The sequence below is a fragment of the Myxine glutinosa genome, chromosome 6, assembly GCF_964187855.1.
Source record: "Myxine glutinosa chromosome 6, kmMyxGlut1.1, whole genome shotgun sequence".
NCBI lineage: Eukaryota > Metazoa > Chordata > Myxini > Myxiniformes > Myxinidae > Myxine > Myxine glutinosa.
In genome coordinates this window covers 80,491,258-80,563,346 of record NC_136266.1, presented here as the reverse complement: position 1 = coordinate 80,563,346, position 72,089 = coordinate 80,491,258, and the positions used below count along the sequence as shown (strand labels likewise).

Sequence of the window (72,089 nt, the reverse complement as noted above, 5' to 3'; positions counted from 1 at the left end):
TTCGGTGCGTACATGAGACAAGTGAAGTTCTCCAATTTATCCATCAGTTCCTCACTGACGTCCCAGTCCTCTCCCAGCTGTGTACATGCATCCTGCACATCTTTGTTGGTTCTGATGAGTTTTAGTGCAGTCAGTTTTCCTCGTCCAGCGAACGTGCTGACTGTGTCGCATCCGGTATAGGCATGCATTCCAATTAGGGCCTGACATACATTTGTGCCGACTGACTTTCCTATTTTCCCTATGTCTAGGATTTTAGCCCTTGCTTTGGTGCCACATTTCTGAAACAACTTGGCATGAATCTTGGTATGAAATGCCAAGCCAATGACAAGTACGTCGGTGTCATCTGAGCTAATAAGCACAGACTGGTATCCATGTGCGGCAGCATGGGCAGCATGAAAGAACAGACGACCATCTGCTTCCTCGTGTGTGCTTTCCAGGGCCACTACTTCTTGGCTAGCATCAGATGTGATCTGATAACACTTGTCATCGCATGTTACAAAGAGAACCTTTCCCTGTAGGCGTCTGATGTACTCTGGTTTCTGCCACTCTTCGACCAGGAACATGATAAGACTTGACTTGTTCCCAACATAGCTGAGAAACTTGCGCCATTGCCTTACAATTTGAGATGCCGTGATGTTTTTCAGCTCAAGTCCAAGTTCTTCCCCCCTGGTTAACCGTTCGCTGTTTTTGATGGAAGTCTCCTTGTAGGTGTCAAAGACGACATCGATCCTCTGGCTACTGCATCCATCCTTCAGGGCCATGGATAGGACAATCATGGCCACTTCGGCAAATGTAGTTTGATCACCTGCCACCTTCTGTATAAGGAGCATCCCGTCAATAATTGTTGCCGAATTGTCGGGTATCCTTTCAGCCGGGGTCACAGTCCTTTGCAAGGCCGTGGCTAGGGCAGCTTTGTTGGTTTTCCGTAGAAGGCCTTCGGGTGTCGCCAGGGCCCATGGCAAGGGACCTAGAGGATGAGATAGCACCTCTGCCATGTGAAGATCTCGGCCCTGTGCCATCACGATAATTCTACCAAATAGAGCTCTGTCTGCTTGAAGAATTACTGCCCTGCCATTGCTTCTGCATTCCTTCTTCTTAGTGAGGTTGCTGAAAGTCTTCAGCTTGTTCAGTTGCAAAGGGTCGTGGAATTTCTTGATTGGTGGGTTGCTCTCAAGTCGCTCAATCTTGAAGTTTGTGTAGCACTTGTGTCCGACTTCCCATGCTTTCTCCAGATCCTTGGCAATATTTGGAGGGGCTGCGCGTGCGGTGGAAATACTGATGAGAGAGCTGGCCATAGTGAATGGGTTCACCCAACTCTGGATCAGAGTTATCAGTGATGATACAGCGTCCTCATCTTTCTTGATCCGTGTTTGCTGCAGATCCGCGTGTTGTACGTGTGTGTTGCTCACATTCACCATTTCCCTCATCTGGCGGAGAAACGCACTCCTGTGTTCGGATGTGACATAGTAGCGCTTCACTGCTCCAGATTTCAAGTTGAACCTGGTAGTGCCACCTGGTGTCTGTGTGTCTTTGTTGACAGTGACCTCCGTAGTTTGGTCAACTGGAATGCGTCCAAACGGATTGCTTTTTGACATTTGAACTGAGAAGTACCCATCCGAGAACGCTTGGAAGATGCCAGGGTGCTGCGTTGGAAGGTTTGTCATTTGTGCGTAGTATGCTGATAAATACCGTGCATAGTTGATTTTGTCGTATGCGAAGCACCAAGGAATCATGGCTTGGATAGCAGATAGATGTAATGGCCAATTACCTTCTCGGGAAGCGCGCAGTAGAGCAAGCAAGACCGTTTCAACGATATCCACGTACGACATCCAGAATGACGACAATTCACCATTATCATGACGAAGGTGATGCAGGAATTGCTTCCAAACAGCCTGAATTTCTTCACACGATTGATCTTCCAATAGGTTGTTCCACTGGCTCTCATCTTGTCCCAATTCAGCAACTTCTGCTAACAACGTAGTGACCGTCTGTGTTGCCTCTGGTCGCATCTTTTCCAACCAAGGGAGAAATTCAATCCACGCAAGCCTCATGAATGCTTCGTAGATGCTCTTATGTACACGGACTGCTCGGTTGTACATCTTCCCCTCCATAACCCGATTGAGTGAGCCTTCTGCGACGATTCCTGTTTCGATGCAAAAGTCTCTAAGACCAGCATCTTGGAAACGAGCACCAAGAATCGACATCACATTGCAGATTGTGTGGAACGTGCCGAGGCGAAGTACGATGTTAGCATATGTGTCTGTGTGTTTCCAGACGATCTCGGCAGCCTTAGCATACAGGGCCTGATCCATGACGACGACGATGTCCTGCAAGTGTAGGATCTGTCGGACGCTTTCAGACTGCTTCAAGATTTCTGCGACTGTGGACATCTCTGTAGCTGGTGCATTTATTGTAGGCATATATCTAACAATATCCTGAGAGACGCTGATAGATGCCCTGACGGTGATGTTGAATCCTGTCCAACTTGGTGTTTTTTGTGTTACTGGGTCCACCTGACGGGCAATGACCCAAAGAAGATTCTTGATTTGAGCAACTTCCATAGCCATCTTGTTTTCCGCTGCAGCTGTTGATAATGTTTGTAGTGGATGAGGCCCAACACGTTCACCTGCAATGTAGACAGGCAGTGTTTCTTCTGTTATGCAGACTGTTCTTTGCTTGAGCTTCTCGATCTTCGGAAGTGGCTCCTTTGGAAGGTGTGGTCCATACATTTTGGCCTGCACTGCAATGCCATTGACTCGATGTGTTGTTCCTTTCCCGGTCAGCGTCTCTTCCAGTCTATCAATGTTATCCCATGCCAAGTTTGTGAATACATACGGCTGGATGCTGCTTGGTAGGACTGTTTGCTCATTTAAGTTTGCTGCAAGTTTTTGAAGACATAGTGCAGTGTCATTTTCCTCCAGTTGAGTGTAGGATATTGCATGTCCAAGATGGTTCAATGTGCGAATTAGTTCTACGTTCCCTGTGAGAGTCTTAACTGCATATGGGAGCAACATGTGTTTCGGAGGCTTTTGTTGTCCACAGCTCACTGCATAGATAATGTCCTGGCTGAAAGATTGCATCAGCATGATGACCCTGTTTGATGGAAGCTCGTTTTCCGGATCTCCAGTCAAAAGGCCAAGCATAAAGCGCTGGAGATAGACGGGAATGACGAAAGAGTCATTGTCGACGTCGGCTGGATGATAGGGCCATGGAGTTGGTTTGTTATCCTTCCTTATCATCGATCTGATGTGTGTCGATGTCTGATCAATGACTTTGGACATGTTTGATGATTTCCCTTTCCAAATGCTCAGTTGTTGTTTAAGTTGTAGCGGCTACCGCTGGGTTTTCACAATCGCCTTGCACCTATCAAGGACGCGGAGCGATCACCATGCCGGGCTCGTCCAGGACGCCCGGGCAGGCTCACCCTCAATTTGCCAGGCCGCAGCCAGGACGCTGGGCCACGCCCCCTCTCGCCTTTCCTGGGCAAACGCTCCGGGATAATATGTATATATATTGCTGCCCGATAAATGGGCTTTTCAGAGTGCCTGAGTGTTTGGTTTGATTAAAGCAACTCGGATGAATTCCAGCTTTTTGTCGCGTCCATTCTTCCGATCGACGTGGGAGCCCCAGCTCCTTCAAAGTGTTTGTATTTCTTTGACAGCATCTTGTAGTGTTACATTATCAGGTACGACAATCAGTTTTCCACTGTTGTCTTGAAAGATGTGAACGCTATTTCCAAGATCAGTTTCCAGTTTCCGTGCGAGGTTTTTTCTTGTCGCAGTTCTTATCCCATGCAACCCTCTTGATGTCATTATCGATTGTAGGTGCTCTACCAGCGTTGTCATCTATCTATAATTCCAGTAATCTCTGTACGTTTGTACGTTTGTACGTCTGTACGTCTGTACGTTTGTCTGTGACCGCTGTTTCTCGACAACTACCGGTCCGATATACTTGAAACTTGCCAGGTATATTGCTGGGGACCCGAGGATGTGCCTTTTCAAGGTTTGAAATTAATCGGACAAGTACTTACCGAGCTATGGCGATTTAGCCGTTCGCCGTTCGCTTTGCCGTTGCGAATGGACCAAACCATTCATGTAAATAGAGGGGGGGGGGGGGGGTTCTGTGGTCGTTCGCTTTGGCTTTGCGAATGGACCAAACCATTCATGTAAATAGAGGGGGGGGGGTTCTGTGGTCGTTCGCTTTGGCTTTGCGAATGGACCAAACCATTCATGTAAATAGAGGGGGGGGGGGTTCTGTGGTCGTTGCGAATGGACCAAACCATTCACATCGAATCATCGAATCACATCGAATGGACCAAACCGTTCGCTTTGGACCAAACCATTGCATGTAAATAGAGGGGGGGGTTCTGTGGTCGTTGCGAATGGACCAAACCATTCATGTAAATAGAGGGGGGGATATAATTTTAGATATAGATATAGTACGGGCATGCCCTAGTCTATCTATAATTCCAGTAATCTCTGTCTGTCTGTACGTTTGTCTGTGACCGCTGTTTCTCGACAACCACGGGTCCGATATACTTTTAACTTGCCAGGTATATTGCTGGGGACCCGAGGATGTGCCTTTTCAAGGTTTCATATTAATCGGACAATTACTTACCGAGCTATGTCCAAAAAACGATTCAACCAATCAGAGAGCAGCGAACGATCGCGTGTGCCGAACGTGGCGGACACACTCTGCCTCGGATGGCACATTTGAGAGCGTATTCATTTATTTCATGTTTGCAAACTATGTTGGCGTTAAACTATGTTTTACAACTAATAAAAACGAATTTGCGATTCATTCGCTTTCCTGCGCGTTTGTGCACGCGATGGCGATTTCTTTACCAAACTCCGGAAGCCGTTCGCTTTGGACCAAACCATTGCATGTAAATAGAGGGGGGGGATTGTCACCGTACTCGCAAGCCGTTCGCTTTGGACCAAACCATTTCATGTAAATAGAGGGGGGGGGGATATAATTTTAGATATATATATAGTACGGGCATGCCCTAGTCTATCTATAATTCCAGTAATCTCTGTACGTTTGTACGTTTGTCTGTGACCGCTGTTTCTCGACAACCACGGGTCCGATATACTTGAAACTTGCCAGGTATATTGCTGGGGACCCGAGGATGTGCCTTTTCAAGGTTTCATATTAATCGGACAATTACTTACCGAGCTATGTCCAAAAAACGATTCAACCAATCAGAGAGCAGCGAGCTATCGCGTGTGCCGAACGTGGCGGACACACTCTGCCTCGGATGGCACATTTGAGAGCGTATTCATTTATTTCACGTTTGCAAACTATGTTGGCGCTATGTTGGCGTTAAACTATGTTTTAAAACTAATAAAAACCCCGGGGGGATTGTCACTGTACTCGCAAGCCGTTCGCCGTTCGCTTTGGCGTTGCGAATGGACCAAAACATTTAATGCACCAAACCATTTCATGTAAAGCGTTCGCCGTTCGCTTTGGCGTTGCGAATGGACCAAAACATTTCATGAACCAAACCATTTCATGTAAATAGAGGGGGGGATATAATTTTAGATATAGATATAGTACGGGCATGCCCTAGTCCTAACAATTTCCTTATTCGGGATTATATGGTTCCGGATGTATACTAGCAACTCATTGTATGCTTCTTCTTCAGTGTAGTCAGATTCGTTTGTGGCGGCCGTGTTTCTGTCATGTGCATCTTTAGTGCTTGGTCTCGTGTAACTTCTGTAGCAAGAGAAATGGTATCGTGCTTCAGCTGCCACAATGTCTCTACTTGTGGCAGCCATGATTTTCGTGTCACATTTACGCACGGCGCTGTTTCGCAGTGTTTCATCTGCTCTCAGATCAACAGCCTTGCTCAACTTTTCACGGGGTGACGTTCCCTTGCACCACTTGGTCTTTCCACAGAATATACAATCCGGTTCATAGATGCGTGATTTCGAAGATGCCCTTCTGGCTTGTCTCTTGCTCGCTGAACATGTTGCAGCAGCGTCGTCGGTTAAATTGGATTCAGCTTTTCGTTTCAGTGCTTCCAAATCTCGCTTCATGGTGAACACGCTCCTGCACTGCCTGTGGGAGAATACTCGGGGAATCTCCTTCTCTGGCAGCGACTGAGCAAGGTCGAGAATGGGTGCATGGTTCCGTATTTTGGCCGCATCCAGAAATGTAGTCCACGAATCGAATGTTTGAGGGCTTATGAGCGGATTTTCTGGTTTGACATCTAACGATAGCTTTATGAATGATACAAACGTCCTTGGGAACTTTCTGAGTGATCGCAATCTCCATTGCAAGTATTTGTTCAATTGTCTATCTGCGGTACACTCTGTTTCACCACCACCAATATCACCACCACCGTCTCACCTGGAAAGACACATAATATCGAATGAGACCACCACCACCACCACTACTACAAATTAGCATCAGTTGCTATAGTTGCTTAAAAATGTATTCTGCACCAACAAATCTACAAAGAGAAATACATTAGATGTCGTGCACCGCTGTCATGGTTGCAAATCACCTAAAATATAATGAAAATATTGACATTGATGACAACATTCGTATTAGCATGTCTACACATATTGCATTGAATTTCATAGCACATCATGATCATATGTGTGAGGATATTGACTCTAATTATACTGTATGTGTGTCTCAAATCGAAACATACCTTTTACATACCTTTTGATTTTTGCCTATTTTTGTTCCTAAAATTGGGGATTTTGTGATGAAGTTTTGAGAGTTGGTGGAAATAATTATGTTTTAATAATCATTATAAAGAGGTTACTATAGATCACACAGGCACTTTCTATACATCATTTGAAAGGTAATTCAATAACCTTTTACCTGATATACCACACTAGCTGATATATACACGTGATATTATTTAAGAGCCAAAAAACTAACCCCACCCCCTAAATCTTAAGCGGGAAAAATGACCCGAAAAGCGATAAATGGGTGATCTGACAAATGTGATGATAACACAGATACGGCTAAGAGTTTCACACTGCTATCACATTTTTTTCAGCACTAGGGACCTTGGCCTTGCCAAAAATAACTGTTAGCCATCCTCCCTCTGATTGAGCATGGTCGACACCTCGGCTCATAGCCTATTGGCATTTAATATGGAATCTTTTTTTTTTCTTGACTTGGGTTTACTTTCTTAACTCAGTATATCAATCTGGTGAGTTTCTTTTACACTTTGGTGATTTATTTGTTAAAAGAACCATGTCACTGATTGTCTGTCGCAGCAAGAAGTCAACAACAGGATTATATCACAGGTGGCGTGGCAAAATGTACGGACAGGTGCATTTGATGATTGGCTTCACAGTCGGGTATACAAGGGTTGTTGCGTTCTGTATTAGTGGAAATCAACTGCTGCACATCTCCAAAAGTTATTGCCGCTTCCTCTGGAGATGGTCCGTCAACTCAACAATGCCGTTTGTTATGGAGTGGTGGCTTTACGAAATTACGGCATGAAACAGCGTGCTATTGCTCGGCAGTATGGCTTCACTCAAGGTCAGGTGTCAAAGATCCTGAAACGAAATGCTCAGAGGGGTGTCCCTACTCCAATACCGAGGCCAGGACGTCCCCGCAGAACCACAAGGAGGGATGATCGCCAGCTGCACCGGTTAGTCGGCAATGGCCGTACCAAGTCAGCTAATTGGCTTAGGGCTGAGTGGCAGCAACTGACAAATGTACCTGTATCCAGAAGGCTAGTCAACCAACGACTGGTTCAAGCAGGCTATCGTGCCAGGCATCCCCTGAGAAAGCCATGCCTGACCAGACAACACCGCCAGCGCCAATTGCAGTGGGCCAGAGTGCACCGTCAATGGCAGCCAGGACACTGGAATGACGTGATCTTCAATGACGAGTCTAGATTTCTGGTCTATCGTCAAGATGGCCGCGTCCGAGTGCACAGACAAGTGCATGAAGCCTACAACAAAGATTGTATAGTGCCAAGAGTCCAAGCTGGAGGTGGTGGGGTGACCGTTTGGGCTGCTTTTCATGCAGGGGGCAAAACTGACATGGTTGTTCTGAATGGAAACCTGAACCAGTTCAAGTACAGGGCCATTCTGGAAGAAACATTGCTTCCATTTGCTCGTGCAGCCTTTCGAGGAAACTTTGTCTTCCAAGATGACAATGCACGGCCTCATCGTGCTCGCATGATCCAACACTTTCTTGCTGACTATGGTGTAGAGCATATGGAGTGGCCTGCCATTTCCCCGGATATGAATCCGAAAGAGAACTTGTGGGCAGAATTAACGCGTCAAATCGACCACTTGGACCAGCAGCCGACTTCTGTGTGTGAATTGCAGCAGGCTATTGTCACTGCATGGCAAGCGATTCCTGTCCAAACCTTGGCAAATCTCGTGAACAGCATGCCTCAACGTGTACGTGCTCTCCTGAATGCTCGTGGGGGTTACACGAAGTACTGAACTGTAATTTTACTGTCCGTAATCCCAGTCGTAATTTAACTTTTGTTTTTGTTAAAAAAAAATTGGGCTAATGTGCAAAATAAAGAGATACTTCTGGAAAACGTACAGAAGTCTAACACAGTACTGTCCATGAATTGAGTTCGATATCAGTTTCTATCACTTTCAAGGATCAATTTATTTGTTTCGAAATGTCAAATGTGGTTTTTGTTTCTTTTAAAGGTCACATTAACAAAATCTAGAATAATTTCAACATAATTCCAAAGAACTTTTGGTTCTAAGACATCTTGAATAGTAATTTCACCCCCACAAAAAAAAAATTCCATATTAAATGCCAAGTCTGTATGTGGGCTGCATGGCAGTATACAGACTTGTATACAGACTTGGCATTTAATATGGAATTTTTTTTTTTTCTTGACTTGGGTTTACTTTCTGAACTCAGTATATCAATCTGGTGAGTTCCTTTTACCCTTCGGTGATGTCTCTGTTGAAAGAACCATGTCACTGATTGTCTGTCGCAGCAAGAAGTCAACAACAGGATTATATCACAGGTGGCGTGGCAAAATGTACGGACAGGTGCATTTGAAGATTGGCTTCACAGTCGGGCACACAAGGGTTGTTGCGTTCTCTATTGGTGGCAAACAACTGCTGCACATCTCCAAAAGTTATTGCCGCTTCCTCTGGAGATGGTCCGTCAACTCGACAATGCTATTTGTCATGGAGTGGTGGCTTTACGAAATTACGGCATGAAACAGCGTGCTATTGCTCGGCAGTATGGCATAACTCAAGGTCAGGTGTCAAAGATCCTGAAACGAAATGCTCAGAGGAGTGTCCCTACTCCAATACCGAGGCCAGGACGTCCCCGCAGAACTAAAAGGAGGGATGATCGCCAGCTGCACCGGTTAGTCCGCAATGGCCGTACCAAGTCAGATAATCGGCTTCGGGCTGAGTGGCAGCAACTGACAAATGTGCCTGTATCCAGAAGGCGAGTCAACCAACGACTGGTTCAAGCAGGCTATCGTGCCAGGCGTCCCCTGACAAAGCCACGCCTGACCAAACAACACTGCCAGCGCCGATTGCAGTGGGCCAGAGGGCACCGTCAATGGCAGCCAGGACACTGGAATCACGTGATCTTCAGTGACGAGTCTAGATTTCTGGTCTATCGTCAAGATGGCCACGTCCGAGTGTGCAGACAAGTGCATGAAGCCTACAACGAAGATTGTATAGTGCCAAGAGTCCAAGCTGGAGGTGGTGGGTTGACCGTTTGGGCTGCTTTTCATGCAGGGGGCAAAACTGACCTGGTTGTTCTGAATGGAAACCTGAACCAGTTCAAGTACAGGGCCATTCTGGAAGAAACATTGCTTCCATTTGCTCGTGCAGCCTTTCGAGGAAACTTTGTCTTCCAAGATGACAATGCACGGCCTCATCGTGCTCGCATGATCCAACACTTTCTTGCTGACCGTGGTGTGGAGCATATGGAGTGGCCTGCCATGTCCCCGGGTATGAATCCGATAGAGAACCTGTGGGCAGAATTAATGCGTCAAATCGACCACTTGGACCAGCAGCCGACCTCTGTGCGTGAATTGCAGCAGGCTATTGTCACTGCATGGCAAGCGATTCCTGTCCAACCTTGGCAAATCTCGTGAACAGCATGCCTCAACGTGTACGTGCTCTCCTGAATGCTCGTGGGGGTTACATGAAGTACTGAACTGTAATTTTACTGTCCGTAATCCCAGTCGTAATTTAACTTTTGTTTTTGTTAAAAAAAATTTGGCTAATGTGCAAAATAAAGAAATACTTCTGGAAAACGCACAGAAGTTTAACACAGTATTGTCCGTGAATTGAGTTCGATATCAGTTTACATCACTTTCAAGGATCAATTTATTTGTTTCGAAATGTCAATTGTGGTTTTTGTTTCTTTTAAAGTTCACATTAACAAAATCTAGAATAATTTCAACATAAATCCAATGAATTTTGGGTCTAAGACATCTTGAAAAGTAAGTTCACCCCCACAATAAAAATATTCCATATTAAATGCCAAGTCTGTATATATATGTATATATATATATATATATATATATATATATATATTTATTTATAAAAAGGAATCTAATTCCTGCGATGGGCTAAGTGTGAAAGAATTCTGACTCAATGTGGGGCTCGAACCACGAGCCTTCGTTGATAACGCGTCAACAGCCCACTGCGCCCCTGAACCAGCCGCAATCTCCTCCGAACTTTTCCACACTTAACACTGCAAGCTTTATCATGGATGATGTCTAACGTGCCTGCTAGACAGACCCCAAATGTAATCGTAAGTATATGCATGCGTGTGTATGTGTGAATAAGTAGAAATGCATTGAAGATTAATTCATCTACAATAGGTGGCTCCTGCGATACAACATATATATGTATTGTATATATTGCCAAACAAACACACCGCAAAACTAACACATCCGCCAAACTAACACATGCGCCAAACTAACACATCCGCCAAACAAACACATCCGCCAAACAAACACATCCGCCAAACAAACACATCCGCCAAACAAACACATCCGCCAAACAAACACATCCGCCAAACAAACACATCCGCCAAACAAACACATCCGCCAAACAAACACATCCGCCAAACAAACACATCCGCCAAACAAACACATCCGCCAAACAAACACATGCGCCAAACAAACACATGCGCCAAACAAACACATCCGCCAAACTGACACATCCGCCAAACTAACACATCCACCAAATTAACACGTGCCAAATTCTCACATCCGCCAAACAAACATATGCGCTAAACAAACACATCCGCCAAACAAACACATGCGCAAAACAAACACATCCGCCAAACTAACACATCCGCCAAACTAACACATCCGCCAAACAAACCCATCCGCCAAACAAACACATGCGCCTAACAAACACATGCGCCAAACAAACACATCCGCCAAACTGACACATCCGCCAAACTAACACATCTGCCAAATTAACACGTGCCAAACTGACACATCCGCCAAACAAACATATGCGCGAAACAAACACATCCTCCAAACTAACACATCCGCCAAACAAACACACCCGCCAAACAAACACATCCGCCAAACAAACTCAGGCATCAAACTAACACAACCGCCAATCTAACACATCTGCCAAACTAACAAATCCACCAAACAAACACATCCGCCAAACAAACACTTGCGCCAAACTAACACATCTGCCAAACTAACACATCAGCCAAATAAACACATCTGCCAAACAAACACATGCACCAAACTCACACATCCACCAAACAAACACATCCGCCAAACAAACACATCCGACAAACTAACACATCCGCCAAACTAACACATCCGCCAAACAAACACATCCGCCAAGCAAACACTTGCGCCAAACTAAAACATTTGCGAAACAAACACATGCGCCAAACAAACACATCGGCCAAACAAACACATCCGCCAAATAAACACATCCGCGAAACGCACACATCCGCGAAACGAACACATCCGCCAAACTAACACATCCGCCAAACTAACACATCCGCCAAACAAACACATGCGCCAAACAAACACATGCGCCAAACAAACACATCTGCCAAACTAACACATCCGCCAAAGAAACACATCCGCCAAACTAACACATCCACCAAACAAACACATGCGCCAAACTCACACATCCGCCAAACTTACACATCGGCCAAACAAACACATCCGCCAAATGAACACATCCGCGAAACGAACACATCCGCGAAACGAACACATCCGCCAAACTAACACATCCGCCAAACTAACACATCCGCCAAACAAACACATGCGCCAAACAAACACATGCGCCAAACAAACACATCCGCCAAAGAAACACATGCGCCAAACAAACACATCCGCCAAACAAACACATCCGCCAAACAAAGACATGCGCCAAACAAACACATCCGCAAAACAAACACATCCGCCAAACTAACACATCCGCCAAACTAACACATCCGCCAAACAAACACATGCGCAAAACTAACACATCTGCCAAACTAACACATCGGGCAAACAAACACAACTGCCAAACAAATACATGCACCAAACTCACACATCTGCCAAACAAACACATCCGCCAAACAAACACATCCGCCAAACAAACACATCCGACAAAAAAAACACATCCGCCAAACAAACACATGCGCCAAACTCACACATCCGCCAAACTTACACATCCGTCAAGCAAACACATGCGCCAAACTAACACATCCGCCAAACAAACACATCCGCCAAAGAAACACATGCGCCAAACAAACACATCCACCAAACAAACACACCCGCCAAACAAAGACATGCGCAAAACAAACACATCCGCAAAACAAACACATCCGCCAAACTAACACATCCGCCAAACTAACACATCCGCCAAACAAACGCATCCGACAAGCAAACACATGCGCCAAACTAAAACATCTGCGAAACAAACACATGCGCCAGCAAACACATCTGCCAAACAAACACATCCGAAAAAAAACAAACATATCCGCGAAACTAACACATCCGCCAAACTAACACATCCGCCAAACTAACACATCCGCCAAACAAACACATGCGCCAAACAAACACATCCGCCAAACTAACACATCCGCCAAACAAACACATCCGCCAAACTCACACATCCGCCAAACAAACCCATGCGCCAAACTCACACATCCGCCAAACTTACACATCCTCCAAACAAACACATGCGCCAAACTAACACACCACCAAACAAACACATCCGCCAAAGAAACACATGCTCCAAACAAACACATCCACCAAACAAACACATCCGCCAAACAAAGATGCCAAACTAACACATCCGCCAAACAAACACATCCGCCAAGCAAACACATGCGCCAAACTAACACATCCGCCAAACAAACACATCCACCAAACTCACACATCCGCCCAACAAACACATCCACCAAACTCACACATCCGCCAAACAAACACATCCGCCAAACTAACACATCCGCCAAACAAACACATCGCCAAACAAACACATCCGCCAAACTAACACATGCGCCAAACTAAGACATCCGCCAAACTAACACATCCGCCAAACAAACACATCCGCCAAACAAGCACATCTGCCAAACAAACACATCCACCAAACTAACACATATACCAAACTAACACAACCGCCAAACTAACGCATCCGCCAAACTAACACATCCGCCAAACAAACACATCCGCCAAACTCACACATCCGCCAAGCTAACACATCCGCCAAACTTACACATCCGTCAAACAAACACATGCGCCAAACTAACACATCCGCCAAACAAACACATCCGCCAGAGCAACACATGCGCCAAACAAACACATCCGCAAAACAAACACATCCGCCAAACTAACACATCCGACAAACTAACACATCCGCCAAACAAACACATCCGCCAAGCAAACACATGCGCCAAACAAACACATGCGCCAAACAAACACATCCGGAAAAAAAAAACATATCCGCGAAACTAACACATCCGCCAAACTAACACATCCGCCAAACTAACACATCCGCCAAACAAACACATGCGCCAAACAAACACATCCACCAAACTAACACATCCGCCAAACAAGCACATCCGCCAAACGCACACATCCGCCAAACAAACACATGCGCCAAACTCACACATCCGCCAAACTTACACATCCGCCAAACAAACACATGTGCCAAACTAACACAGCCGCCAAACAAACACATCCGCCAAAGAAACACATGCGCCAAACAAACACATCCACCAAACAAACACATACGCCAAACAAAGACGCCAAACTAACACATCCGCCAAACAAACACATCCGCCAAGCAAACACATCCACCAAACTAAAACATCTGCAAAACAAACACATGCGCCAAACTAACACATCCGCCAAACAAACACATCCGCCAAAGAAACACATCCGCCAAACAAACACATCTGCCAAAGAAACACATGCGCCAAACAAACACATCCACCAAACTGACACTTCCGTCAAACTAACACATCCGCCAAACTGACACATCCGCCAAACTAACACATCCGCCAAACTAACACATCCACCAAACAAACACATCGAGCAAACCAACACATCCGCAAAGAAACACGTCCGCCAAACTAACACATCCGCCAAACAAAAACACCGCCAAACAAACACATCCGCGAAACTAACACATCCGCCAAACTAACACATCCGCCAAACAAACACATCCACCAACTCACACATCCGACAAACAAACACATCCGCCAAACTAACACATCTGCCAAACAAACACATCCGCCAAACCAACACATCCGCCAAACGAACACATCCACCAAACAAACACATGCACCAAACTAACACATCCGCCAAACAAACACATCCACCAAACTCACACATCCGCACAACAAACACATCCACCAAACTCACACATCCGCCAAACAAACACATCCGCCAAACTAACACATCCCCCAAACTAACACATCCGACAAACCAACACATCGCCAAACAAACACATCCACCAAACCAATACATCCGCCAAACTAACACATCCGCCAAACTAACACATCCGCCAAACTCACACATCTGCCAAACAAACACATGCGCCAAACAAACACATGCGCTAAACAAACACATATGCCAAACAAACACATCCGCCAAACAAGCACATCCGCCAAACTAACACATCCGCCATACAAACACATGCGCCAAACTAACACATCCGCCAAACAAACACACCACCAAACAAACCCATCCACCAAACTCACACATCCGCCAAACAAACACATCCGCCAAACTAACACATCTGCCAAACAAACACATCCGCCAAACAAGCACATGCGCCAAACAAACACATGCGCCAAACAAACACATGCACCAAACAAAAAGATCCGCCAAACTAACACATCCGCCAAACAAACACATGCCCCAAACAAACACATCCGCCAAGCTGACACATCCGCCAAACTAACACATCCGCCAAATTAACACATGTGCCAAACTGACACATCTGCCAATTAAACATATGCGCAAAACAAACACATCCGCCAAACTAACACATCCGCCAACCTAACAGTTCTGCCAATCTAACACATCCGCCAAACAAACACATCCGCCAAACAAACACACGCGCCAAACTAACACATCCGCCAAACAAACACATGCGCAAAACTACCACATCCGCCAAACAAACACATCTGCCAAACAAACACATCCGCCAAACAAACACATCCGCCAAACCAACTCATCCGCCAAACAAACACATCCGCGTGTATGTAAGAAGCTTATTATCCTCTTTCTGGAACTGACTATTACAAATTAACAAACCAACTCCATCAGCAAACTCGAAAATCCTTTCACCTTCCCCATTCCTCATACCATATCCGAAACCCCCATGAACTCCCACAAAATCGTCTATACTCCTTCCCACATGTCCATTTAGGTCTCCTCCTACCACAACAACTTCCTCATCTTTCACGTTTTCCATCAGCTTCTCTATGGCACACCATAACTTGGCCTTCTCTTCATCGCTTTGACTGACCTGCGGAGCATATCCCGAGATGACGTTCACCAAGAGCTTTCCAATCATCATTTTCACCATCATCAACCTTTCACTCACCATAGTCACACTCACCACACTGTCTACAAACTCCTCAGAAAACAAGACACCAACACCATGCACGCCCTCCGGGCACCCTTGCCACACAAACTTGTATTTTTGTCCCTGCCTACCCTTCACCATTCTCACACCACGTCCCTTCCATCTCGTCTCCTGCACACAACATATGTCCACTCTTCTTCTGACCAATACTTCCACCACTTCTCCTGATCTCCCTGTCATTGTCCCGACATTTCATGTCCCAAACCTCAGAAACCGATCTCCACGTGGGGCATCAGGCGTTTCGTCGTCATAAATGGAATGATTTCCACCCTTGCTTCGATCGGGTTCCCGACCTTGAGTTTTGACGAGAGGGAGTGGGGTCCCCCACGGGGTACTTCGGGCTGTACCCTGCCCATATGTGATTGTAATTGTCATGGTTCCCTTTTTGAGGCAAAGTTTTTATGGCCGGATGCCCTTCCTGACGCCAACCCTTTTTGTCGCCTAATACGACACGTAGGGATACGGTGTACCTATTCTAAACCGTGGTACACACCGGGGTAATCTACTGATGTGGATCTGTGATCGAGGATGTGGAACTACTACAAACAACAACAACAACATGCATTTTAAAGGCCATTTTCCCTGCTAGAGCGGGGGTTAACCTTGCGGTCCCCATGACAATCTTCTCCATTTTGCCCTATTTTCTGCATCTCTCCTTGTTAACCCCCTTGCCCAGTTTTCTTCTTCCACCATCTTTAGCCAAGTCTTTCTCGGTCTTCCCCGTCCTCTGCTTCCTTCTACATTCATTTCCGTCACTCTTCTCAACCAGTCACTTTCATCCTTCCTTAACACATGACCAAACCATCTCAACCTGTTCCTCTTCACAGCATCCATCACAGGCTCTATTCCCATCATCTTTCGCAATTCATCATTTGTCTTCCTCTCTCTCAACGATACTCCGCACATCCGTCGAACCATTCGCATTTCCACCCTTTCCAACCTTCGTTGCTGCTCTACGTTCATTACCCATGTCTCGCTCCCATAAATCATAACACTTCTCACACATGCAGCATACACCTTTCCCTTCAGCTTCAACGACACTCCCCTCATCAACAGCATGCCACTCAGTTCCCGAAACTTCTTCCATGCACATCTCACTCGAGCAACCGTTGCCGAGTCTGATCCACCTCCTCCATTCACCATGTCTCCGAGGTAGCAAAATGTTTTCACACCTTCCAGCTTCACGCCGTCTCCAAGATCCAACTCAACATCTCCTCCATCTGCAGCTCCCTCTGTGCACACCTTACACTTGAATGTAGCTGCCCCACTGGTTAATGACCCGCTCAGACCACTACATTTTTGATGAACCCACTCAGTGCACATTGTACATTGAATGGAGTTCACTCCGACACCCTTCCTACACACAGCACAGGGCCACTTCCCAGTTCTTTCCACCTCACCACATGCTTTACCACTTGCCATCACCTTCGTCTTTCCGATATTCACCTTCAGACCTTTTGTCTCCATACATTCCTTCCACGTGTTCATCTTTTCCTTCAGTCCATCCATACTTTCCGCAATCAACACCAGATCATCTGCATACAACAACTCCCACGGTAAACCCTCCTTTACGTTCTGAGCCAGCACCTCCATCACAGCTACAAATAGTAGTGGACTTAGTACCGACCCCTGATGCACTCCCACCTTCACCTCAAACTCACCACTGTTCCCGTCCTTCGTCCTTACAGCTGTGCGCGCTCTTTTGTACATTGCCATCACTACTCTGATCAACCATTCCTCCACTCCTAACTTCCTCAATGCCCATGTCAATACTTTGCGTGGTACCCTATCGAATGCTTTCTCCAGATCAACAAACCCAAGAAACAACTTCTTCCTCTTCTCCATGTACTACTCCTGCAACTGCCTCACAATGAAAAGCGCGTCTGTCGTTCCTCTTCCTGGCATGAATCCAAACTGCATTTCGTCGATCTTCACTTTCTTCCTTATCCTCCTCTCCAACACCCTTTCCAATACCTTCATTCCATGCTCCAATAACTTTATCGCTCGGTACGAGCCACACTCCAGAGGGTCACCTTTCCCCTTGTATAGAGGGATGAGGGTACTCAGCTCCCAAGCCACTGGAATGCAGCCTTCTTTCACCACCAGATTACAGATCTCTGTCATTCTCTTCACACCCCAACTTCCTGCTGCCTTCAACATATCTCCCACAACTCCCATCGGCCCTCCCGCTTTTCTACCCTTCATTGCTTTTATCGCTTCCTCAACTTCCTTCTCAGTTATCTTCTCTGCCGGTCCTAAAACTGGGTTACTCTCTATGTTGCCATCCCATTCATTCTCTGTATTCAACAGCATTTCCATATATCTTTTCCATCTTCCTTTAATTCCATCTGGGTCGACAACGATTTGTCCCACTTCATCCTTCAAGCAACTCACCCCCATCACATCACACCTCTCTTTAGCTATCTGCTTTGCAATCCTGAATACCGCTCTCTGACCCTCTTCTGAATCCAAGCGTTCTCCGAACATTTTCCTACATGCCTCCTGCGCCTTTGCTACCTCTTTCTTTGCAGCCTTCCTGGCTGCCTTATAACTTTCATGCTCTGCTGTTTCTGCTCCCGTACCCTTCGCCTTCTGCCACTCCTTGAACTGCTTCCTCTTCACGTCAATCCTCTTTCCAACTTCATCATCCCACCACCATGTTTCCGAGTGCCTCGGTGATCCTTTTGTCCATCCACATACCTCACCAACGGCTCCCAACAGACTAGCTTTCATTGACATCCAACCACTTTCAAGCTCAACCACATCATCCTCGACCCTACTCAGCCTCTCTTTTAATGCCTCCCTTACTGTCACCTCTTTCAACCTCCACACCTTCATTCTCGGTTGGTACTTCACCCGCCGAGCTCTCCTCGCACCTTTCACCCTTACGTCGCAGACAACCAAGTGGTGCTGTGAAACAGCCTCCTCCCCCGGGATCACCTTTGTGTCCCGGAGGTGCCCCCTATCTCGCCTACGCACCATCAGGTAGTCAACGGTTGTCGTCGACCCATCTGACGTGTATGTAACAAGCTTATTATCCTCTTTCTGGAACTGAGTATTACAAATCAACAAATCAGCTGCATCAGCAAACTCCAAAATCCTTTCACCTTCTCCATTTCTCACACCATATCCGTAACCCCCATGAACTCCGTCAAAACCATCCATACTCCTTCCCACGTGTCCATTTAGGTCTCCTCCTACCACAACAACTTCCTCATCTTTCACGTTTTCCATCAGCTTCTCTATCGCACACCAGAACTTGTCCTTTTCCTCATCGCTTCGACCAACCTGCGGAGCATATCCCGAGATGACGTTCACCAAGAGCTTTCCAATCATCATTTTCACCATCATCAACCTATCACGCACTCTAGTCACACTCACCACACTGTCTACAAACTCCTCAGAAAACAGGACACCAACACCATTCACGCCCTCCGGGCACCCTTGCCACACAAACTTGTATTTCTGTCCCTGCCTACCCTTCACCATTCTCACACCACTTCCCTTCCATCTCGTCTCTTGCACACAACATATGTCTACTCTTCTTCTGACCAATACTTCCACCACTTCTCCTGATCTCCCTGTCATTGTCCCTACATTCCATGTCCCAAACCTCAGAAACCGATCTCCACTTCGGGCTGTACCCGAGGATGTGGATCTACTGATGTGGGTAATCTACTGATGTGGATCTGTGATCGAGGATGTGGATCTACTGATGTGGATAATCTTCTGATGTGGGTAATCTACTGATGTGGATAATCTTCTGATGTGGATAATCTACTGATGTGGATAATCTTCTGATGTGGATAATCTTTTGATGTGGGTAATCTACTCATGTTGGTAATTTACTGATGTGGATAATCTTCTGATGTGGGTAATCTACTGATGTGGATAATCTTCTGATGTGGATAATCTACTGATGTGGATAATCTTCTGATGTGGATAATCTTCTGATGTGGATAATCTATTGATGTGGGTAATCTTCTGATGTGGATAATCTTCTGATGTGGATAATCTATTGATGTGGGTAATCTACTGATGTGGATAATCTTCTGATGTGGATCATCTTCTGATGTGGATAATCTTCTGATGTGGATAATCTTCTGATGTGGATAATCTTCTGATGTGGGTAATCTACTGATGTGGATAATCTTCTGATGTGGATAATCTTCTGATGTGGATAATCTATTGATGTGGGTACTCTACTCATGTTGGTAATTTACTGATGTGGATAATCTATTGATGTGGGTACTCTACTCATGTTGGTAATCTACTGATGTGGATATCTATTGATGTGGGTACTCTACTCATGTTGGTAATTTACTGATGTGGATAATCTATTGATGTGGGTACTCTACTCATGTTGGTAATCTACTGATGTCGATATCTATTGATGTGGATACTCTACTCATGTTGGTAATCTACTGATGTGGATATCTATTGATGTGGGTACTCTACTCATGTTGGTAATTTACTGATGTGGATAATCTATTGATGTGGGTACTCTACTCATGTTGGTAATCTACTGATGTGGATAATCTATTGATGTGGGTAATCTACTCATGTTGGTAATCTACTGATGTGGATAATCTATTTATGTGGGTAATCTACTCATGTTGGTAATTTACTGATGTGGATAATCTATTGATGTGGGTACTCTACTCATGTTGGTAATCTACTGATGTCGATATCTATTGATGTGGATACTCTACTCATGTTGGTAATCTACTGATGTGGATATCTATTGATGTGGGTACTCTACTCATGTTGGTAATTTACTGATGTGGATAATCTATTGATGTGGGTACTCTACTCATGTTGGTAATCTACTGATGTGGATAATCTATTGATGTGGGTAATCTACTCATGTTGGTAATCTACTGATGTGGATAATCTATTTATGTGGGTAATCTACTCATGTTGGTAATTTACTGATGTGGATAATCTATTGATGTGGGTACTCTACTCATGTTGGTAATTTACTGATGTGGATAATCTATTGATGTGGGTACTCTACTCATGTTGGTAATTTACAGATGTGGATAACCTATTGATGTGGGTACTCTACTCATGTTGGTAATTTACTGATGTGGATATCTATTGATGTGGGTACTCTACTCATGTTGGTAATCTACTGATGTGGATAATCTATTGATGTGGGTAATCTACTCATGTTGGTAATCTACTGATGTGGATAATCTATTGATGTGGGTACTCTACTCATGTTGGTAATTTACTGATGTGAATAATCTATTGATGTGGGTACGCTACTCATGTTGGTAATTTACTGATGTGGATAATCTATTGATGTGGGTACTCTACTCATGTTGGTAATTTACTGATGTGGATAATCTATTGATGTGGATACTCTACTCATGTTGGTAATCTACTGATGTGGATAATCTATTGATGTGGGTACTCTACTCATGTTGGTAATTTACTGATGTGAATAATCTATTGATGTGGGTACTCTACTCATGTTGGTAATTTACTGATGTGAATAATCTATTGATGTGGGTACTCTACTCATGTTGGTAATTTACTGATGTGGATAATCTATTGATGTGGATACTCTACTCATGTTGGTAATCTACTGATGTGGATAATCTATTGATGTGGGTACTCTACTCATGTTGGTAATTTACTGATGTGAATAATCTATTGATGTGGGTACGCTACTCATGTTGGTAATTTACTGATGTGGATAATCTATTGATGTGGGTACTCTACTCATGTTGGTAATTTACTGATGTGGATAATCTATTGATGTGGATACTCTACTCATGTTGGTAATCTACTGATGTGGATAATCTATTGATGTGGGTAATCTACTCATGTTGGTAATTTACTGATGTGGATAATCTATTGATGTGGGTAATCTACTCATGTTGGTAATCTACTGATGTGGATAATCTATTGATGTGGGTAATCTACTCATGTTGGTAATTTACTGATGTGGATAATCTATTGATGTGGGTACTCTACTCATGTTGGTAATTTACTGATGTGGATAATCTATTGATGTGGGTACGCTACTCATGTTGGTAATTTACTGATGTGGATAACCTATTGATGTGGGTACTCTACTCATGTTGGTAATTTACTGATGTGGATAATCTATTGGTGTGGGTACTCTACTCATGTTGGTAATTTACTGATGTGGATAATCTATTGATGTGGGTAATCTACTCATGTTGGTAATCTACTGATGTGGATAATCTATTTATGTGGGTAATCTACTCATGTTGGTAATTTACTGATGTGGGTAAGCTACTGATGTGGGTAACCTGCTGACGTTGGTAATCTACTGATGTGGATAATAATCTATTGATGTGGGTAATCTACTCATGTTGGTAATTTACTGATGTGGATAATCTATTGATGTGGGTAATCTACTCATGTTGGTAATTTACTGATGTGGGTAAGCTACTGATGTGGGTAACCTACTGACGTTGGTAATCTACTGATGTGGGTAATCTACTGATGTGGATCTGTGATAGAGGATGTGGATCTACTGATGTGGGTTATCTACTGATGTGGGTAAACTACCGATGTGGGTAAACTACTGATGTGGGTAATCTACTGATGTGGATCTGTGATCGAGGATGTGGATCTACTGATGTGGGTAATCTACTGATGTGGGTAAACTACCGATGTGGGTAAACTACTGATGTGGGTAATCTACTGATGTGGATCTGTGATCGAGGATGTGGATCTCCTGATGTGTGTAATCTACTGATGTGGGTAAACTACCGATGTGGGTAAACTACTGATGTGGGTAATCTACTGATGTGGATCTGTGATCGAGGATGTGGATCTACTGATGTGGGTAATCTACTGATGTGGGTAATCTACTGATGTGGGTGATCTACTGATGTGGATCCATGACCGAGGTTGTGGATCGACTGATGTGGGTAATCTACTGATGTGGGTAATCTACTGATGTAGATCTGTGATCGAGGATGTGGATCTACTGATGTGGGTAATCTACTGATGTGGGTAATCTACTGATGTGGGTAATCTACTGATGTGGGTAATCTACTGATGTGGATCCATGACCGAGGTTGTGGATCTACTGATGTGGGTAAACTACTGATGTGGGTAATCTACTGATGTAGATCTGTGATCGAGGATGTGGATCTACTGATGTGGGTAATCTACTGATGTGGGTAATCTACTGATGTGGGTAATCTACTGATGTTGGTTATCTACTGATGTGGGTAAACTACCGATATGGGTAATCTACTGATGTGGGTAATCTGCTGATGTGGGTAATCTACCGATATGCGTAAACTACCGATGTGGGTAATCTACCGATATGGGTAATCTACTGATGTGGGTAATCTGCTGATGTGGGTAATCTACTGATGTGGGTAATCTACTGATGTGGGTAAGCTACCGATATGGGTAATCTATCGATGTGGGTAATCTGCTGATGTGGGTAAATCTGCTGATGTGGGTAATCTACCGATATGGGTAATCTACTGATGTGGGTAATCTACCGATGTGGGTAATCTACCGATATGGGTAATCTACTGATGTGGGTAATCTACCGATATGGGTAATCTACTGATGTGGGTAATCTGCTGATGTGGGTAATCTACCGATATGGGTAATCTGCTGATGTGGGTAATCTACCGATATGGGTAATCTACTGATGTGGGTAATCTACCGATGTGGGTAATCTACCGATATGGGTAATCTACTGATGTGGGTAATCTGCTGATGTGGGTAATCTACCGATGTGGGTAAACTACCGATGTGGGTAATCTACCGATATGGGTAATCTACTGATGTGGGTAATCTGCTGATGTGGGTAATCTACCGATATGGGTAATCTACTGATGTGGGTAATCTGCTGATGTGGGTAATCTACCGATGTGGATAATCTACCGATATGGGTAATCTGCTGATGTGGGTAATCTGCTGATGTGGGTAATCTACCGATATGGGTAATCTACTGATGTGGGTAATCTGCTGATGTGGGTAATCGGCTGATGTGGGTAATCTACCGATACGGGTAATCTGCTGATGTGGGTAATCTGCTGATGTGGGTAATCTACTGATGTGGGTGATCTGCTGATGTGGGTAATCTAACGATATGGGTAATCTACTGATGTGGGTAATCTGCTGATCTGGGTAATCTACCGATGTGGATAATCTACCGATATGGGTAATCTACTGATGTGGGTAATCTGCTGATGTGGGTAATCTACCGATATGGGTAATCTACTGATGTGGGTAATCTGCTGATGTGGGTAATCTGCTGATGTGGGTAATCTACCGATATGGGTAATCTACTGATGTGGGTAATCTGCTGATGTGGGTAATCTACCGATATGGGTAATCTACTGATGTGGGTAATCTGCTGATGTGGGTAATCTGCTGTAGTGGGTAATCTACTGATGTGGGTAATCTACTGATGTGGGTAATCTGCTGATGTGGGTAATCTGCTGATGTGGGTAATCTACCGATATGGGTAATCTACTGATGTGGGTAATCTGCTGATGTGGGTAATCTGCTGATGTGGGTAATCTACCGATATGGGTAATCTACTGATGTGGGTAATCTGCTGATGTGGGTAATCTGCTGATGTGGGTAATCTGCTGATGTGGGTAATCTGCTGATGTGGGTAATCTACCGATATGGGTAATCTAGTGATGTGGGTAATCTGCTGATGTGGGTAATCTGCTGATGTGGGTAATCTACTGATGTGGGTAATCTGCTGATGTGGGTAATCTACCGATATGGGTAAGCTACTGATGTGGGTAATCTGCTGATGTGGGTAATCTGCTGATGTGGGTAATCTACCGATATGGGTAATCTACTGATGTGGGTAATCTGCTGATGTGGGTAATCTGCTGATGTGGGTAATCTACTGATGTGGGTAATCTGCTGATGTGGGTAATCTACCGATATGGGTAAACTACTGATGTGGGTAATCTGCTGATGTGTATCTGTGACCGAGGTTGTGGATCCGCTGTTTGGAGAGGTTCTGGGCTGAAAGGGATCAAAACCTCGAGGAAGAACGGTGACCAGCTGATGATCTGTGTAGTCGCTAAACCAATCAATTGTTTACCAGTTAAGGTTCTCACTTTAGTTAAGGGATCTCTGTTTTGTTGTTTGCAATTTAAATAAAGTTAGATATAGGATGTTATGAAATTAACATCATTTATAGCAATCCTTTAAATTACCGTATATTATATTCTAGAAATAGCCGATATTGTACAATTAATTAAAAGCGTGTGTGTGTGTTGTAAGTGGGGATGGGGGGGGTGGTGGATGTGTGGGGTGGATGGGGGGTGGTGGATGGGGGGTGGGGGGGTGGTGGATGAGGGGGTAGGGGGGCGGGGAGGGGGGTGACGGGTGTTGACGCACACAATCCCCCAATAAGTAATGTGCTTGTACATTCGAAGGAAGGCGGTTACGAGATGTTTAAGACAATGAAGGCTGGAGACAAAATAAGTGCAGAAGAGTTGTTCAGCAGAATAGACAGTGTTAGGACCAGAGCCCATTGTTTGAGGGTAGTTGTAGTTGAGGAGAGTTAAGACGGTAGGGAGGAGTCTTTCACTCAGAGAGTAGTTAATGCATGGAATGATCTCCCTGGAAACGTATTAGCAACAGAAACAGCAGATTGTGGCGGGCACAAGGGGTAATAATTCCGCACACCAGTGGGTGGCGCGAGCATCCAGGCGAGGAACTGAAATGCATGCCCCGCCTTTCGGCCGATCGGCCACGCCCGGGGGCAAGGCGTGGCCTCGGGACATATATGCGAGCTTGTAATAAAGACTCTTGTTTGTATCCACGCGTTGTGGCCTACCTCTCTGGCAATAGAGTCGTGTGTGCACAGCACCACACTGGTGACCCCGATTGGTTCAGCCGTTGCTGACCCCCGAACGCGCCATGGCTACCAACGCCGTCGCAATCAAACTCCCCGAGTTTTGGGAAGCGCAAGCCGACGTTTGGTTTGTGCAAGCCGAAGCTCAGTTCCAACTCCGGGGCATCACGGCGGACGAGACCCGGTACTACCACGTGGTCACCGCCCTTGGGCCCGGCACTGCCGCCCACGTCGTGTCCATCCTTCGGCGCCCGCCGGGCGACCACAAGTACGAGGTGCTCAAACGTCTCCTCCTCGCCACGTTCGGGCTCACGGAGGTCGAACGTGCCGACCGCCTCCTGGACCTTCCCGCCCTCGGCGACACACGACCATCCGTCCGGATGGATTTCATGCTGTCCCTGCTTGGAGACCAGCGCCCGGATTTCTTGTTTCGCGCACTTTTCCTCCGCCAGCTACCGATACAGGTGCGCCTCACGCTGGCCGGTTCCAACATCACGGAACCCCGCGCCCTGGCCGGAGAGGCCGACAAGTTTTTCGCGGCCTCGACACGCGGTCGGTTTACGGTGCTGCCGTAGTGGATCCCGGTGCAGAGGCTACAGCACCCCCGGCTTCCCTCATGGCCACTGCTGCGCCCCGCCCACTACCGCTGCCGCCACCACCACCGCCACCGGCACGGCCGACGTGGCCACCACCGCCGCAAACCTGGTGCTACTACCATGCCAGGTTCGGCCGCAAGGCTAAAACGTGCCGCCCGCCCTGTTCTTTTGACGGGTCAGGAAACGACCGGGCCAGCGCTCACTTGCGGCCCTGAGCGTCGGCCATTCCGGCAGCCTCCTGTTCATCACGGACAACTTGTCCGGGCACCGTTTTCTTTGCGACACGGGAGCGCAGGTAAGCATCCTCCCTGCCTACACGTCCGACAAGCAAGCCAAGGGCCAGGGCCCCGCTTTGCTTGCCGCCAACGGTACGCCCATCCGCACATTCGGGAAGCGTTGCCTCTCCCTGCGGTTCGGAGGGCAGCACTTTCAATGGTCGTTCGTCAATGCCAGCATGCCAATGGCCCTGCTCGGCGCGGACTTCCTATGTGTGCATGGGCTGTTGGTCGACGTTAAGCGCAGATGTCTCGTCCAGGCCGAAACCTTCAGCTCGCTCGCTTGTTCGCTGAGCGGCTCGTTGAGCAGCTCGCTGAGCGGCTCACCGAGCGGCTTGCCAAGCGGCTTGGTGAAAGGTTCCATCCCAGCGAGGTTAGTTTGCACGCTTCCGGCAGCGGACGAGTTTACCCACCTCCTCGCCAGTTTCCCGGCCCTCACGCGGCCCACCTTCTCAGCGGTGGCCGTTCAACATGGGGTGGAGCACCATATCCCCACGGTCGGGCCGCCGGTCTATGCCCGGGCACGCCGACTCGACCCCACGAAGCTCGCCGTGGCGAAAGCGGAGTTCGCCACGCTGGAACGGCTGGGTATCGTACGGCGCTCCAACAGCGCTTGGGCCTCTCCGCTGCACATTGTGCCGAAGCCCGGCGGCGGATGGCGGCCTTGCGGTGACTACCGCCGGCTCAATGATGCCACCACCCCCGACCGATACCCGGTCCCGCATATCCAGGACTTTTCCGCCCGGTTGGCAAACACGACCGTGTTCTCTAAGGTGGACCTCATCCGGGGCTACCACCAGGTCCCCGTACAACTGGACGATGTCCCAAAGACGGCCATCATCACCCCTTTCGGCCTCTTTGAGTTCCTGCGGATGCCTTTCGGGTTGAAGAATGCGGCCCAGGCGTTCCAACGGCTCATGGACAGCATCTTGCACGACTTACCTTTCATCTATGTCTTCCTGGACGACATCCTAATCGCGAGCGCGTCCCGGGAGGAGCACCTGCTCCACCTCCGCATGCTTTTCGAACGCCTGGGCCAGCATGGACTGATCATCAACCCCGCAAAGTGCCGTTTCGGCGTCGCCGCCATCGACTTCTTGGGGCACCGCATCACCAGGCACGGGGCCGTCCCTTTACCGGCCCAGGTGGAGGCGGTCAGGGGTTTCCTGCGCCCCCGCACGATCAAGGGGCTCCAGGAGTTCCTGGGCATGGTAAATTTTTACCACTGCTTCGTGCCCCACGTCGCCCAGCTCCTCCGCCCCCTGCACGAGGCCCTCCGGGGCAAGCCGGGCAAAGGTGACATCGCCTGGTCGGAGCTGATGGCCGCGGCATTTGCGGGCGCAAAGCTGGCCTTGGCCAACGCCACCATGCTGGCGCACCCGGCGCCCGATGGCGTTCCAACGGCTCATGGACAGCATCTTGCACGACTTACCTTTCATCTATGTCTTCCTGGACGACATCCTAATCGCGAGCGCGTCCCGGGAGGAGCACCTGCTCCACCTCCGCACGCTTTTCGAACGCCTGGGCCAGCATGGACTGATCATCAACCCCGCAAAGTGCCGTTTCGGCGTCGCCGCCATCGACTTCTTGGGGCACCGCATCACCAGGCACGGGGCCGTCCCTTTACCGGCCCAGGTGGAGGCGGTCAGGGGTTTCCTGCACCCCCGCACGATCAAGGGGCTCCAGGAGTTCCTGGGCATGGTAAATTTTTACCACTGCTTCGTGCCCCACGTCGCCCAGCTCCTCCGCCCCCTGCACGAGGCCCTCCGGGGCAAGCCGGGCAAAGGTGACATCGCCTGGTCGGAGCTGATGGCCGCGGCATTTGCGGGCGCAAAGCTGGCCTTGGCCAACGCCACCATGCTGGCGCACCCGGCGCCCGATGCACCGATCGCCCTCACCACCGATGCGTCGGACTACATGGTGGGCGCGGTACACGAGCAGTGGGTGCGTGGTGCTTGGCAGCCCCTGGAGTTTTTTAGCCGGCAGCTTCGCCCGCACGAACGCCGCTACAGCACCTTCGACCGCGAGCTGCTCGGGCTCCACCTGGCGGTCCGACACTTCTGCCATCTGCTTGAGGGCCGCCCGTTCACGGCTTTCATTGATCACAAGCCCCTTGTGTTCGCGATGGCCAAGGTCGCCGAGCCATGGTCGGCCCGGCAGCAACGTCACCTCTCTGCCGTGTCCGAGTACATGACGGACATCCGTCACGTCGCGGGTAAAGACAACCCGGTGGCGGATTGCCTTTCCCGGTCCGTCGCGCACGCGGTCCACCTCGGGATCGACTATGCCCGGATGGCGGAGGACCAGACCGCCGACCCCGGCGTCCAGGCCTTGCGGACCGCCGTCACGGGCCTCCGCGTCACCGAGGTGCCGTTCAACTTCGTGGGTGCGCCCTCCTGTGCGACGTCTCCCTCGGCCGGCCTCGCCCCATCATGCCCGCTGGCTGGCAGCACCCGGTTTTCGAAGCCATCCACGGCCTGTCACACCCGGGCACGAAGGCCTCCCAGAAGGTCGTCGCGGCGATGTTCGTCTGCCATGGCCTCAGGAAGGACGTCCGTGACTGGGCCAGGACGTGCCTCGCTTGCCAGCGCGCAAAGGTCCACCGCCACACCCGGGCCCTGTTGGCCCCATTTACGGTGCCCGAGTGTCGGTTCGACCACGTCCACGTCGACTTGGTGGGACCTCTGCCCCCCTCGCGGGGGTTCACCCACCTCCTCACCATGGTGGACCGCACCACCCGGTGGCCGGAGGCCGTGGCCTTGGCGGCGACGACTGCGGCTGACATCGCACACGCTTTCATCGCCACGTGGGTTGCCCGGTTTGGTGCCCCCTCGGACATCTCGTCCAATCGCGGCCCCCAGTTCACCTCAGAGCTCTGGGGCGCGGTGGCGCAAGGGCTTGGTGTCAAACTGCACCGCACCACGGCCTACCACCCCCAGGCCAATGGCCTGTGCGAGCGCTTTCATCGCTCCATGAAGGCCGCACTCCGGGCCAGCCTCCACGACGGCAGCTGGGCCGACAGGCTCCCCTGGGTCCTGCTGGGCCTCAGGACGGCGCCCAAGGACGACCTGCGCGCGTCCTCGGCAGAGCTGGTCTTCAGACAGCCGCTGCGGGTGCCAGGCGAGTTTATCCCCGACTCCACGGCTCCTTGGTCCGCGGCGCAACAACGCTCCACCCTGCAGGAGGCCGCCAGGAGGTTCGCCCCGGTGCCCACGGCACACCACAGTTGCCCGCCCTCCAACGTCGCCCCGGAGCTTTGCACGGCGGAGTACGTTTTCATCCGACACGACGCCCACCAGGCACCGCTGTGGCCCCCGTACGACGGGCCTTTCCGCGTGCTGGAGACCGGGGACAAACATTTCACCGTGGACATCGGCAGTGCCCCGGATCGTATCTCCGTGGACCGCCTCAAGCCGGCCCACCTCGATCTGGACCACCCCCCGCAAGCAGCTCTGCCTCCGCGTCGAGGCCGCCCCCCGGCGGTCAGACCCCCGGCACCCCCCAGCCCCGCTACCCCCCAGCCCTGCACGCATCGCCAGGGGGCGTTTTGGCCGGGTCATCCGGCTTCCCCGCAAGCTCACCCTTCAGGTGCGCGGGAATTCTGGGGGGGCGCGTGTGGCGGGCACAAGGGGTAATAATTCCGCGCACCAGTGGTTGGCGCGAGCGTCCAGGCGGCGAACTGAAATTCATGCCCCGCCTTTCGGCCGATCGGCCACGCCCGGGGGCAAGGCGTGGCCTCGGGACATATATATATATGCGAGCTTGTAATAAAGACTCTTGTTTGTAGCCACGCGTTGTGGCCTACCTCTCTGGCAATCGAGTCGTGTGTGCACAGCACCACAAGATAAGTTTAAATTAGAATTCCATAGGTATCTATCGTATAAGGATTGGAGACAGAGGGGTGTCGGGATATTGGCAGGACTTTTAAGTAGTAGCTTGAATATCATGTATGTGTGGAGTGCCATATGTCCGTGAGGGTCTCGGTCAGAAATAGTGTGGTTGGTGTTGTATATTTCTGACCCAAAAACCGCCAACCTAACCTACCGCCCGTCAATTTTTTTGAAAATAAAATGTTTTTTATAATTAAAATAAGTATCCTTCCTCATTTGTATTTTGGCAACGTTGGGATATCTCCATGGAAGATCGCTGTGTACCAAAGATTGAGCATCATTGTTCAGCATCACGATTCACCACGGTTTGACCATCATGGTTCACAAACGATTGATTGTAATGGTCCAAAGGTCCACCAAATTGGTATTAACCCCAACGGTTTACCATCCACACCAGTGCACAGCCGGAACTTCGTAACAACGTGGGCCTGAGTGGCCGTTTCTGAAATTATGCACATGGAGCACTCACGTGCTCACGTGCTCACGTGCCTCACACGTGGCGCTGCGACCAATCAATAATTATAATGGGGGGAGGGAGGAGGACCCGGATGTGTTAAATTACTGCCACCGCGTAACAGAAAATAATTAAAATATAAAAGCAACGTAAGTGGAGACGGTAACTTTATGATTGTGAAATATGATAAAAATATCTTTTTATCAAGTTGCCGAGGCATGAGGCATCTTAGTAAGCGCCCTGTCATTTATACCGATTTTTTTCAACCACTCACAGGCCCAGCATCCGCACGTGACGTCACAGAGCCTTGAAGAAGAAGAAAAAAAGATTTGTGCGCACGCGCAGTGTGTTACTCCATCGTCTTCTCAAAACGGTGAATGGTAGCTGCTGGTCTTTGAGGGCTATGGGTTAACTGGCTGCAAGCGGCGGTCGAGTCTATTGTTAAGGAGAGACTAGTTTTGTGAGCGGGTGTGTTTTGCGATCTTTCGGCCTCCAGTTAAGGCTTGACAGATTGTTTTTTTTCCCGCGCCTTTCTTTGTGTGCGAGGCACATTTGGTTTCGTCGCAGGCGGCGACATGGCGGATCCGGCCCGGCATATTGCGAGGCGCGGCCGAGGCCTGGTCTCGCCGAGCCCGGCTCATCGACCTTTTGTTGTTGGTTTCGGGGGTTTTTGTTGTTGGTAACCGGCCGAGTCGGTTGGTAAATGTTGCGGACGCGTTACCGCTGAGTTCGTGATGGTTGGGCGGGGTGGTCGTGGTTGTGGTTGGCTCTGTGGTGCGAGACTTGGGTACATGTGAAGTGAAGCTTGGTCTTGTGGAATTGTGGGAATGTTTGACGTCGTTTGATCAAATTTAGGCGGATGATGAGATATTTAAAATGTTTAATCAGACGGGAAACGATGTCTCCATTCTTGGGGGAATACTGTGCTTGCCACGTGGTTGTGAGAAAATGTCCGGCGCTTCGACAATTCTCGCACGCGGTTATTGTTAAGATCGGACCTTTTGGGGGGGGGGGGGGGTAATATGGCGTGGTCGTGCCTCCACGACCCCGCCTTGCCCGACCCCGTGGCCTCGCCTTGTGGTGTTGGAACTATGCAGGGACGAGGCACGTGCGCTGCGGTGTCTCGCGCCGCCGGTTTATTTATTTATTAAACTAGATGGCTCGTGGCTTTGCGATCTATGCGGTTGGATAACCACACCAGGTGGTTCCAATGTGCGTTTCCATAGGGGAGGAGTGAGTGGTTCTTTACCTGCGTTCAAGTCTTCAGAGCAGACAAGGTTTACTAATACAATTTTGATGTGAAGACCGTGTGGTTGGTTATACTGGTTAAGTAAACCTGTTCTTCACTAGTACTAGTAGAATGTGGCGGAGGAGGAGAACGTGATGTAATTTACTCATTCTCTGTTTGTGCAAATTCGTTGACTAATAAAAAGCCGAAGTCGGGGCTTTCAACCGGGGTGTGTTCACCTGCCGAGCAGCTCGCTAGTGCTTGCCAAGCCGGCCGTTCCCGTACCAACGCTTCCCAATGGAAGCTCGAGTGCTTGATCCGCTTGAGTGCTCAACGAGAGACTTGGTTAACTGAACACACACCTGGATTTTATTTTATTATTTTCCTCGTTCTGCTCATTTCCGTACATGTGCGCCATTTGATATCTGAGAATCCTGGGATTGATGAGTTTGATCATGTGATCTCATTGCCTCGTGGTCTTTTTCCTGTGTCCCACTGATCTCCATTCCACTCCCAGGGAAATCGAGCAGAGTTCTATGTCACCTTCAATCAGCGATACTTTAACTTGTTATTAAACCAACATCATGCGAAGTGGTTTTTAAATTTAATTTAATTTAATTTTTTTGGTATTTTCTTCCCAGTAACATCAAGCCAAAAGACCTAAACAGCATTCATGGATGATGCAGATTTTCAAACCGGTGATGCTGGTGCTTCCAGCACCTATCCCATGCAGTGCTCGGCTCTGCGCAAAAACGGATACGTCATGCTGAAAGCTCGTCCCTGCAAGATTGTGGAAATGTCAACTTCTAAAACGGGCAAACATGGACATGCCAAGGTACCTGTTGGTGTATACAAAAGGCACTTTTTGGGGACCATGTACTTCCATATGTTTACTTTTTCATGTTGGAGGGGGTGGGGGAGGGTAGGAAGGTTGGGGAAAATATTCGCAATTTGAGTGATAGCAAAGGGAACTGTCCTTGTGTAAGGCCAAGTAAAAAAAAAAAAAGTTTCTCGTCTGGACTTTTTTGAAAAAAGGAGGGAGGCCCTTACTATTTACTATTTACTATTTTCTTTTTTTTTGCTATTTTTTTCCAAGATGGCTGCCATGAATTGAATGACCACTGTGGCTGACTTAAAGACTATAGTTTGTCCAATGTAATGTGAAACATGCCAGTGTTTATACCGAAAGGCCTGCAATTTCATTTCCAAATTAGCAAATAAATATATGTTTTAACTGAAATGGCATATGAATAGAATCAATCAATGGAACATGTCATGTGTTGCACCGGACAAACTATATTTGAATAAAACAAAAAAGAAACGGTGATGTTTAAATTTGGTATGTGTCCTTGTTTAATATTATATAAAACTGTGTGTGTGTGTGGTGTGTGTGTGTGGTGTGTGATGTTACCGATAGACTCCTAAACGGAGAGGCTCACGTACTTGATATTTGGCACAGACATGGCCATTGAGCCTGGACGAACATGGCCGACCTAAAAATTGATTTCATAATTTTTTTTTTACCATATTTTTACCTCAGCGTGAAATATTATGGCCGGAATCTGACCGGTAGCAGAACAGCGCGCTGATTCGCTCAGAGCGATCACATGATGTTAGTTGCCGCCACTTACTTCTGATATTTTTCAAAAATATTGTAGTACATTAATTTTTTAATAATGTACCATATTTACGGCAGTATATTTATTTACGCCATGAGTAACGAAGGAAAATTTCCAGCGCGCTGATTCGCTCACATTGATGACGATCACGTGATTACGTGATCACGAATGATGTTCGTGACGCGATCACGTGATGTTCCTTGCCGCCATAAACTCACAGCAAGTAGCATAGATTTTAGCATGATTTAGCATGATTTAGCATGGATAGTAGCATGTTTCACATAGATTGTTTTTCAGCGAGGAATATTATACACGGATTCTGACCGGTGGCAGAGCAGCGCGCTGATTCGCTCAGAGCGATCACGTGATGTACCATCTCCGCCGCCAGTTGGCTTCACTTTTCACGGAGTATGAGCGTTCTATATATTTTCAATTCAGTGCGCCGACTCGCTCACGTACTTGATTTGTGGCATAGACATGGCCATTGGGCCTTCACGGTGTAATTTGTGCGAGGCTTTTGTCCGAGTGAGCTTGAGTCGAGAGGGTGAATGTACGGGTTGGGAATGTACAGGTCTCTCTTCCCCCACCTGGCAACGCCGGTACTGGAGGGCGTCACAGGAACGGTGAGTCTCCAAAACCGCTTCGTGCTGTTGCGAAGATTCAGGACGATGTCGTGATTGTTGTGCTGCTCTCCGACCATGAGAACTGCAACGTCATTGTTGACTGGCCCTCCCCTTCCCTCCCCCTTCCCCCTCCCCCCTCCGTCCTCCCTTCCCCCTCCACCCTACCCCCTCCATTTTCCCCCTCCCCCCTACCCCTTCCCCTCCCCCTCCCCCTCCCCTCCCCCTCCCCTCCCCCCTCCCTTCTCCCCCCTCCCCCTCCCCCCTCCCACCCCTCTCCTCTCCCATCCCTCCCCCTCCCCCCCTCTCCTCCCCACCCCCCCTCTCCTCCCCTCCCCCTCCCCCCTCCTCCTGCTCTCCCTCCCCCCTCCCACCCCTCTCCTCTCCCATCCCTCCCCCTCCCCCCTCCCACCCCTCTCCTCTCCCATCCCTCCCCCTCCCCCTCCCCCCCTCTCTTCCCCTCCCCCCCTCTCCTCCCCTCCCCTCCTCTTCCCCTCCTCTTCCCCCTCCCCTCCCCCGCCCGGCGATGCCGGGTTCTTCTGCTAGTACACAATAATACACTAATAGTACAAGAATTGTTCATATTGGGGACTACTCAGAGAACAGACCAAAAGATTGATGAAATCCTAAAAAACAACTACTGTAGTTTCATTGGAAGGCTAATCCTTACACACACGAGTATCGTCATATTCCCTACTCAAATTTGTACCATTAAAAGTATGAAATGCAAGATTTTTACACGTAAATTGCACTTGCCCAGTGCACAACCGCTGCGAGAATTGACCGTCTTTAGCACAAAGTGTCTGCGTTAAGCCGAGCATGTATTAACCAGGAAGTTCCGTTAGAGGGCAGGATCCATAATAGTTCAGATCATCAATGCACAAGATAAGATCAGGAAACGGCAAGTTTTAGACCGAGTTTCTTCGCAATACGATTTTTTTTTAAACAAGTATATATTTAAAAAAAAAAAGTATTAAATAGTAAATAAAAGTAGGCGGCGACCAAAAAGGAAGCGGGCGGGGACGAGAAACATTTTTTTTTTTTTTTTACTTGGCCTAATTGATTTGCAACCAATTGCCTGCAACTTTATTTTGTGAAACTTCAATGGGGTCTCACTTGCGGTGTTTGGATATCTGGTGACACGATGCTTGGGTGAACTAGGCTGAGATCTAAGGCCAAGTAAAAAAAAAAAAAAACAAAAAAACTCGCACTACCCTATCACCAACCTACATCCCATATCACTATAATACTCCACTCCAGTCTGTCTGTTCATGGGTGGATCTTCCCCTGTTGAGGGAGGGGCTACACCTGTTCTGGAAGGGGCTTCAAAAACAAATCTCCATTTTGTTTGCGCCGCATACCCCTGAGGATCCATAGGCCTCGAGTCCATTTTAAGACTGAATCGACGCGTCTTGTATCATAAGTTACCTTTGGAAGAAACCAAGGTGCATTTTGATTACAGCTCGTGCAAAGGAAACTAGGTAATGCATGTTCCGGTCTGAGCGGTCTATTATGTACCGCCCAAAAGATTCGTTTTCATAATGCAGAAGAAATGGAGGAGAAATTGCCAAGAGGTTTTTTTTTTTAAATTAAATAGTTTTTATTACCTCTGCCGCCTAATGTGGATGGAGGTTGCTTTCACATCTGTTAACAAGATGTCTCAAAGTTATGGATGAATTTGACCGAAATTTTATGGAGGTTGGGTATGTGACTAGGACGAAATTGTTTTATTTTGGTGAAGATCCCGTTCTGAATCTGAGAATTTTTATGCCTCCGACCCCGAAAGTGGCCGAGGCATTGTTTTTGAGTTGTTCGGGCTAACTCATTTTTCTCAGCAACCACGTCCAATTGAGACAAAACTGAGGGGAGGATCGACACCGATGCAAAATGTTTTCATGATAATTGTGATGTCATCGGTCACGTGGTTATGGCAACCATCTTGGATTAATCTCAAATAATTAAAGTATTTCTAAGAAACCGCGGACTGGAAATTTTTTCAACTTGGCACATTGTCAAGTACTCACAATGGAGAACAAAAGCATGATAATATCGGTGAAGTGGTGTACCAGCCATATATGTTTTAATTGAATGCCTTATCCTAAAAATCTGAAGTTGCATGCACAATGCACATGATCAGTGACCCATTTGTATTGAAATATTAATTTTTTTTACAAGTCATAGTTTGGCAGCCATAATAGATTTAACCTAAAACCCTTTAAAAAACATCTCCCAAAACCGCCAAAGCGATTGACTCAACTTTACATGCATCATGGACTAGGCATGGCGATTAAAGGTTGATCACGAAAACGTCGTCGGTCACTTGGTGTGGCAGCCATATTGGATTGAAGGAAAATATGAAATAATTGTATCTCGGACAACTTCACAAATTCCATTTAACACCGCTGATGCATATAGTTTGAAAAGACTTTGTAGGTCACGTGGTTTGGAAGCCATTTTGGATCGAAAAACTAACCTCACCCGATCAGCACGAAACCTCACAAACATGATCCCCCACCCATACATATGCAGAGTTTACATTTTTGATGTCATATGTCATGTGGTTTGGCAGCCATATCAGCTTGAAAGCTGATATTTAAAAAAAAAAAAAAATCCTTTCCCCGAAACCGCTTCACTGATCGATAATGGAACCTGTCTTGTGTGGTAAAAATGTGATACTTGAAAACAGAAAACTTTCAGCCTGTGAAGCACCAGAGTGGCAGTTTATAGCTGGGTCGGATTCAAACCCAGGCTACAGCTCGGAGCTGAGTGCGTACCTCTAGGCCAGGGGTCAGGAACCTTTTTGACTGGGAGAGCCATAAAAGCCAAATATTTCTAAATATATTTCATTGAGAGCCATATAGTATTTTTAACGTATAATAAATTAAATATGTCTTACTTTTAATGCGACTTCTGGTGCTGCATGGTTTTGCTGATGGCCTTGTAGTCTGGTTCATACGTGGTGAGGTTGAGCTTCATGCAGGCGTTGAGGCTTCCATCAGTTAAACGTGAGCGTAGGTTGGTCTTAATGTTCCTCATATGCGAGAATGACTGCTCACATGCATATGTAGAGCCAAACATGGTCAATACGGCAATACTCACACGCTGCATTGTGTGGTATGTCACAGGAAGCTCGTTCCATGTTTTAAGAATCAGCTGGTCTTCAGGTTGAAGATTTTTCATTTCTGTCCACTTGTGTTCCCTCGCCAGCTCTGCTCGCTGTCGCGCAAGACTTTCCAACTCTCCATTAAGTGACTTGAACTTACTCATCCACATGTCTGATGCCTTCAGGTCAGCAACTTCCAGCTCAAAGTCTCCGATAGAGACCCCGGGGATGCATGTCAGGTCGATTTTGTCCACTGCACACTCATGTGGATGAGTGATGAACTTGAAAAGACCAGTGCGCGCACGAAATTCTCCAAAACGTGCTTTGAATGACTGCAGGAGATTGGACGTAAAGCCAGCTAGCTGCTGGAGATCTAGATGTTGAGTGGAGTCACTTGCTAAGCATGCATCTCTAAATTGTTGCAGTCTTTCAAAGTGCAGAAGACGACCTGTTTCAATGTCCCTGAGAAAGACTTCCAGCTTGCTTTCAAATGCAAACACTGCTTGTTGAAGGGATGAGATTGTATTTCCAATACCTTGCATTTTCACATTGAGCTGGTTCAGATGGCCAGTTATGTCCACGAGATAGTGAAACTGCAGGAGCCAGTCAGTGTTGTCTAGCTCAGGATGCTTGACGCCTTTCATTTCAAGAAAAGTCCGGATTTCACTCAGGCAAGCTGCAAAACGGCTGAGCACCTTCCCCCTTGACAACCAACGCACGTTGCTGTGTAAAAGCAGACCGGGATAATGATTCCCAACTTCTTCTAACAGAGCTTTAAACTGGCGATCATTTAAAGCTCGGGCAACAATAAAGTTGACCACTCGAATGACCAGCGACATCACCTCACCAAGCTCCTGGCCACACGTCTGAGCGCAAAGCGCCTCCTGGTGCAGGATGCAATGAAAACTTAGGATGGCTCTCTTTTCATGTTCACGGAGAAGCGCTACAAATCCTTTGTTCTTCCCCAACATACAGGGTGCACCATCAGTACAGACAGAAATAAGTTTATCCATCGGTAGTTTTTTTTCTTTAGCAAACTCCATGAAAGACGTGAATAAATCCTCTCCTCTTGTTGTCCCTTTCATTGGCAAAACAGCCAAGCTTTCCTCACGCAGTGTGTCACCTGCAGCATACCTGGCAATTATACTGCACTGAGATAGATGGCTAACGTCTGTTGACTCATCTAACGCGAGAGAAAAGTATGTCCCGGCGTTTATGTCCTTAATTTGTGTTTCCTCGACTTGATTTGCCATCATGATGCTACGATCGTGCACAGTTCTTGCTGACAGGGGCATGTCTTTTATTCGTTTGATTATCTTGTCTTTATTTGGGAAGTCATCAAACAGTTCATTGGCCACATCAAGCATGAATGTTTTGGCATACTCGCCATCTGTGAATGGCTTTCCATTCCTTACTATTGCCAAAGCACCCGCAAAGCTAGCGGAATTCCCGTCACCTTGCTTGGTCCACACACGTAGTTGCTGCTGACTCGTCTGCACTCTCCGCTGTAGCTCCTCGCATGCCCTTTTCCTGCTGTCCCCTGCTGGATATTTCGATGCAAATGAAGCATGGTGCGTATCGAAGTGCCGCTTTATATTTGACCGTTTCATCGATGCAATTTTATCATTGCATATTAGACATACCGCAGATCCTGCTCTCTCACCAAATGCAAATTCCTCTGTCCACGCAGCCTGGAATGCACGGTAATCATCGTCTTTTTTTCTTTTCGCCATCTTTTCCGTTACAAGGGTTGAAGCGGATAAACTAGTTGGCTATCTGATAAAATTGATTTCTTCACCTTTACAATGACGCGGACCTGCTCGCGAGCCATTGGTTCCCGACCCGACCCACGGGTGACCCGTGACCCGTGAAATTTATCTTCAAAACTAATTTCTGTTTACTTTAAAATGACACAGTATTATTAAGAAATATCACAAGTATTTTAAAATCAGTTCCAAACTGATTTTTTTTTTTTTTTTTTTTCAACTCAAAATTGTCTGGGAGCCATATGCCGTCACCGGAAGAGCCATATATGGCTCGCGAGCCATAGGTTCCCGACCGCGGCTCTAGGCCATCCTGCCAGCCTATATACAAAAGTGCAATGGTAGAATTTGTGACCTCTCACCTTCCCTCTTGTGTACTCGTACATACCCCTTAAAATATGATGGCTCATGAGATCCAACATAAATCTGGAAGGGGCTTCAAAAACAAATCTCCACCATTTTGTTTGATCATGGTGGAGATAATCTAATCTCGTGATAATTATTTGAGTCTTCCTCTCCATCTTCTCACAATACTCCTAACTCTTCCTAACATCTTTATCCACATCACTTCCGCCCTCCCCCCCCCCCCCCCATTTCCTCACTCTACCCCTTATGTACCATATCCTCACTTAGAATAATAAACATAGGGGCAATACCCCTGGTGTTCACCTGCTAGAATACAGTATACTGCACCGACTAATGGTATTTTAAACCAATTTCAATGGTTGCTCGAAGACAGGGCAGCATGTGGAATCATACCAACATAATTGTAATTCTTTAAACAAACAAAAAAAACATTCTGAGGGGAAACCACCCCTCCCCCAACCCAATATACTTCCTAAGACTCCAATATTTCTAATGCCTTGAACAAACTTTGGAATATCATGTTTGATGAAGGTTGTGGTCAAGTTTCAGAGGAAAAAGCAAATTCCTATTTTGGGGGATCAAACCTGGACCCACTTTGACCCCGGTTAACCCCCTTTGATCCTGAGTTCCCCCCCCCCCCGCCCCCCTTTCTTCAATGCCGTGAACAAACTTTATCACAACACAACAAATATCATTTGTGCCAAGTTTGGTCCGAATCCCTTCAGTTAGGGTGCATCAAAATACACATTTCCAGCACATTTTTCTTTGGGTGCTAAAAGTGTTCCATTTCATGTTACAACACATGCAAAATATTTTTGCAATCCGTGGTGATCTAGAGGTGCAACGGCACATCAGCTTTTACGACTGAAGGGGGTTACCAGCAGTGTAGTGTAATCCGTGTATGCCAAGGTGGGCAGCCGACGAGGCACGGTTTACTTTGAATTAGAATGTGGCATCTCCCAAAACCAAATTATTATGTGACATACTAATTGAAAGTAAACCGTGGCTCATCGGCTACCCACCTTGGCATACACGGATTACACAAAACTGCTGCTGGTAAACCCATTCAGTCATAAAAGCTGATGTGCCGTTGCACCTCTAGATCACCACGGATTGCAAAAATATTTTGCATGTGTTGTAACAACATGAAATGGAACACTTAGCACCCAGACAGAAAAATGTGCTGGAAATGTGTATTTTGATGCACCCTACCTTCAGTGGTTTTGGAGAAGTTGTAAGTGTTTATGGAAGGACTGACGGATGACGCGCCATCGCATAGGCTCCCCTGAACTTCGTTCCAGGTGAGCTAAAAATGATTTGTTATATACCCTATACAGTGGGACCTCTAAATCCGAATTTAATTCGTTCCAGCGGCAGTTCGGATTGGGAAAAGTTCGGAATTAGAAACTATTTTCCTCATAAGAAATAATGGAAAGTGAATTAATCCGTTCCTGGACCCCAAAAATCCATTATCAAGACACTGTTAACTGCAAATACACATGATTCAAGGTAAAATAAGATGAGTAAATGCCCTAAATATCAAATAATAATAATAATAAAAACAAGAAATAAATGTACTAACATGAAAATAACTGCATTTACCTTAGTGGAGAGTTCTGATGGTGCATGTGGAAGCTGGAGAGGAGGAAGGAGGGAGAGGGTTTTATTGCTTGGAAGGTGAGGCACCTTCCAAGCTAACATCAGATGACTGTGCTTCTGGTGTTTGCTCTCTTTGTCTCTTAACACCACTTGTCGAGGGTTGGGGCTCACTAGGCTTGCTTTCTTTAGAGAACCACTCCCTACTAGCCTTAAACTCATCACCATCAGCACTACTTCCAGGCAAGTCTTTTATAAGGTCACCGTGCAGGAGCTTCGCTTTCTCACAGATAATGCCCTCAGAGATGGCAGCACCAACCAACTGTTTCTCATTTATCCAAACTAAGAGGAGTTTTTCCATCTCCTCCATAAACTTCGATCTCCTAGGGGTCAGAGTCGTAACACCTTTTGCCACATCAGCTGCTTTAATCACTTCCTTATTTTTCAAAATCGTACACATGGTCGATTTCGGCATCTAGAACATAGCAGCGAGATCCATCACACGCATACCGCCCTCATGCTTAGCGATACGTTGTTTCTTCACCTCAATTGTCGCTCTCACCGCCTTCTTCTTATTCTTATTGCCTTCACTGCTTTTCTTAGGTGCCATGGTGAATGGGTAAGGGTTATCTTCAAAGAAAAAAAGCACAAATCAAGGTGAAAACACGAGGTAAACTAGCGACGAACACACGAGAGATGCTGCCAGAACTAGTACAACCGACGAACTGAAGGAACAAAGCGACTCCCGGGTTGTGCATGCGGGAGCAGGCGTGGGTGATGCTGCGCGAAGATGCGCGGGAAATATGAACGACGCTCGCGGCGGGAAATATGAACGACGCTAACGCTATGTTGGCGGTTCGGTTATAGAAATACATTCGGAATTAGGGACAAAATTTTCTCGAATTTACGGTTCGGAATTAGAGTAGTTCGAGATGAGGGGCGTTCGGAATTAGGGGTCACTACTGTATATCAACATCTACAGCAGTAGCACTGTCTACTATACTGTGTGCTTGTCTGTACTGAACCAAGATAGATAGATATATATTGTTGCGGATCTCCGACGTCGGCTCTCCCCTTATCAAGAGGGGGTTAGTCCCCTTGTCCTTTTATCTGGCCGACGTGAGTCCTGGAAGTTATAACGTCCATCCCGGCGCGGCGTTAGGTAGGGTTTGTTAGGCCTAGGGATTCGCTACTACCTAATTACTAACACCGACCGGAAACGAGGGAATAACTCGCGATCGAATCACGGATATGGATGGAATATGCCGAGCGGATAGCAATCCGCGATCCGAGCTGTTAACAAATGACTAGACCCGATTCTGAGCGGTTGTTGCCACGCTTACCCAATTAGAGAAAAGACTGATGCGATCGGATGGAGAGGAAACCAGGAAAATAGGAAGAACAGAGCAATTTATTCATTATGTACAAAGAAAGAAGAGGAAACGAAAGGAATGTACATGAAAGAAAGGAAGGAGAAGCACACAGGGCAGTCTTAATTAGTCTTATCTTATTCCCTGGACAAACGGACCCGTCTCACATAGACACTCACACGGGGATTGCAGATGGTAGGTTGATGGTCACCAGCGCGTCCAGGCGATGGAAAACCCGGGAAGCAGCTCTTCATATAGCGTAACGCGAGCGGACACATAATGACGGGGGGGGGGGGGGGGGGGGGGGGGAAGGCTGGATACTGCGTATGTACCTTGTGCACTACTCGCGCCAAACGCCCCCTCTCCAATGTCCTGCACTCACGAGCCCTTCGTAATCACGACAGTCCTCATGCAACGCGCAGATTGTGCAAGTCCTTTCAAGCCCTTCAAATCGCAGCAGACCTTATACTCGTGAGGTCTCCGGGTAAGTCCTTTCACAGGGCTTTGTGCGCTGGCTTTTATATGTGAAGCCAGCGAACGCTCCGCGAGCCCCAACCACGCCCTGTGGGGCGATGCCACTCCAGCCCTGGTTGGCTGGTTATCGCTTACCGGGGATGCCCTGACGGCTGGGTGATATGGCCACACCTCCGTGGTGCTCCGCCCCCTTTTCCCAGGCTTCACCTCGTGGCTTATGGCGGCGTTTAGCGAGCTCACGCTCAAGTGTAGCGAACGCTGCTAACAAAGGCGCGTAACAAATTGGGAAGGGCCATGGGGCACAGACTGGAGCGTGCCTAATGGCGTCGCTTGGAGGGAGGCTGCAAAAATGGACGAGGGGCCTACTCTTATTTGATCGACGCAACGCAGATTCAACTATTGGAAAATGGCCTTAACTAACACATACTAAGAAATAACTGATGTCCTATGGTGACCTACGTGTTGCTTGTGGCCTATCTATGGGGTGCTACCTTTAACCTTTAATTATGTCATATATACACAAGTGTGGGTTTTCAAAACCGTATATATATATATATATATATATATATATATATATATATATATATATATATATATATATATATATATTGTTACGGATCGCGGATTAGATGTTATTTACCGAGCGGTGGTATTGCCGCGACCTAACAGTTCCCCCGATTCTTCCCCAACTCACCCGATTCCACCCGAACGTTGGCCAAATCGCGCTACGCTAAATCAATGATTGGAAAGGACACAACGACTGGGATAAATGAAACGACGCAAGGGGTACAGTTCTCAAGACCTCCGGAGGAGGGTATAATTAGTGGTGGAGAAAAGGGGTAGATTACAAGGTAGAGTGAGGTAAAAGACACAGAAGAGATGGGCACTTAAATACAATCTTATCTTAGCCCAGACAGACCACAGACAAACGGAACAAGGCTGACTTACACAGGGATTGATGGCAGGAAGGGACAGGCAGTCGATAGCACAAGGTGCACCTTGGCTCGGGGACAGGATAAAGCACGGTCCAGTCCAGAGATGCGGGGAGGTGTCACAGCGCTCGGAAGGGACGTCTCTCTTGCTTCAAGCTCAGCGCGCATCTGACGTCACCACTCCCTCGGCTGCGCATGCTCAACGGGGAGTGACACGCCCTCGGCTGGTTGGCTCCGCCCCAGATGGGACCGGTCCACCGCTTCCATTGGGTGCGGGGGTTACCGGGCTCCGCCCTTGACGAGGAGCTGACAGGGAGCCCCTATTTGGTAACCCCGTCGAGCACATGTTTGATGGCGGCTCGTGGGGAAGGCCTCGTGCCCTCCCAACACCCCCTACCAACCAAGCCGGAGTGAGGACGCGCACTCCCTGTGCACGCCGCCGCCGTTGCTGTTGTTGTTGTTGCTGAACCGTGAGGAAGAGCTGCGGGGAGGGATTGGGAGGTCCTAAACTTCCTAACGGTGCCATACAATCACATTCTGGTGCAACGAAGGGTCAGAATTAATGGAAACGAGTCCTTAACTGACATAGACTAAGAATAACTAGCAAGATGTCCTATAGTTGTCTTACATGAGATGCGGTGAACCTGGGCACGACATTTAATGGGGGAAATAGGGGGAGGTCGGGTCTACAGAGTGTTGTTTACAGAAAATGGGACTAGGGAATGGGGGATTGGGGATAGTTGGGAAGTATTGAGGAAATAGGGGAATATTTACAAGCGGATATGGATGGATGCAAATCCCATGTCCGCAACTATATATATATGTGTGTATATATATATATATATATATATGTATATATATATATATATATATATATGTATATATATATATATATATATATATATATATATATATATATATATATATATATATATATATATATATATATACACACACACACATGCACTAGCTTGGCTCGGCCCGCTGCGCTCGCCTCAGCAAGCGTCGTTGCTGAGGAACGGGCTTATTTTAGCTGAGAGTAATGACTGTACCTGAGTTGCTGTGTTATGATTTACACCAATCATAATACAAACAATTATTTTGCACAAATGTATTTGTTTGTGATATTACATTTTTATAAGCAATTTAGGTTGAAGATTCAGGTTGAATGTTTTTTTTTTTTTCAAGAAAGAACCCCTCAGCACATAGGGGAGGGGTAGGTGCAGACTGGAAGTTCAAGACGATAACACCTCACCACAAAGTAATTTAAAACACCTCAGCCATAAAACGTAATAAAAACACCTCACATCCATAAAACACATAATAAAAACCTCACAGCCATAAAACACGTAATAAAAACACCTCACCACCACGTAATAAAAACACCTCACCACCACGTAATAAAAACACCACCACCACGTAATAAAAACACCTCACCACCATGTAATAAAAACACCTCACCACCACGTAATAAAAACACCTCACCACCACGTAATTATATATACCTCACCACCACGTAATTATATATACCTCACCACCACGTAATTATATATACCTCACCACCACGTAATTATATATACCTCACCACCACGTAATTATATATACCTCACCACCACGTAATTATATATACCTCACCACCACGTAATTATATATACCTCACCACCACGTAATTATATATACCTCACCACCACGTAATTATATATACCTCACCACCACGTAATTATATATACCTCACCACCACGTAATTATATATACCTCACCACCACGTAATTATATATACCTCACCACCACGTAATTCAAAACACCTCACCACCACATAATTCAAAATACCTCGCCACCACGTGATTCAAAACCACCACAACGTTATTAAAAACACAACCACGGAAACAAAAGTTTGAGGGAGTCGTTAAGTGACAACACAGACACTGCCCAGATGTGTAGATAAATGACTGTATCTGTACTTGGCTCGAGTTGCCGTTTTGTCATGGTTTAAACCAATCGTAATTCAAACAATTATTTTGCACAAATGTATTTGTAATATACGTGATATCACATTTTATAAACAATTGAAGTTGGGAAAAACAATGTTTCCAAAAAAATTCCCCAAAAAAAAATTGGAAATTTTTTCAAAACAAATACCCTTCGGACATACCGACGGGAGAGATATGTGCATACCAGAAGTTTTGTACGATTTCACCAAAGTTTGCGAAAGTAGTTCAGTGACAACACAACACAAGACAACACAGGACAGACGCTGCACAGATATATGTATATATATATATAGTGTTGCGGATTTGAGAATCATGTTGTAAATATCACCCTCTGTAAATAGTGTAGTAATTCTTGTAAATACCTCCGTTAAGTGTAAAGATCAAAGGTCGTCCCCTTAGTTAATCCATCCCATGCCCGTAGAAAATCATAAGCCCTTCTAAATAGTTATTTCTTATTCTATGTAGTTTAAGGCTCTGTTTCCCACTAGTTGACCCTGCATTGCACCAAATGACATAAGATAGATCCCTCCGACACCCCCATGGCCTCTTCAAAGCGCCAGTACGGCGGCGTTCGCCACTACTGCTTTGGCTTATTGTCAGCGCCTTTGCCGCCATTACGCATGCGGTCAAGGCCACGAACAAGGGCGTTGCCCGCTTGTCATCAGAAGGTGGAGCCAGCGAGCCCCCACCAGCCAATCGGGGCTGGTGAGATACCATCCCGGGCGTGGCGCGCATTGATCTGAAAGCGCCCGCACAAGCCTTTTCGGGGAGATGCGAGAGATGCGGCAGATGCGTGAACCAGGAGATGTGTGATCCAGCTGAACCGGAGAAGACAGAAAGACGTGAGGTGGTGCTGATATTGCGGCAATAAACCGAGACCCTCTAGGGTCCCTATTGTCGCCGGGGTTGTGAAGACGCAGAGCTGCCGGCTGCTGTTCGCACCGAGCCCGGAGCGTGAACTTCAACGCTTACCGCTGCCTGGATCCTTCTCCCCCCCCTGACGCATCCTTACCATCGGCCTGGACCATTCGCTCCCCGAGCCATTCCTGCCTGCAATTCCCTATTCGTGTGAGTGAGTTCGTTCTGTCTGTCTTGTCCCTGGGAATAAGTTAAGCCTGTATAGATAAGCTAGAAATTGCTCTGTCCTTCTGATCCTTCCATTTTCCTGTATATTACTTTTATTGCTTCTCTTCTTGATTTTGGTTTGTGTACATAATAATAAATCATGTTATTTCCTGCTTTTGCCTTCTTCTTCCTTGTCCGTTCGTCCTTGTCTTTTCCACATTGAATACCTGTGGCACGATTTGGCCAATGAATAAGAATCGGGTCTAGTATTTGTTAATGGTTCGAGCCGCGGCTGCTAATCCGCTCGGCAAATAACATCTTGTCCGCGGTCTCGAACGAGTTTGCTCACCTGCCTCTGGAGGGAGCTGGGCAGCTTCAGGACTCACGTCGGTCAGTCACAGACCAGGGGATTAATCCCCCCTTGGTAAGGGGTAAAAGAGCCGACGGTGAGATCCGCAACAATATATATATATATTTTTATATATATATATATATATATATATATATATATATATATATATATATATATATATATATATATATATATATATATACACACGCACAAGATATATGCGGACTTTCACTACTGAGCTGTCTGGTAGTTGTCGATGGGCGATCCCAGGTTGAACTCCCCATTTGCAAAATCGTTGAAAATATCCCCCAGTGTGTGGGTTCTGTTGGACACCGTATGAATGTACCATGGCTTCAAAAACTTTCTGCCAGGCTTCTGGATACATATAATGCAAATGAAAGCCATTTTAAGACCTACATCTACTGGACTGTACTTTCAGTAGCTCAATTAAAGCTACTTAGAAAGTTTGTTCTTGCGATTGATAAAACACATGTTGCTGGAGTTGGCTAGCTTACTTGACTACATGTTAAATACTGTTATGAATTTGGGTAGTGACATATGTAGAGCAGAGTAGATCTGAGTAGGTAACATGCTTCGAGACGTCACGATAAGGAACACTTCCTGTAATAAGTCATGTGTAGGCGTTTGTCGGGTTAAGATGTATGATTGTGAATCTACCAGGAGATTCGTGTGTTAAGTAGTATAGGGAATAATGAGTAGAGCCCTTGTATGTCTCACCTGGTAGTCATACCTTTGTCCATTTTGGCACTGCACACCACTTAAACATTAGTTAGGACCTTTAGTACAACACTAAATGACGCCATCCCCCCTGACATGACTTAGGAAGAAATCAGGCTAGAACACTGCCACAATTGGCCGCCACCATTTGCACCTCCGAGAGGCCTACCTGCCTCGCATAGCACGTGCTGTGACCAAGGAATAGGGGGACGGGAGTGGAGTGGCACAGTGGGCGTGACCTGGATGAGCCGGGGGAGGCTCTGATTGGCAGAGCAGTGCTCCATAGCTGACATCAGCCAGGGATATTATTGAGGGCCGAGTGCAATTTTGAGGAGTTCAAGTGCCGGAGTCCAGAGAAGCAGTTCAGTTCAGATCTGATCCCGAGTTGAGCAGGGGGAGTGGAGTGCAGATCTGATCCGAGTTGAGCAGGAGGAGTTAGGGAGTCGAGTTCCATTCCTGAGTCGAGTTGAGCAGTTGGATTCCTGGCAGTGCAGTGCAGAGCCCGAGTCCGTTTTGAGTAGTTGGGTTTGAGACGTGGCAGGACTTTGGTCGGAGTCGACCCCGTGTGGAGCCGCGAGCCTGCGTGGGCTGCGTGGCGCTTGGAGCGAGGCCTTGTGGGACTTGGAGCGAAGGAATAGTATAGGCTCTGGGGGGTTGCTTGTGTACATCTCTCTTCTACGGCAAAACTTTTGATTTTCCTGTTCTATATGTTGAGACCCTTGGAAAAAATCTGGGTAACACTCCCAGATCAAGTACGTTTTTTCTGCACACCCCAATACGTGATTGACTTGAGGCCAATTAGCCGAAATAGCAAAATTCAGTTTTCATGGAATAATTCAAGAGTAGGCAGCTTTAGATTCAAATGTAACATTTATTTATCATGTTTAGACATAACTAACACATTTTTAGCATGGTTCAATACTATAAATTGTCTTTTTTAGGAAAAAAACACGTCATTTAGCTTCTTTTTCTCCAAAAATCACTGTTTGAAAGGCGCTCAAAATCCGATCACCTCTCATACACCCAATTATGTAGATAAAGCAACCAAAATTTGTCAGAAGCTTCCTTATGAAGCCCTTTAATAATTCCATGCATCATATTTATGATTCATTATATTGTATAGTGACAGTGGGGTCAAATGTTAACAAAGGTTACCCCTACCCCAAAAAGCGGTATAAACCAAAATTGGTTAAATTGGTCTAACTTTAGAAGTAAGTGTGATATTCGGCTGATTTTGGTGTCTATGTATGGGTTTTTGATAGCAAGCTATTCATTGGAACCATAATCAACCCCTTTTGAATATACCTAATTTGCATAATTTCAAAATGGCCGCCAAACACCTGGCAATGATGTTGACTAAATTTCGCTCAAAATTCAGCTTAAGCAAAACTATTACACTTACATTGCTTATAGTAGGGCGGCTTAGCCCAAATATTCAAAAGAATTGTGCATTTTCTGAAACAAGCACCAAATTTGGCACAAATGTACATTAATATGTTGCGAACATTTTCAGATATTGGGCCACTTGAAATTCCGTAATTTTTTTTTTCAAATTTTTCGGGTGACACCGTCACAATTTCGGTCTTCGAGGCCGGCCGATAGGCAAAGTGTGACCGGAAGGGACGAGGTTCTCCTGACCACGTGGCCCTCGATCTGGGAAGCGAGAGGCGTTCCATTAGTGGACGCGCCCCTCACGCCCGACTTTTGGGCGGCCCCGGCAGGCCGTTTGTTTTGACGTTCCGTGACAGGCCCCGCACCCCCACCTCCGGGCCGACCGGAAGCTTGTGCTGAGTACATCATACCTGAACAACTCAGTGAGGCAGAACACAGCAGTGCACACCAGGGTGACCCCTTCAGTGCATAAACCAATTAACCTGTCCACTGCAGGGCATATAGAAATGAAGTTATTTTCTGCATATAATAATAATATAAGTTCAGTTCTATATAACAATTTCTGTTATCCCCACTACCACTACAACTACCACTACTACAAGCTTTGTCTGGAATTTTGTGGACTAACAGACAAACAGACATACAGACAAGCTGGGATCAAAACATTACCTCCTTCCACCATTGAGTGTAGAGGTAAACATCATGGAAATTATATCATGCCCTAGATTTAATTCATGCTTACCCGTGTATTTGCTTCACTGGTTCACAAGGTCTTTTGCATACATGTAATTCAGACTCTCGTCTTCATTGCTGACCACACAATGTTCGCAACATATTAATGTACATTTGTGCCAGATTTGGTGCTTGTATCACAAAATGCACAATTCTTTTGAATATTTGGGCTAAGCCGCCCCACTATATCGGCCGGCCTCGAAGACCGAAATTGTGACGGTGTCACCCGAAAAATTTGAAATTACGAAATTTGAAAAAATTTGAAAAAAAAAATTACGGAATTTCAAGTGGCCCAATATCTGAAAATGTTCGCAACATATTAATGTACATTTGTGCCAAATTTGGTGCTTGTATCACAAAATGCACAACAGGTTTGCTATGCTGCTACACTATTAAGGATTCATGAATTAAAATCATAACATGTCCACAAACCCAATATAACTGTCATAACAAGGAAGCGCGTGCTGTCAATTACCACCATTTACCACCCGTGCAACTTCAATACATGTACTCTTTATCAAGCGACAGGATTCTTGCAGGCATCAGGGGAAGCCTTTTTGCAATGACAAAAATTTACACATTTGACTATGGCGGTCCTACAGGGGCATGTTGACCTGGCACACTTAGTGCATGAACAGACAACTGTCCAATGTGATTCTAGTTTTCCACGTTGTCTCAGGTATCAGCTGTTCCTTGTCATGCGTATAACCACAATCCTCTGGCTTAAGTGCGATCACATTTTCAGAATCTTGATGAAGCTCCAAAGCATGCATGATATTGTAGGCATTGAAAAAGCTACGCTTCATATGTGGCAGGAGACCTTGGCTGGTTGGTGGCAGGTTGTGATGAGAACTCCCTTTGACATGATGGAAGATCTCCGCACGCAAGTTCGAAAATTTCTTCGCATCGCTTTTTGGTTTCAGTACTTTGACCAAGTAGGATTCTGCATTCTTGATCAAAGGCTGAGAAAGGGTCGGCAACCCTCCAAAGTGCTTCAATAACTTTTCTGGCTCGGCATTCAAGGCGGCTTTCTTGGTCCCAACTTTGCTAGTGATATCACATCCTGTAAGACTGTGTACGGCAGGAAGAACAGCACAGAGTTGACATCCGATGCGCTCGAACAAGGTATGAAGGGGCACATACCGAGTGCTATCTCCAACTCCAGCTCGTACCCACAGCTCCTCTAGGTCATGTTGGAGAAAGACAGGCATGTGGTGGAGCAAGGCAACAACTACATCAGTATCATTGGAGATGACAACACATATTTTGTGTCCTTCTTTGAGCGCGTCCAAAACATGAAGGAGTATGCGAAGATCCGCCTCTTCAAATGTGGATTGAAGGTGTACCAGTGTGCTCTCATCTCTGTTGTGCATTTTCATACATTTCCAATCCTCGTTCTCTCTGGTCACCTGTCCGAGTACAGTTGGGTACTGACCGGTATTTGCAATATTTGAACGAACATGGCTGTAGATCAGTTTTTCAAGGAGAAGTTTGTTGTTGTTGGAAGGCCAGAATGTGTTCTTGTAGGATTATCCTTAGGTAGTGGTGTTGATGGCTCTATTGAAGTATATTCGATGGGTAGAGTGTCACTTCGCCTTTTCCTCTCGCTGTCCTTCACTGATGGGTCATCAGAATACATGTCAAAGACATAGTCAGTCCGCCCAAACCGATGATATATGGCCGAAAATGACATGAAATTTGATAGGTCATTGAATTTGGAGAGTTTCGTAACATTAACCTTTCGGATTGTGGCCATGATGTCAACTACAAATGATGCGTCTTTCCGATGACTATATGTAAATTCTTCCGGTTTTAGGTGCGTCTCCAACTCCTTCAGTAGCTGGCTCTTTGCTGGTTTAGTCATCATTCCTGCATCATCAAACAACACTGGGGAGGGAACAACATCGTACTTTAAGAGATCATCAGTGGTGAGGCCATGCTCCCGAGCTATTTCTATGTTTCTCTCAGCGATGTTCATCTCCTTCACTGTCGTCTTGGTAGTCTTCTGTGGCTTCTTTCGAAGAGTTTTCATCGTCTTCAAGTTTGTGCGGTGAATGGTACTGCTTATTCGTTCAGTCTTGGTGACAAACCTTTCCTTTCTGAATTTCAGGTACTTCTCTTTTCCTTTTGAAAAGGCATTGAGCATGTCAGTTTTTATATCATTGGACATAACCTCTTTTGTCTCAAAGTTTTGTAGTGTTTTGGAAGCGTCTAGAGACAGAGGGGACCCCTTCTCTTCAATGAATCTCAACATCTCCTGAATATGTCCTTCTTTGTGGTTTGTTGTGGCTTGAGATGATTCGTGGTGGCTGTAAGTCTCATGTGTCCTGTCAATCACATCACTGTATTGCCGATGTAGGTTCTTCACTGCCATCATTTCATGGTATATTAGGTCCCACTGGGCGACATACTGTTTTTGCTTTGCATGTCCAATGACTCCATCGCTGCACTTAGATGAAAGGTTAATGCTTTGCTCTAATTTCTGGTCTCCTCCAACAGCGGTGAATCGGCCGGGTATCTCTCTGATTGAAAAATTGCCTTTGGCAAATTGTTCATGAACTGATGGTGCAGTCTCAGGTAGACGTCGCATGTCTTCAAGGTAGAGAGAACACCATCGCAAGTAGTTGGTCGAATCGAATGCCGCAAACAGGTTCAATGCACGCTGGACAGCGTCAAGATGCAGTTCCCAAATCCCTTCACGATCAGCTCTCAACAGATCACGGACAATATCCATCATTTGCAAGAACTGAGTCCAGAACTTGAAGTTTTCATTGGTATCAGACCGTGTTTGGATGAATCTGTTCAAATCTTCGGCCAACGTTTTTGATGCATCAGCAAACTGAACCATATACTTCTGACTATCTGTGATGCATTTCTCCTTGACACTAGACTGGAGGTTCGTCAGGATGGCAAGCTCATGTGTATATTGGTCGATGCCTTTCTCGGAGAAGAATTCTTTGTACTGGAGGCGTTCAAAGGCTTCAGCAAAGAGCTGCCTACCCTCAAGACAGCGGCTGTAGTGACCTCCATGTAGAACAGAATTCTCGATGACAGTTGGACCAAAAACACCAGCCTGCAACCATGTGATGTCCGCGCCACTTCCATCCAGGAGTTTGCCAATACATTTCAAAACAGTTTTCACTAAGTGAAACGTTCCCAGGCATGGAACCAGGGTCCTGAATTCCTCTGGTCTCAGCAGTTGTATATCACGGACGATGCAATAAACACCTTCATCACAATACATTGGTATCTCATTTTGAGTCAGCTGAGAACCAATGTCCATAAAGTTCTTCATAGCCGTATAAACTGTCGCATACTCTGTAACTGGATGTGGCAGAACAGGCACAAATGCAAGATTCTTTAATGGGATGGCCTCCTCCGTCCAAACAGAGTTGCTAGCACTCCAAGATGGCATTGTTTGTGACTCGGGGTAGATGGACACTTCATCATGCATGACGTTCAAGCGTGCGAGGGACCAAGAAATATCCTTCAGTTTTGCTGCATCGGCTTCGGAGGAAGTGTAAGGCAGTTCGGCCACTTTGTAAGTTGCTGGGATGTCAGCACGGCGTGCAGGCTTGTGAAAGTCGGACAGTACCTGGCATTTTAATATTAAAATGAATGACTGTGGACCATGTGTGACCTGCGTGTCAGAAATCTTTGGTTTACTGGTCGACGATGGGGGTTTGTCTTGGTAGAGAACAGTCAGTGTCATGTTCAGATACATTTGCCCCCTCATGGTCCCAGTTGTCAATTGCACCAGAGGTGAATTGCCCAGGATCAAAGTGTGACGGCAGTGAAACGCGATCGTTGTTGTGCTGTGCTGTAAACGTGGCAAGGTCATGTTGGTACCTACGCAGCTCCGGGTAGCTGATTGCTAGTCCTCCGTGGTTTAGAACTGTAGTTACAATTTTGCCACCACGCCCAAGACCATGAACTGATTCCGCATTCATAATATGCATTGGAGTTCTCTTTCTACCGCAGTGATGGATATAGTACATGACGTGGAAGACAGATTGTATCTTTCTGCAACGCTGTGTGGAGAGGCTGTTACCTGATGGCTTGCTACCGGTATCGTAGTCATCATCTTCTTCATCCTTATCAACTGGTTCATCACTTTCTGTCATGACAGCTTCGGCTGCTTTTGCATATGTGTCAGGATTGAAATTGTACAAATGACTGAAAAAACGTAGTACAGGTTCAGGGATATTCATCTCGCTCAAGGAATGCTTTAGATCATGCGCATCACAAAAGCTATCGTCAAGGCCAAAATCATACTCATCTAGAGCCTTCCTAATCACACCAGCGCATACCTGAACAGGATCAAGGGAACGAATGCGCTCGGCTAACACTTTCTTTGGAACACTGAATACCATCATTGATTTTTTGAACGAACTGGGATATGTAAAATCAATCTCATTACCAAAAGTGTTCAACAAGAAAACTTTTACATCTCTATTACGAAAGTTACATTTGTCATCAATATTGTTCAAAGAGTCTCTGATAGCACTAAGTTCATAACCCCTCCCTTCTTTTAGGCCTTGCTCTAACTCTTTAACAACCTGATTCCAAGCAAGCTGTTTCTCAGACACTTTTGGTATGGAAGCTTTATCACGAGAGTCATACTTATACAAGTATTTAGTCATGCAGTCCCTGTGGTAGTACAGTCTGCTCCAAACACAGAATGCGCATCTTGAAGGTCGCACGTTCGGGTGAACACATCATCTTGAAAGAAGTTTGTCGCAGCCAGAAAGGCTGAAGCACGGCCTGATTCACTAATGCGATATTTCGTGTACTGTTGTTTGTGTGATTTACTGTCACAGATAATACACTTCACTTGACGTAAGGCTGTTGTGGACGTCTCTGTATTCGGTGGATGTCGGACGGCCTTAGAACGAGTACTTCTATCTTCTTCCTGCTCAGAACGGGACAGGTCTTGGCATACAGCGAGACTCTTCCTTTTCCTATTGAGAACTGAAGTCATGGTGTATTTTTTGTAACAGTCATTGGTCACATGATAAACAAACCCATCTCCTTTAACCAGCTTAAGCCGTTTGGAAACTTGATAATTGTGGATGTAACTTGCTTCTCGTATCCTTTTGCAACCATTAGTTGTGCTCACAGTTTTATCCCCCGCGCTTTTCTGGCAGATGATGCAGTTAGTCGCATCAAACGAACTGTCTTCGGGCGGTCCTGAGAGAGTAACAGACTCCATCGTCAGCGGCCATGCCTGAAAAACAAAAAATGGATATTAGTTACGTTTGTACGGCTGTAAAAATCGGCAAGGTCGGACCATATGCTGAAAATATAAAATGTGAAAGACTGATAAGCCACAAAGAAACCCATGTTTATCCCTATTAAAGGGCTTCATAAGGAAGCTTCTGACAAATTTTGGTTGCTTTATCTACATAATTGGGTGTATGAGAGGTGATCGGATTTTGAGCGCCTTTCAAACTGAAAGTGATTTTTGGAGAAAAAAAAGCTAAATGACGGTTTTTTTTTCTAAAAAAGACAGTTTATAGTATTGAACCATGCTAAAAATGTGTTAGTTATGTCTAAACATGATAAATAAATGTTACATTTGAATCTAAAGCTGCCTACTCTTGAATTATTCCATGAAAACTGAATTTTGCTATTTCGGCTAATTGGCCTCAAGTCATCACGTATTGGGGTGTGCAGAAAAAACGTACTTGATCTGGGAGTGTTACCCAGATTTTTTCCAAGGGTCTCAACATATAGAACAGGAAAATCAAAAGTTTGGCCGTAGAAGAGAGATGTGCACAAGCAACCCCCCAGAGCCAGGAGTAGAACTCGTAGTGTGCGGTCGGGCCGGGTGGGGCGGTGTTGGGCTGCAGCCAAGGAAGACTACGAGACATAAGCCCGAGCTCCGCGTACATTTTGCACCAAAAGACGTGTTTCTTTCGTATTTCATCTCCCTCGTCTCGCCTCTGATATCTGTTGTGTGCAGGATCCCGATTTAGAATAGTTCATTACCGGTGCGTGCTTTTCACCGTCTTTGCTTTTCCCAATAAACCCTTGCATTGCTTTTTGTATATAATACCTGAATGCAGTTTACTGGCTGATTGATTTGATAGTTAAGGCTGCGGGGACTTGCGCTGCTTCCCTCCATTCCGCTCGCTTAGGTGTTTTAGATTTTGGAATCTGCCATCGAGCTTCCGCCTCGGAGTTGAAGCTTTCATGATGGGCATCCGCAATCGCCCGATATAAAATTTTGCGGTTGCGCGACAATACGTGTACATGTACACTTTTCAAATTGCATTCATGCATCGTCCATCATGAGTAAGCATACATACTTACGGATGAGATTGATTTCAATTGTGCGAGTTCTTGGCCTATAGGGTCTGCTAAATAATTATTGTTCTGGGTCCCAGACTCGTGTACCACTTTATTTATTTTTTGTCCCCCGTCGCACCGCGGAGCGAAAGGGGGACTATGGTTTGTCCGTGCGTGCGTAAGCGAAGGACCGCATTCAAATTTGGTGTGTGGGTGCAGCCCACGTCAAAATCCAAGATGGCCACCGCCATGTATGTCTGATGCCATGTATGTCTGAACCTTGTGAGCTGAATATCTTGAAAAATAAGCGAAGTACCAACTTCTAATTTGGTGTGGGTGTATCTCGGCATAAGGAAGAACACTATTGAAAATTGGGTCGCCACGTCAAAATCCAAGATGGCCGCCGCCATACATGTCTGAACCTTGAGATGAATATCTTGAAAAATAAGCGAAGTACCAACTTCTAATTTGGTGTGGGTGTATCTCGGCATAAGGAAGAACGCTATTGAAAATTGGGTCGCCACGTCAAAATCCAAGATGGCCGCCGCCATGCATGTCTGAACCTTGTGAGATGAATATCTTGAAAAATAAGCGAAGTACCAACTTCTAATCTGGTGTGTGGGTGTATCTCGGCATAAGGAAGAACCCTATTGAAAATTGGGTCGCCACGTCAAAATCCAAGATGGCCGCCTTGCGTCTTCCACTTTCTCAACTCACATCACTTCATCGCCGGGGTCATAGGCGTAACGCTTGTTTTAATAGGAAGTATCAAAAAAGGGAGGTGGCTGTCAAAGGAAGCAGGTGGGGACGAGAAACTAAATTTATTTTACTTGGCCCAATCTTTTATTGTACAGATGTGTAGTGAAGGTGTGCATGAGCTGTTGTAGAATCATTCACATGGTGGACTGTTAAAAATGTTTGTATGACTATGGTATGTATTACCTGCGTGATACATCCTGAATGATTTCATGAGTGATCCACTTTTGATTGCACAGCAGTCACATGGCTTGGTGTGACTTTATGCTGGTATTCATGAGTTTGTTTTTGAATATGGATTGTTGCCCCCCTCCCTTTGTGTAATTCAGGTACATCTTGTTGGCATTGACATTTTTAACAACAGGAAACATGAAGATATCTGCCCTTCTACTCACAACATGGATGTGCCAAACGTGAAGCGTAGCGACTACATGGTATGTTTGAAATTCTTGATCTGAACATCATTTAGTTTCGCTTGATGCTATGCCGGGAATACGATGAAACAATTTGTCTGACCTGCAGGTTATTTTGAAGCTGGCAAGCTTGTTTTGCACAGTGCACTGTTGCACCTCGCATTGGGCATACATGAGATTTGTTTTGTGCTTTTTGAATATTTTTTTTTCCATGGGATTGATATCAAATGTAATTTGCATCGAGGCTGTAGTGCACAAGGCCGTATCGCACATTGATCCGGCATTTTATAACGTTTTATTTGATTCCAGCTCTGCTACATCAACTCGTGTTATTAACTTGACTTCTTTTTTACCTCCGCCACCAAAGGTGGATGGAGGTTGTTTTCACTTGTCTGTCTGTCCGTTTGTTTGTGAACAAGATATCTCAAAAAATTGTGGATGGATTCGGAAGAAATTTGGCAGAGATGTGTGTGTGATGCGGACGAAATGATTAGATATTGGTGAAGATTCGGATCCAGCTAGTATAATTTTTAAAGTGATTCTTCACCATTGGGAGTTAATAGGGCCAAAAATGATACATAGCAGGATATCTCAAAGGTATGGATGGATTTGGATGAAACTTGGTGGAGGTTGTGTGTGTGAGAAGTAAGAATCTAATTTTGGTGAGGATCTGGTTAGTATAATTTTTAAGTGATTCTTTGCTTTTGGTAGGTAGGGCCAAAAATTGTGTGTGTGTGTGTGTGTGTGTGTGTGTGTGTGTGTGTGTGTGTGTGTGTGTGTGTGTGTGTGTGTGTGTGTGTGTGTTGTGTGTTGTGTGTGGTGTGTTGTGTGTGTGTTGTGTGTGTGTTGTGTGTGTGTTGTGTGTGTGTTGTGTGTGTGTTGTGTGTGTGTTGTGTGTGTGTTGTGTGTGTGTTGTGTGTGTGTTGTGTGTGTGTTGTGTGTGTGTTGTGTGTGTGTTGTGTGTGTGTTGTGTGTGTGTTGTGTGTGTGTTGTGTGTGTGTTGTGTGTGTGTTGTGTGTGTGTTGTGTGTGTGGTGTGTGGTGTGTGGTGTGTGGTGTGTGTGTGTTGTGTATATATCAGGATATCTCAAAAAGTTGTGGACGGATGATTTTGATTAAACGTGATTCTGTATTGTGATTTTTCTGGTGTACTCTGGAATACAAAACGTAATCTGTTCACCTGGAGGAGGTATGCCCTCTACTAAATGCTGTTGTAGTTTGTGTGTGCTTTTGGGTTTCTGCAAGGCATTTGGAATATGTATTGTATAGGTGTCCTTCGTGTTACGAAAGGGATGTGTTCCTGGAGAACGGAATGTCTATTATTTCAAAGGTATAAGTAGGGGATGCATTCCTGACCCCAAATAATCTTTTTTCACTATAACATAAGAAAAATAGTTACAAATAGCACCAATAAAACCTGGAAGTCTTGAAATTGCATAAAAGGCCAAAATAGTTACTCAACGCTAAATATGAAATCCTTCACCTTTTCAAAGTTTACCTACTCACCATGAATTGGGCATTAATGATGAGTTTCTTACCATTCTCATTACATTTTATTATGCCCATCATGCCCAGCGTTGTAGCCTGGGGAGAACATTTTGCTTGGGCAGCAGTTGAGTTTGAGGAAGGTCTCTTGCTCGGCATCTTGAGGGATGAGGGATGAGAGATTATGGAAATTTTTAAATAACAGAGCACTTGTGTGGCACATTGTGTTGAGCAAAGGTAGACTGACACTTGATGCTGTGCAAGATGCGTCATATGCATGGCTGTGACCTGGCTCAGTAAAGAAGTGGTGTGCCGTTTGAAAATTTTCTCCATAGTGCTGTACTGTACTGTATTCAAAATAAATTGTAGTGAAAATTGTAAATCGAAAAACGTGCCATAAAAAATTAGTTTTGTTTAAAAGATGCAAATCGAGGGATACCTGTATTCGGTATGTTTGGATCAGATTTGCATCGGTGATATGATCAATGTGGTTTGCGGTGATAGTGTCTTTGCACGGTTGCATAACTAAAGTGTGCTTGTTATTGAAAATACGAGTTGATCTGCTCGCTGCGCTCCCCTAACGTCAGCATTCGAGCCATGGGTTTGTTTTAACTCAGGATAATGACCTGACTGTCATTATCCTGACTGCCTGAAATTTGAGTTTCTGTGTTGTCATGATTTACACCAATCATGATACAAACATTTATTTGTAATTTATTTGTCATCTAAAGAGGTCCAAGTGGTCTAAAGCACTAAATAGTCAAGGGTCTAATGGGTTTAAAGGGTCGTACAGGTCTCTGTGGACTTTGAGGATCTTTGAGGTATTTTGGGTTTGTCTTTGGAGCCTTTTGGGATTCTTGAGGGTCTCGAGGGCCTTGGGGAACCTAAATGGTCTTCATCGGTCTAAAGGGTCAATGTATATTCTCATGGTACGTAATTAAAAGACAGGATGCGACCACTGTTCAAACCGAACGTAATTGATAGATTGTATAGTCACTTTGCTTCACCACCTCATGTCTTCATGGACTGTGGTTTTCAGTTATATATATATATATATAAAGACGTTTTGGTCACAAATGTAGATGTATGCATTAGGGTGCATCAAACGCCCCTATGTCAAGAAAACAATCTGTCCCCAATTTTATTTTGTTCCAGTCATAAAATAAAGTTCCTATGCAAAATTTGGTAAGGTTTTGATATCATCTTCTGGGTCCACCTCAGCAAATTAGATTTTGAGTCGGTAGTATCAGTCAGAAATTTGACACGCAGCTGTTTTGAGGCCCATAAATAAAAATGAAAGGATTGACCGATTGCTACATACAATAGCTCTTTGGAAAGGTATTATTGTGCTCTGTAGCAATATATAATCATCATAGGGATATAATTCACTTATACACAAATAGTCAAAATCATGATTTTATTGGTATAATCATATGTATTATAGATACCAGAATGATATAATTTTTATTACAGTAGAATCATATATACACAATCTTAGCATTTATCATCTTAATACGAGTACATCTGACTATGGATGAACATGAAAATAGAAACAAAACAAAAATACTGTAGTTTTCATGGATATTTCTGACAGTTTAGTCTTGAACTGCTCGCTTTCGAAGATTCGGTTCCTCCTTGCGGTTGTGCTCAACAACTTGTAGCACATTTTAGTAGTGGTCTTCACTTCTGGCTGCTGAAAGGAAGTCAGAGCTAAGCTTAACTCCCCTTTCTGCAGAGTCATTCACCACATTCAAGGCTTCAACATTAGTCCATGATGTCTGGTAGGCTGCAGAGTTAGTCCATTCTTGAACATCGGTAACTAGAAATGCCCAGTCAAGCTTCAGATGATGAAATAGGTACCATGAATCTGGTCCAACAAAATCAGCCAGAGTGGTCTTCTCAGTCAAGTCATCAGGAAATCTGGGCTTTCCAAACCCAGTACCAAACCGTCCTTGTGGGTTGGTTACTGGAAAATCTGGCTGAACCTCCAGAAGTCTGTCTGCCAGAGCACGGCGATGGTCATGAGGAACAACTGAGCTGAAGAGGGCAAGTGGAACCATCTCTTCTGTGAGGTACCAGAGATGTCGTTTGAAGGCTTTCAGGGCACTTCTTGAGATTCCAGCATTGACAGCTTCATACTGTTTCAGTTTGGAGATGAGCTGCAGGTCATTCCATGGGGCATCGGTGACAGAGGTACATGTCATCCACCAGGAGCTGTATACTAGAGTGACAAACGTGACAAATTCTCTGATCTTTGGCACTTGTTTTTCTGTGGTAATTGTACCTGCTGGAAGATCAGCGATTTGTTTTTCGAAGAGACATAATTTGATTGAGTAGAGGAGCTTCGCCATCCATCTGGCTTTATGCAGTGCACCAGGACGCTTGAAGGTTATTTGATGTTCAGCTACTTCACCATCAAGGAATACAGTACACAGATCAACAAATTCCAAATAATCATCACGTCTTAGAGATTGCTCGGTGTGACAGAGTCTGAGAACATTATTTTGCCAGTCACTTGTCAAACTTGTTGCTGCTTCATTTAGTTGAGATGGATCAAATCGTGAAAGTGGTTCATTGAATGTGTGTGGAAACATTTCAAAGTTCTTGCGAAACCTTGAGAAGAGGAAGATATCTGGTGACTTCGATGCTTCAACTTTAAGATCAGTAAAAATGTGCGTAAGAATGACTTCACCAATGTGGTGTCTGCAGCCTGACCACAGAAGAGCTTTGTTAAGCCGTTGTTGAATTGTTACACAAGCTGCACTGATGTGGCCGGTGTTAGATGCAGTTGTGTCAAATGTCAAGTTGACAACATTCTCTTGGCAGTTCCATGATTCAAGTAGGTTATTAGTCAGCTGAGCAATTATATCTCCAGATTTACGGTCTGTTCCAGGCTTGTAGGATGGAACACCCAGCAGCTTCATATCAGTTTGAGAACCCAAAAGCACAGCCAGGCGTTCTTCAAAAGTGTTTTGGTTAGTTAAGCATGGAAGCAGCTTTGAGTCCCAGTGCAACGTAGCAAGCTTCGGAGGTATCCATTTGAACTTACAGGTAGTAGCAATATGCTGTCCAATTTTGCGTCTTGATTTATCTGCTGTAGCATATGATGTTGACACCTTCGCTACATCCCCTCCTGTTTCTTCAATAAGAGCTTCTGTGAAAGCAGCCTGTTGGGTTGGTGTCATCTTCATCCTTGTTGCCAGTGAAACAAGACTGGGCCTCTTCAGGATGTCATGTGGAATGAAAACTGATGTGCCAGGTCTAACTAAACGATAATGACTTCTTGAGGTTGTTGGTGTGCTTTTTGAAGGTCCAAGAGTTACTTCTTCATCACTGTCACTAATATTATACACAGTGGTTGTAGTATTTATGTTGAACTCCAGCTCCATACTTGCTCGCCTCTCTGATTCTTTTTCCTCGCGGTTCACTTTGCGCTGCATCTTATCTGCCAACAGTTTATCTTGGCAGCCAAATGTTGCACAGCGATCTGTCTTCATAGATTCCAGGAATGCTAAGTCTTCAGGATTCTTGATGTGAAAACTAGCATCATTGGGCCACAAGGGAAATGTCTCCATAAATTTCATCTCCATTTGATTCACCTTTGTGATGCTTGCTTGAGTTGTTCTTCGGTTGATAGGGATTGATCTAAGCTTGGAATTATCATCTGCAAGTTTGATAATTTTCTCAATAGCCTTGCGTTCAGAGATGATAGGAATATTAGCCTTGCCATAAAATGGTGTCACTTTCTGCAGTACAAGCTTTGCTGATTCCCACCGAGAGCGTCGTTCAAGTTTGCCATCTTCCGTGTGCCACATGAAACAACGTAGTACTTGTAAACAAGTTGGAAGTCTGGTGCCATTGATCTGGGAATCTTGTTCAGTTATGGCACTTCCAAGACCAAACACCTTGGTGGACTCTCTTGTTGCAACAGATGCTTTCTTTACTGTGCCATCCATTGTTTTATCTGAAAGAAAAAGGTAGTATTAGTAACAATAATGTCATTTCATAATTACGTACAACAAATAAATCAATTATCCAATTTTATTAGAGTATAGCCTAATAATTGTTTTAATCATCTTGTCTAGTTAAAAGATCTCTGTAAAGACAAGATGACTACAACATTCAGGATATTCTTTAATTTATATAATATATTTTAAAAATACTCTTCATTTAGCTTTATATCCATATTTTGAAAAAAATCATTATTTTGACTATTTGTATATAAATGAATTGTATCCCTATCCCTATGATGATGATATATTGCTACAGAGCACAATAATACCTTTACAAAGAGTTATTATATGTAGCAATCAAATCAGTCAATCCTTTCATTTTTATTTATGGGCCTCAAAACAGCTGCGTGTCAAATTTCCAACTCTGATACCACCGACTCAAAATATGAAATGGTGAGGTGGACCCAGAAGATGATGTCCAAACCTTACCAAATTTTGCACAGCAACTTTATTTTATGATTGCAACAAAATAAAATTTGGGACAGATCAATCCAACATCTTTTTAAAAATAGTTGGGCGTTTGATGCACCCTAGTATGCATGCATACCCACATGTTTGCTTCATTATGACAAGATTATATATCTGATAAAACTACTTTCACTCTTCCTGAGAACCAGTGTTGTTTATTGAAAAGTAAGTGGCAGCTCATGGTTTACATACACGTGCTGTGTGGGTACTGGGGCACGATGTGGGTGCAATGAAGAAAAGTTTAAAAAATAAGTATATCGTTTTTTTTGTTTTTAAATAAATTTTTAACCACTCTATTCTATTGAAATCCTGTCACTTGAAAAAAGAAAATAGTCTGAAGTTTCCACCTTTGTTTTGAATTTTACATAAAATGTAGCAAACAGTACAACCTGGCTTTGTGCTTAACTTGTTTAAATCTCATGCAATTTTCCTCATTTTTTTGTCGTTGTGGTAAGATGAAGTGAGCCATATAAATGGTTTAGACAAAAAAAAATTCTAAAAGTCAGGAGGTTACAAGAATGCATTGTATGGTACATATGCACCAATTACCTCTCTGCCACCAAAGATGTATGGAAGTTATGTTTTCACCTCTTTGCTGGCTGGATGTCTCAGTTGTGGATGGATTCGGACGAAATTTGGTAGACAGGTTATGTGTGTGCCAAGGACAAAATGTTTAGATTTTGGTAAAGATCCAAATCTGATCATTTTGTTGCTGGAGGCATTGTGTTGCTGGAGGCGTCGTTTTCACATGGTCCGTCTATCCGTTATAGGTTTTCGTTGCTGTGATAACTTTAATGGATGAAGGGATCCAAGTTGAACTTGGAACAAGTATGTATAATCAGATAAATGGATTTCATTGTGGGGTTAAGAGGGCAAAGGTCAAAGGTCCTCTGGTTAAAAAAAAAAAAATTTGTTATTGTGCTAACGTGTGAACCAGTGATGGGATTTTAACCAAACTTAGTACAAGTATACATTATGAAAACATGAACTGAATATATTTCGCACCAAAGGTCAGATGTGTTGGGTGAAAAAGTGATACTTGAGAACAGCTGAAGCGATTAAAATCAAACTTGGTAAAAGTATGTATAATGATGTAATAATGTGGGCGGAGGCATATAGGTTGACGTTGCGACGTGACGTGGAGTGCCGTTCGAGTTGGTGATTTTTCACCTTCGAGTGATCGGGCTGATTTTTGATTTGATTGATCGTTTTAAGGCCATTTTCCCCGCTAGAGCGGGGGTTAGCCTTGCGGGCCCCATGACAATCGTGGTTCCCTGTTTGAGGCAATGTTTTTATGGCCGGATGCCCTTCCTGACGCCAACCCTTGGTCGCCTCTTCGATGCGCAGGGATACGGTGTACCTATTCTAAATCGGGGTACACACCGTGATCATTCATCCCAGCAAGCTGGTAGTCAATTTGCCGACCTCGGAAGGATGACAGGCTGAGTCACCCCCCCCGTGGCGTTAATTCAGTGATCGACCGGGATTCGAACCGAGGATCCTAGGATCCCAAGCCAGCACCCTAACCGCTAAGCCAACACCAGGCTGGAAAGAGGTATTCATGGATACATTAATATTAGCTGGACTGGTAGGTAAGTAGCTTCAGTCTCGGTCGACTATTGTGACTCGGCTTGGCATTTCACATGAGCAAGTGCAGGCTATAGTGTCCACTTCCGATGTCAAGGCTGCTGTGAGGGTCTCAAGTTGGCAGTAAGCACAGTGGCACCTCAAAATACATGATCATTGGCAGAAATGTATGGAACGCTGTGTTGATTATGTTGAGAAATAAAGATCGATGTTGGTATCTTTCATTTAAATATCTTTACCTGTTTTGGAGAAGAGGCATTACATTTCAACACGTCTTCATAAACTTTGCTCAAAAGATATTGGTTTGTTTAGAATCGATAGGGGATTTATAAAGATGAGGGCTGTTGGGAGGAAACTGCAGAGACGTTGGGAAGCCTGACGCACCTAAATTCCGATGCTCCAAGGAAGATTGCAAAATGAAGCATGAGCAACTCAACCAAACAAAAATTAAATTGAGGGGCACTGAAGAGAGCCTATTATATTGTGGATCAAAGAACCTTAGTGGAGCTTCCACACACACGCAAACAGTCACTGCGCTTGGAGGAAGTGCCGTTATTTCCAGCGACGCCACCTCAATGATGCCGCCTTCTCATCACTCGGCGAGGCATTTCCTAAGGAGGAATGTCCTCTTTCCCATGGATGCCAACCTCTGGGCATTGTCCGTGCTCTTAGCTTTATAAGTGTTGAATGTCGAGGATGCACCACGTACCATTTTAAGTCTTTCGTATGACTCTGTCAGGGTTTGAGGAGGTGCGGACGCTCCAAATCGAGCCATGGCACCACCGACTCTGGTAAATGGTAACTAATTCTTGATTGGCAGTCAGTGACCTGTCCATTCTTTGCACATATGTGAAATGTGTAAGGGCATATTCCTGGAAATAAATTTCACTATTCACCAACAATGGTACTTGTCTTAGAATTGTGCATAGGTTAAAAAAAAACAAAAAAACCTTTCGAGGCCATTTTTCCCCGCAAGCGGGGGTTGGCCTTTTTCGGGCACCGTGGTTGTTGTTGTTGTTGTTTTTCGGTCCCCTTTTTGAAGCAATGTTTTACGGCCGGATGCCCTTCCTGCCGCCAACCCTGTTTTGTCGCCTTTTACGACAAACAGGGAATTACCAGTGAACTGGTACTCAATTAGCTGACCTCGGAAGGATGACAGGCTGTGTCAACCCCCCTGGCGTTAATTCAGTGATCGACCGGGATTCGAACCCAGGATCCTAGGATCCTAAGCTGGCACCCTAGCCGCTAAGCCAACGCCAGGCTTGCCAACGCCAGAATTGTGCATAGGTAGAAAAATATATTTGAGTTTGCTCTGTCTGGGTTGTGCTGTTGGCCAGACATGTCAGATCTCCAATGCAACATGCCGCTTGTTCTTTATTTATTTTTTTTTTTTTTTTTTTGGCCTGACCGATGGGTTAAGCAATATTGTTTGGGTCAAAGTGGTGAGCTTATCACATCCTGCTCATTATCTGGGTTTGTTTGAAACCCCTCGTTATCTGGAAATGTCAAGTTGAGCAGGGTGTTGGCAAGATGGATATATGAGCACTTGCCTGTCTAAGCTGAACCAACCGTTAAATTGAAACTTCCAATGCTCATGCAAATATGTTTTTGGGAACATTCTATGTGAGGGGGAGGGATGAAGTAATCGATGACCTTCAATTTGTGCCAAGTGAAATAATTTGGTTTCGAGTGATTATTTTCAACATCTAAAGTAATGGTGTCATAAAAGACCCATTGGCAGAAATGGCACAAATTGTCACTTTTGAGGGGTCACTGAGTTTCATGCAATAAATTTATAGCTTGCATCTGCTGAAAAATTGTGTTGAAACACCATCGAGAGGAGTGGTCTTGTCGATAGAGAGGATGCTGATGGGGAGTCTCTTGATCTGCTTACACGGAAACTGCTGTCTCATTTTATAGCCATTGACATGTTTATCTGTTTGTTGCAATCAAACAACAACAACAGGCATTTAAAGGCCATTTTCCCTGCAAGAGCGGGGGTTAGCCTTGCGGTCCCCATGACGATCTTCTCCATTTTGTTGCAATCAAAGTTGTTCGGTAAACGAGTGAAATTTTTCCTGGCCAACCAAAAATTTTAAATGGTTGTCCTGTGGGGCAACCCCCAAAAGAGAATGTGTTGAGCACTGGTGTAACGTGACAAGTTATTGGTGCTTATTTTTAATGGCAAATAAAGCGTGGGCGCCAAGTCTGAAAACACTCGCTACCCACGCCAATGCTGAAGGAAGCCTCGTGAAAAGATGACGAATAGCTACTCGTACCTGTGAAAGCATCTCGTGCTTTCATGTTGGAATTGTAGCCAAATCGGTCACTGGGATCCTTTGACTTGAAAGGAATGGAGGCATTTTCTTTGAAGGGAATGGCAAACCTGAGCAGGTTTATGCACTTTTGCTCAAATTGAGTTCAGTTCAAGCCTGAAATGTCGGCTTCAGCTTGCTTCCCACAATAGTTAGCATGCCTCCATCATTGTTTTGATGCCATCCATTGTATGCCAGGTATATGATGATCCTGCCAAAGGTGTGCTTTGATTTTTCGAGTTTGAAAGCATCCTGCTTTATTGCCCTTCTGGTTGTGCTGTGATCGACTGCCGTTCTTCAGACTCACAACCAAATATCTCGTGTTTCGGAAGATTTCTGCAATTGTTTGAACTGTTTCGTGCAATAAATTGTGCCAATATTTATAGGGTTTCAAAAAGAGGACTATGCACCACAAGAACATTTTGAGCCCCTTTGTCGCATGTTGTACAAGTGGATCAACATTCCTGCTTCGTGGTAGCATTAACGAAACCCTTTGATAAAAATTTTTCCCACCTTTAGTCTTACCTGTTGAGTAAAATAAATCGTAAGCAGCATGCATTCATACGCTGGGCTGGTGAGTGGGAGGTGTGTGTCTGTGTCTCCCCCCCCCCCCCCCCGTGTATGAACAGGTGCCCTCTTTTATGAAACGTAATTGCATTTTTCTGTCTGGCAGTTTCTTGGCGTCAATGATGGTTTCATGTCTCTCATGGATGAGGGTGGTGAAGTCCGTCAAGATATTCGCCTTCCAGAGGGTGACCTAGGAAAAGAAATCATTGCAAAGCATGACCGTGAAGAAGAATTTGTTGTGAGTTTAACTGTTTCATTGCTGTTGCGTTTGACGTTGATTGAACCATCTTTTTCAAGAAGGGAGACCGGTTGTAATTTGTAATCCTGGTTTGGTACCTCCTTTAACCGTGGCTGTGGTTTTATTGCATTTCTTCTGTGGGTGTCTGGTAAATGCAAGATTTATCGATTCGACATGCCCAACTTGTATGAATTGTTGAACTGGTACAAATTTGCCTTCAACTATTGTAATTTAACTTTTAATGTCTACCTGCATGCTTTATTCTAAAAAAAAAATTGAGCGTGTGTCAAACTTAAACTTTCTTTGGCATGTGACTTGCTTATTGCATTAATTTATTTTGATCCTTTGCAAATGGCTGTTCCATAGATCACTGTTCTAGGTGCTCTGCAGGAGGAGAGTGCTGTGGGGATCAAAGCAATTTCTAAATGACAATGCAGGTGAATATTATTATATTATTTTTTTGTATTGCCTTTGCCACCTAAGGTGGACAGAGGTTGTTTTCACCCCTGTCTGTGTTTAGGATATGTCAAAAATTTGTGGATGGATTCGGATGAAATTTGGTGCTTGGGTGTGTGACGAGGACCAATTGATTAGTAGATATTAGGAATTGATTAGTGGTTTATTAATTTTTATTTTTGTGGTTCTTCACCATTGAGTGATAGGGTGGAAAACGATATATCGTTTATGTAATTTTGAATCTATTGGGATCATTGCTAATCTTGTGCTATACGAGAGTGCAGATAGATCGCTGCTCTGACTGCTTTCTGACGATTTGTGAACGGATACATTCTACAGTATGATCTTCAGTGATTTGATGACCAAGTGAATTACACTGGCGATAATTATTTCGACTTTTTTCTTTTTCTTTTTCTTTTTTTTGTATACAGGATCGAGGCTTGCGAAAGAGCTAACATATTTATCACACAAAAAAAAAAAATCAAACACACACACAAAACATATAATAAGGGTAGTGGTAGACAAGATGGGGAGAGCAGGGTCGTCGGGAGATCGGGGGGAGGAGGCGTGGGAATGGGGGGGGGGGGGGTGGGAGAAGTATAAAAAACAAGGACACCAAGGACTTCAAGGAAAGAAGTTGGTATTTCAAAAAAATGGATCTGGGTTGAAATTAGCGGAGGTAGAAAAGATCAAGGTTTTGGATGGGGGAAGATAAGAGATGGTGGTGAACAGCTGTTTTAAAGACCTGGAGGGAGGAGTGGGATGTGTCACTGTTAAGTTTAAAAATGCCATATATTTTAAACATTTCATTTTGATCGAGAGCAGCCACATGCAGGTGTAACAGCCCAAGTTCAGTTCTGCAATCTACCCATATATGTAAAATGTAGTGGGGTTAGCGGTCCCAGGCTTTGACAGTGAATGAGTCGTATTCATGCACTGGAATATCTTCTTGGGCCCAATATTTTCTCCTGGATCGGGTATTACGTGGCAGATGTATGCGCTCTACCGAGTGCCCTTAGTTTTATATTGTTTGAATATTGTGCTGTTTTGTCCAAGGTTGTGTCGTATTAATCGATTGTCTCCTTTCCGCAGCTTTCTTGAGGCACGAGTGCTGAATCGAACTGTTGGAACTGCCTAGAAACCACAAATGACCAGCAAGGAGCATAACATGCCACTGACCCCCAGGGGTTTTATTACCCTTAGTTGGGATTGCCCTGCCTTGGCCTTAACTGCAATAGCAACAGTAAATAGCCTGCTTCCCAGAATCCATTTGCATCTCAGTATTTTAAGTTTTTATTTGCTCATCTTATTCCACTTCATGATTTTTTTTTTCAGTCCAACCTGGTGGTAAAATGAAGTGACCAAGCCAACTTTGTTTTGGGTTCTTGGACCTTTGTTTCTTTTTCTTTATTTTTTTTGGAAATGCTAAAGTGGACTCCCAAGTTAAGGCTGTTGCGTGCTTGTGCATAATGAATCAGCAACTCTCTTATGGTTAAATGGCATGGAAATTATAGATCTCACATTTTTGCTTCTTACAGTATGCTGGGCAAAGTTGCTAAACAATAAATGTTATTACAGTGGAACTTCTGGATTTCTGAGCTTCATATGATGGCCGTCTTCGCTATTGGGCTTGTGGAGGAGTGCTTGTTTTGTGTATGCACAAAGGTTTGCAATTGTACAGTATTAGACTTGGCTTGTTACTAAAATTTGTACTTGGTGAGTAGGTTGGTATTGAGCTGTTTGTCCTTTTTTTTTTTTTTTTTTTTTTTTTTTTTTTTGGTGGTGAGGGAAATTGTGGGGGCTCATTGACTTTGGTTTGAGTAAATATCAGGTTTGGAAGGTTTCCCTGGCAGTCTCTGGTTGTTTTGCATTCAAAGGAATTTTGCTTGTTAAACTTGCATCCCAAACTTAAATGGTCATGTTGGGCACCCAATAAGTTTGTGCCTCCTGAAATGATTTAGGCCTCCCAAATAGCTAATATTTTGCACACATGCATGCACACATACATACTTGCATACATAAATTTTTGGAACAGGGTGGGAATTTTTTTATGGACCAATTTGCAAACTTGGCCAGGGTAATGCACATTTTGAAAGTTTAGTTGCTTGGTTTATTTTTTTGTGTTTTTGATGCATGCTTATTGAATGAGTCACTGGCTGTGGGTCTATTTTAGCTGACTGACATTTGGTTGTTTTGTTCTAATTTCTAGGTTTGATGCACTTGATGGCAAGTTCCTTTGGCTGTCATGTCTTGCAGACCATTTTAAAGTTATTTCAAATGAGTTTTGACTTCCAAATATTTGCTCGTAATAATCGTTCACAACTTTCATTGTCAAAGCCTCCTATTTGTGCTCAAGCGGGTGAATAAACGAAAATACGATTTCATTTAGTCACATTATTTTAACTTTTTTAAATTTTTTTTTCTTTTTTACAGAATATTAGTGTATGTGCCATACTGCTGTCACTTGAGGGAGGGAAGGGGTTAAAAAAAAATTTTATTCGTCGCCGGAGCCATTGCTTTCAGGTTGTCCGTCCATGTTTTTCTTACCGTGGTAATTTGAGAACGGCTGAAGGGATCTTGGTCAAACTTTGTGCTGGTATGTATAATGAGGTAAATGGAACGGCACTCGCTAGAGTGCATACCTCTGCCAGGCTGAACAGTTTGTTTTATATCCCACTGATTGATAGGCTGGATCTGGATTCGGAACTGAACCAAAATCGAATCGGCTCGTCACCAAACCAACTGGTCCACAGTTTAGTCAAGTCCTCCATAACCTTTTAAAATGTGTTTTATATATCGCTTCACTCAATGGTGAAGAATCACTTTTAAATTAAATTATCGCATCTGAATCGATATTCAGATCTTCTCCAAAATTTAATCGAATCGTCCTTGTCACACACCCAACAAGTCCAAATCCGTCCATAACTTTGAGATATCATGCTCTATATCGTTTTGGCCCTATTTTCCATTGGTGAAGAATCGCTTTAAAAAAAAAAAAAAAAAAATCTACCAGCAGGATCCAGATCTTCACCAAAATCTAATCATTTCGTCCTTG

The 72,089-nt window shown here is 45.3% G+C and overlaps 1 protein-coding gene across 1 annotated transcript; it reads left to right on the top strand.

Moving 5' to 3' along the window:
• The first annotated feature begins 33,006 nt into the window (after positions 1 to 33,006).
• EIF5A (eukaryotic translation initiation factor 5A) lies at positions 33,007 to 71,418 on the top strand. The gene is made up of 5 exons (XM_068120428.2): positions 33,007 to 33,172; positions 57,827 to 57,927; positions 68,447 to 68,578; positions 68,945 to 69,015; positions 70,127 to 71,418. The coding sequence occupies exons 1-4, from the start codon at positions 33,007 to 33,009 to the stop codon at positions 69,005 to 69,007; spliced, it is 462 nt and encodes a 153-aa protein (XP_067976529.1). The 3' UTR covers positions 69,008 to 69,015; positions 70,127 to 71,418.
• The last annotated feature ends 671 nt before the right edge of the window (positions 71,419 to 72,089 follow it).

Excerpts from the sequence above, each read along its gene's own strand:
- EIF5A (XM_068120428.2), top strand. The coding sequence starts at position 33,007 with ATGGATGATGCAGATTTTCAAACCGGTGATGCTGGTGCTTCCAGCACC. Across the intron at positions 33,173-57,826 it reads ACATGGACATGCCAAGGTAC|ATCTTGTTGGCATTGACATT; the intron begins CTGTTGGTGTAT and ends TAATTCAGGTAC. Across the intron at positions 57,928-68,446 it reads TGAAGCGTAGCGACTACATG|TTTCTTGGCGTCAATGATGG; the intron begins GTATGTTTGAAA and ends TCTGTCTGGCAG.